Source organism: Poecilia mexicana, unplaced genomic scaffold (assembly GCF_051168715.1).
Source record: "Poecilia mexicana isolate PSO_F unplaced genomic scaffold, ASM5116871v1 scaffold_14, whole genome shotgun sequence".
NCBI classification, from domain to species: domain Eukaryota; kingdom Metazoa; phylum Chordata; class Actinopteri; order Cyprinodontiformes; family Poeciliidae; genus Poecilia; species Poecilia mexicana.
The window spans coordinates 29,380,865-29,441,359 of record NW_028263383.1 but is presented as its reverse complement, the minus strand read 5'-3'; the positions used below and the strand labels follow the sequence as shown (position 1 = coordinate 29,441,359).

The 60,495-nt window shown below is 38.7% G+C and overlaps 3 protein-coding genes and 3 pseudogenes across 5 annotated transcripts in view; 4 read left to right on the top strand and 2 right to left on the bottom strand.

The window, feature by feature from the left end:
- Positions 1–613: 613 nt before the first annotated feature.
- Positions 614–12,141, bottom strand: LOC106922317 (mitochondrial Rho GTPase 1-A-like). The gene is made up of 19 exons (XM_014994614.2): positions 12,105–12,141; positions 10,229–10,287; positions 10,003–10,084; positions 9,596–9,639; positions 9,463–9,516; positions 8,993–9,045; positions 8,600–8,708; positions 7,324–7,437; positions 6,934–7,032; positions 6,691–6,799; positions 6,479–6,599; positions 6,069–6,153; positions 5,797–5,942; positions 5,557–5,657; positions 5,207–5,337; positions 3,486–3,569; positions 3,243–3,365; positions 2,963–3,165; positions 614–992 (listed from the first exon to the last, which is right to left on the bottom strand). Exons 1-19 carry the CDS (start codon positions 12,139–12,141, stop codon positions 881–883), a joined length of 1,866 nt encoding a protein of 621 aa, XP_014850100.2. The 3' UTR covers positions 614–880.
- Positions 12,142–14,251: 2,110 nt separating this feature from the next.
- Positions 14,252–15,971, top strand: LOC148155628 (uncharacterized; annotated as a pseudogene).
- Positions 15,972–16,484: 513 nt separating this feature from the next.
- On the bottom strand, positions 16,485–29,441 carry LOC106922320 (hepatitis A virus cellular receptor 2 homolog). 3 transcript variants are annotated; one of them, XR_015765269.1, is made up of 9 exons: positions 29,312–29,441; positions 28,385–28,586; positions 28,091–28,230; positions 27,926–27,997; positions 27,691–27,764; positions 27,343–27,451; positions 26,072–27,248; positions 18,632–19,007; positions 16,485–17,798 (listed from the first exon to the last, which is right to left on the bottom strand). XR_015765269.1 is itself a non-coding variant. In XM_088012467.1 (7 exons), exons 1-7 carry the CDS (start codon positions 29,349–29,351, stop codon positions 27,169–27,171), a joined length of 717 nt encoding a protein of 238 aa, XP_087868593.1. In that variant the 5' UTR covers positions 29,352–29,441; the 3' UTR covers positions 25,233–27,168. The 3 variants fall into 3 exon arrangements, 1 of the variants encoding a protein (XP_087868593.1); XR_015765270.1 differs by having other exon boundaries at positions 18,632–18,932; XM_088012467.1 differs by lacking the exons at positions 16,485–17,798; positions 18,632–19,007 and having other exon boundaries at positions 25,233–27,248.
- Positions 20,702–22,037, top strand: LOC148155627 (uncharacterized; annotated as a pseudogene).
- Positions 23,444–24,719, top strand: LOC148155626 (uncharacterized; annotated as a pseudogene).
- A 24,917-nt stretch (positions 29,442–54,358) lies between the features above and the next one.
- The window catches only part of LOC106922321 (alpha-1A adrenergic receptor-like), an 11,317-nt gene continuing 5,180 nt past the window's right edge, over positions 54,359–60,495 (top strand). Inside the window, exons 1-2 of the mRNA XM_088012466.1 lie at positions 54,359–54,743; positions 57,688–57,939. Coding sequence (XP_087868592.1) covers positions 54,453–54,743; positions 57,688–57,939 — 543 coding nt within the window. The 5' untranslated portion in view covers positions 54,359–54,452. The remainder of the gene's footprint in view (positions 54,744–57,687; positions 57,940–60,495) is intronic.

Sequence of the window (60,495 nt, the reverse complement as noted above, 5' to 3'; positions counted from 1 at the left end):
ATAATGGATTCATTTATTTATTCATATTCATATATTGCACCAGTGATGATAAAAATTAACTTAATAGATCTATAAATAAACTTTATGTATTTAGATGAAAAATAAACAGCACACTCCTCTCCCTCAGGACGACATGACAAAAGGATCTAAGGGGCGCAAACGATTTAAAGACAATACCACAGAAGAAGAAATAAAAAGGAGGGGTTTATAATCTTAAAGTAACACGGTTAAAACCATGGCAGCTTTGAAACGTGTTTCAGTCAGGTAAGGAACAACATGTATTACATTTTATGTAATTATAACAAAAGAGAAATACAACCTGGTAACACAGACATGAATTTCCCTGTTAAGAGCTCACTCCCTGTTGTCTCTTTCATTGACCGCATGCCTGCCAGCTCCTCCGTAATCCTGAAGTCTGCGTTAATCCTGAAGTCTGCGTTAATCCTGAAGTCTGCGTTAATCCTGAAGTCTGCATTGTCCCGTCTATCTCAGCTCTCATCCACAGTCAGGGAAAAGGACTCGGTCATCTCAGTTGTAGATGACTGAGTCCATCAGTACTTCAGTACACTGATGTACTCAGTGCTTCTCGATAAAGTGCGGTGGGAGAGGGAGATCTTCTCAAAAACGTCTTTTTTTTCAGAACATATCAGTGCAGACGAGTAATTTATTTAGAAATAGTGTCTCTTTGCAAACTACATACAGATAAACCACAATCGTATAAAAGTTAATTTCTCGCTCGTGCTGCTTGGACAGAAAAGGGAGAGGTGGGATTGGTTTGTTCAGGCAGTCTTTTTTTATTTTAGTCTCTTTGTTCCTTTTAATAGAAAGGAACAAAAAGGTCCCAAGTGGAAAGTAGCCGCCGTCTTGAGCCGCGCCATCTCTAGTGTTTTAGCACTCTGTACACGGCGAAGCCCAGCGCTGCGAACACGCCGGCACAGAAGCCGGCCCTGAGCCAGAAGGTGGAGTTGTTCAGGTCCGCCTGGGCCATGTGCCTGAGAGAGGACAGAGGCAGAGGAGGTGAGGGCGGGTCAACACCCAAACAGGAAGCAGCGTGAAGCAGGACCAGCACTGTGGTGATGGACTGTCTCTGAGTTGCCAAATGACAAAGCAAAGCTGAAGGGTTTCCACAGAGGGAAACTTCCTGAATCTGAACCATGAAGGATAAAAATGAGCCTGAAACAGGAACCCGGGCTTTGTTCTGACATTTGGTTTAAAGATCCAGGGTCAAACAACGAGGAGATGCAGGGAGAGAAACAGGTGGGTGTCAGAAAAGCAGCAAATCTAACAACAAAACTTTATTATCCAATTTCTACGGCAGCCCTGGAGGAATCAGAGGGGGGAAATGAGACAATAAAATAAAAAACAATGTACAGTTTTTTTTTTTTTTTTACAATTTGCCCTTCCTTATTCTCTGGTCTGGACAGCTACCAAACTTTGTTTTAAACACACAGGGAGCTGCAAGCTGTGCTTATGTAAAGTTAGTTACCAGAGAAAACTGGCCAAGATCAGGTTGGTGAAAGAGGAAGCAGTAAAAATCTCATTAATCTAATTCAGACGGCATGTTCTCAATATCTTTATCTATCAAAAGCAGAATAAAAAAATTTAATTAATGCACTATAACTACATCTCACAGGTATAACTATAAACAATAACTAATGACTAGTAAAGTGTGTTACATTACTAAATAAGCAGGTTTGGAGAGGCTTTCAAAGAACATTATTTGAAAAAGAAAAATCCTTGAAACTTGAGCATTTCTCAACTCTATTACTACAAAATCACATCTTATAATCTTCTGTTTCCTCCAGAGCTGCTTAACATTTGCTAACCAAATAAAGGCAATAAGGAGATGCGAGCTAAACAGAAAGCAAAAAAAAGGAGCAAAAAGCCAGTTAAAAGTGTAAGAAAAAGAAAACCAAACGAAACACTATGTTGTTCTTGTAAGAATAAAAAGAGAAACCAGACTAAAAGCCTTTAATAGTTGTGATATTATAACTTTGATGTAAGATTAAAGTCGACTTAAAACAGGCAAGTTAAATGTGTTAAGTAAAATTTTAGCCAAAAGATTACAACTAAATTAAAACAAAATTTGTGGAAGTGAGAGGTTTTTTTTTGTTTTTTTTTTACACACATTCATCCTTCGTTACCATTGAAAGAAAAGATGAAGATAAATACTCCTCCTCACAGCAGCTTTATCCTGGCCATGGTGCTTAGTGTGTTGAGGCGAGCCCATGTCCAGTCAGACATTTATCACTTTGATCACATCAAATTCATATATTTGGCAAAAATTCAAATAATGTGAAAACAATTCTCTACAAAAACCTGCTGGCTGTAAACCAAAAACTTAAGATGCTCGATTAAATCCTGCTTATTGAGATGTGAAGCATGAGGACAGTCAACCTGCAGAGGATCAACAGAACAAACACAAGCTGGTTTCCCTGATAATCTAATGTTTAAAGCAGGTTTTACCCCCAACATCACCAAGCCTCAGTTTACCCAGAAGCCCGTCTGCCATGACTTTTATTTAAACTGATAAATTGCTACTCGCTACTGTGTGATTTCAGTATTTAAAGAACGGGGCTCTAAGAACTGCTAAGTGAGATTAAACAAGCACATCCCTTTAAGTGCTTCATAATCTAATCTGAATTCTAATCTGATCAAAGAGCTTTGAGTTCGTAAGATACCGACCAGGATTAGAGAGACTTAAATGACTGAACGAAACCATTCAGCTCTGGTTTATTAGAGACAAAGAGTTAGAGAGACTTTCCTGGGAGATACGGTGGAAAAGTGGAAACTCGATTTCAGAGACTGAGACCAAACTTGAACATCTTCAGCTGAATCACATCATGTAGAAGTTACGTAATAAAATCAATGGTGTTTAACCTCTTATGGTCAGATAATCTTCCAGAAAAAAGCAAGACAGGTTAGATGAGGAGAAGAGGTTTGGTGGTGTCTTGATACTCACGGGTACATGGCCATGTGGGTGAGTCTGGTGTAGAGGTCCATACTGGGAGCCTCGGTCGTGTTGCATGTGAACGGCTGCGGCGGGTGGAGCTTGTGCTTGCGGCAGAAGTCGAGGGGCGACTGGCTGTACTGCTGCTCAACCTCGGCCAGGTCGGACTTGGCAGCGACCACGAGGCAGGGCGTCCTGCTGTCTATGAAGTATTCCTACAGGAAGAAATAATCACATGTTTTCCTCTAATACTGATACAGAAAGTTATCAACCTAACCGTCTGGAGCCGCACCTCGTAGACTTTAGCACAGTACTCGAAAGAACGAGGGTCATTGACGTCGTACACCAGGCAGACCACGTCGCAGGTCAGGTCGGGCTCGGACAGCATGTCGAAATCTGGCGTCACCTCGTGGAGCTGGACGAGAGCGGACAAGAGACGGAGGGATTAGCCGTCAGCCCCGAACTGAAGCCGTAATACAAGGCGATTATTTAGCGGTAAACCGGAGAGTTTCTGCTCAGAATAAAAGGTTCTTACCAGCAGGTACTTCTCCTGTTCGTCAACATAGGTCGTACTGATGACATAGTTGGACTTTTGGTCTTCTCTGCTCCGGATCCGTCTCTGTGGTGGACAATGAAGTCAATAATATCCAATTAAGGAACATTTTTGCTTTGAGCTAAAATAAGTTAATTTTGAACTATTTATTGACAGAAGTAGACAGAAACACGGACAGCCAGGTTGGGTGGAAGTTTTTTTTTCTTTTTCTTTCAGCCATTTTGTAAAGACCAACAAATCTTTGTCTCGCTTGAATGGCATGTTCTCTTGTCTTTGCCATTTTGAAGAATGGATTAACAATAAGCATGTTGGGTGATGTGTTACAAGTAGAGTGCAATAAATTATTTCCACACAGTTTTCAACAAGTGTTACATTTAGATTTCATAACAAGTGAAAGTTTTTCATAAAATATCAAAGCAGAAAATAATTCGGGATCTTTAAATTCCACGTTGTAGATGCTGACCAGCATTTTAACACTGGCTGATCCATTTATAGTCATGAGCGAACAACTACTATTCCCTTTAATTGTTTTTGGGGCTCCGGCTGCTTTTTTTAAATTTCAAATAATATACTTTTCCAGTCTGGAGTCTTTAGACAATTCTGAACATTTGAGCACAAAGTATTCACTTTCAACTGCTTGATTAATATTAGGGTTTTATTATCTAAAGCAGGGGTCCCCAAGCTACGGCCCGTGGGCTGGATCTGGCCTGCCACATCATTTGGTCCGGTCCCCTGAACAATGCTGGATCCGGCCCGCCTCCTCATACCAGAGAGCATTCAGTGTTTTTTTTCATATATTGTATTTTCTGGTTTGTATGTGGATTTTTCTTCAACCACAAGGGGGCTTGAGCAGATGTGAAACTAACTTTCCCTCAATGGAATATATTCTAGTCAGTCCCAGTCACCGTTTCACTCACGGTTTTTTCCATTTGCATTCTGGGTAAAAATCTATCTAAAAGCGTGAATGTCTCGTCAACCGTCAACTCCCCCCACCCCCCTCTACAGTTTCAAAGACAGAACAGCCCCCCCCCCCCCCCCCAACCCCATCGACAAAAATTTTCTAAGGTTTCTTTCTCCAAAAACTAAGACCGGCCCCCGACCAGAGAAAGGAACAGCTATGTGGCCCTCGCAGGAAAAAGTTTGGGGACCCCTGATCTAAAGGTTCCACAAATCATGAAACAAAACGCAACAAAATTCTGAAATTGTCTTTATTTTTTTCGGAGTGAGGTACAGGGCTGTTTAACGGCTTATTTGACGTCTGTTTTAAAATAAATGAGCCTTGTTATAAATCTGCAAGTATTAGACTTGCAAATACAGACAAGCTAATCAGACACTAAATGTACAATCTTCAAAATTTCTCAATCGTTTTTAAATAATGTAGTGAAAACACATTGTTTTGGTTTTTGAATGAGTGTATTGCAGTTCGTAAGTCAAAATACTAAGGAATGAAATTAAATTTGACGTGAAAATCAAATTATGTAGCAAATCATAGACAATTTGTATATAAAAACAAAATCTACTAAGAAAGTTATTAGTTTTTTCTATAAACCAAACATTTCCTCACTCAGTTTTATTTTCTCAATCATTTACATTTATTGTAATTTGCAACATTCTACAAATATACATATTTATTATCTGATACATCTGAAATAAATAATATGAGATGCATTTTCTAAAGCGTCTTTGTAGCTGCTCTGACTGACCTGCAGGTTTCTGCCGAGGAAAGCTTGCAGGAAGCCACTTTTCCCGCTGCCACGCGCCCCCAACACGTTGCACCGGAAGACGCTTCGCTGCGTTCGCTTAGTCTGCAGATCGATGTGCTTTTTACGCGTCACTGAGGAAGAAATTGATACACAAAATAAAAACAACAAATAAATAAATATAATAATTATTCCGTTGCATGTTTAACAACTTTTAGGCACTTTTACAGAAACAAAACCATTTAGATTAAATTGGTAACATCCATTGTTTTGTTAAAATCCCTGTTTACTTGTTGTTCAACTGCAGCTTACCTAAAAAAACATTTAGCATTAAACACAATCTGATCCATTACCAGTAACAGCAGCAGCTTGGGAGTCCTGTTCATAGATGATGGAGTAGCCGAGGTAACCTAAATACTCCAAACTCCTCTGGACGTCCAGATATGTTGTTAACCTGCCGGCAACAACAAGGAGGAATCAGGACTTAGATGCTCTGAAACTCTGGATCTGACCTTGTGTTGAAGGTATTTGGGTTAATCAAAATTGGTGGGACAGAGGTGCCTGAATGCATGTATTAATGGAAAGCCACTCACGTCCACTGGGAGAGGTATCCCTGGTATGTGATCCATCCCTTATAGTTGGTGCACACCGTGTTGTTGACATCCGGACCCCAGGGCATGTAGGGAAACACGCTGAACAGGTCCTTCACTTCCTCTGGGGAAAGCGCACAGTCTCTGTCCTGCAATAAAACAAACAGGTAAAACTTTTGGCTTTGGCAGAAAACTGCTGCATTAAAATTAGGAGCGTATTTTGAACTAAACAGGCACAAACTAGCTAAAATGCTCTGTTGTGCATGACCACTCACTTTGTCGTGTTTGTCAAAGACGCTCTCCAGAAAGAGGTAAGCGTTGTGGTTTAGCTCAGTGGTGCAGCCTGGAGGGACTTTTATCCTGAAATAGAGGAGCAAACATTAGTTCAGCAGCTGACCTGACGAGTTTCCAACAGCAGCGTCTAAACGGAGACGGACTCTGGGTCAGTTTGGGTTACATCAGGCAACAACAGCAACCACACAGGACCATATGGCTGCTGGCAGGTTTTCATGGCCATGAGGTAATAAAACATTTCAAGAATCAGACTGAATCATTGAGGTGTTTTTTTTTTTACTGCACTCTTAAATACAGAGAAGTGAAATAGTGTTTTCAGTAAGACTCCTCTATCTGGATGTTTTTATAATTTCTAGTGTTAAACAGAGCTGTGTCTTCAGTAAATGCTTACAGAGGGAACAGATATTCTGATGTGAGCTCCAGGTTGTCGTTGTATCCGAACCTCCTCAGCACCGTCCACACGGTTTCGTGTAGACCTTGCAGGATGGACAGAGTGTGCAGGAAGAGGAAGCCTGCAACGACCAGCCAATGAGAGGATGGGATCCGGGATCCGGTCAAAACCTGACAGAGAGGTAAAGGAAACAAAAGAGACACAAGTCTGACCTCTGAGGGTGAGTCCGTCATATCTCAATCCGTTGTTCAAGTCCCTCATCACCGTGTCCTTCACATCTTCTAAGACTTGAGGTGCCAGAGGCGTATTGAAACAGATTATCTGTAAACAGAAGCAACAACGCATTGAGATATTTTCCCCAGATTTGTTCATACTTAAATATACCTCTTTAAATAAGGTTATATTAATTTCTGTAGCAACAGATCTGACAATCAAATGCATAATTAAAGAATTACATGGAAGAGGTTGAGTTCGTCGTCGTTCAGGACCCCATCGTTGTTCAGGTCGGAGATCTTAAATATCCGAGCTAAAGCCTTAATGCAGGAAGGTTTCAGCTGCAACACACAGGAGGGGTCGAAATTTATGAGGGTTAAAATAATTAGATCTGTTGAAGGCGACATCAGAGAGGAAAAGTACTCTTTAGTTCCCTCTCCTCATTTTTATATGCAGGATTGAGCTTGACTCTATTAAAAATAAATCAGAAAAATCTAAAACTGGCATCAGCTGGTCAGACCTTCAGCATCCTGGAAATCCTAGAAGCAGCATTTCGAAAATAAACTTGATGTTACGATGACTTCCTAATCCCTAGATGATTCAAAATGTGTTCTGCTTCTAACAAACCTCACCTTCTTCTCCTCTGGGCAGAAGAGGAGGAAAGCTTTCTCTCCCATCGGGTGGACAGCAGCCTTCTGGGCGCAGGAGAAAACCTCAGAGATGTTCTCCAGGTTCTTGGCAGAACACTGTGGGGAAAAAAAGTTAAAAGAAGATCAAAAAAATATCCTGAAATGTCAAACTAGAAATCTGCACAAAAAAAAGGCTTAGTAGAGATTCAATGATGGAGACAAACACATATGCAAAATACTAATGCCTTATTCTCATAAGGATACATTTCCTCATACGTATTTACTTACTCTGCACACAAAGGGACTCCTTTCTCCAAAGCCAATACCTCCTGTTGACTTTAGAGTTGGTTTTATTACAGCAACACAAATCTCTTTCAAATTTAGGTTTTCACCTTTTGTTTGCAGTTTTAAACATCTAGTAATGTTTACAACTAAAGAAGTGTTTGCGAATCTTCACGAAATTGTAGCAAACAGAACCTCATCTATTTTTTTTTGGGTGGGGGGGGAGGATTTTAATTAATTGTTAAAATGAAACAAAGGTTTTAACCAGCTACATTTTCAAAAATCTCATATTGTTTCCACAGGTGAAAGTGTTTGATGCTGGACAACGAGTCAGAGACGAGTCAGAGACACGGGGAGTTTTCTGTGATGATCACACGCTGCCCCAGAGCAGCCCCATGATATCTGTGGAAACAATATGAGATTTTTGTGTAAATACTGTAAACTTTTACTCAGAGTTATCAAACCACCAGCATCTCATGCCTCCATCCTCTGCTAATAAGTCGGACAAACCGAACCAGATCTCCATGTTGCGTATCGTAACCCCCGTCTTCTCTGAGGCCGCAGTAAAACACTGCTTCACGCTATTTAGTGCGGCAGGTGTGAGCCTAGATCTGTGCCAACAGTGCATGTGCCAACTTTCACGTCCTCCTTGCTGAGCTCCTCTAATCTTGTAACTGATCTGTCTGAAGAGGGAAAAACTGCGATGGGACGTGTGGCATGGTAGAAATCTGAATAAAAGCAGCAATGCAGACAGAAGCCAGCCAAGCCTCTAACTCAGCCACGTCAGGGCGTCTGCGTGAGGGACTCGGTAACATAAACCCATTAATGACTCAGTTAGAATGTAAACGGCGTCGGGGTCTGATCTCTGTTCACCGTTTCATAGGTTCATCTCTCTACTGTAATTAAGCCTGATCCTGTAGACTACTTACATTATATTCATCATCTTGTGTGAAGAATTAGAGGCTGAATCAGTTTTTGTTTTTTTTTGTTTTTTTACCTCTATACAGATCTTAATGTCCTGGTACCGATTCATGATGGGCCGGATGGTCTCCATGCTGCTGTGCTCCACCAGGTCCAACTTGTTCCCCACGAGAATCAGTGGTACCCTGAAATACAGAGTTATTGATACAGAAATAATGAAGCTGATCAACATAAAACCAATCAGCATCACCAACAATTTTTTTCATTTATTAAACTGTGTCTGTAAAGATAAAAGTCTTTGCTGGTATCACTTCAATAAAGAGTTTCTTTTCTTAAAAAAAAAAATCAAGATATATCTAATAAATCACACAAATTAAACATTTTAAAATGCTTTCTGTAATTAAATGAGCTGAAAAAGTATGTGAAGGATTAACTATGAAAGAATGATTGCTACTGCAGGTTTATTCACCTGCTCTCTTTATCTGTGTGGCTGTTTATAAGAGGAATCCAGTGGCTTGTCACCTGTAGGAGGAAAACACTGAATTAGATCCTGCTAATGATCTGAACCAGATTTGATCAAGAAAACTTATTTTTTATTACATTTCCAGAGTCAAATTACCAAAGTTTTTAAAGCTTTTCAGCTAATATTGAGATCTCAGTACAAAACCTGACTCTTAATTTTAAAAAAAATATTTCTACATTCATCAGGGTTCAAGTGTAGAAGCTGCAAACTGGGAATGTAAATAACACAGAAAAATCTTTTTTATTTTTTATTTTTAAATATCCAGATCTGTAAAGTATTAAAATCAGAATCAAAATTCGTTTTTGCAGACGGAGCAGGAAGTATGCCTTGGTCAGGTCTGATATTTAGGGCATTAAATTCAGTTTCTAAACACACTGTAGTTTAACTGTGCTTAATGTGGAGGGAAATTATTTCACCTTTTCAATGGACTTCTTGTTGTTAACAGAATAAACTATGCAGATCACGTTGGCCTGCAAAGAGAAACAGAAACATCAGCCTGAGACTCCTGAGATAAACTAAGAACAACCGTGAGAATGAAATCAGACGTACCTTGGAGATTTCTTGATAGAGCTGCTCTTTAGTCTGCTCTGCTTCTAAATATGATTTTAAAAACACATTAATCAGTGACATTGTTTTCTCTACCTCCTGAATTTTAATGTTTTTCTGTTTGATGCTTTATTTGGAGAAGCTCTTGGATTATCAAGAATCTAAATAACGTTGACACATAAATAGGTAATTTAGTGATTAAAGCTTGAGCCTTTATTATAAGTAACAAATTCTGGCCTGGTAGACTTGTATTAAAATAAATTTAAAGTATGAACAAGCGCAGGAAGGCTAGAGGGGTTTAATACGGACAGATTTGTTAATTGTGTCGATTCTACTGTTTTTCTGAGAGAACGTGTGTGTGTGTGTGTGTGTGTGTGTGTGTGTGTGTGTGTGTGTGTGTGTAGAGTTACCAGAGTAGTCCACGATGTGTGTGCGTACCCTCTCTGGGGTCATGTCAGCTGGGATGGTGATCTCTTTAGCTCTGAGAGGAACCTGACAGACAGATCACCGTTATAATCCAGGCTGGCATAATATTTTCACTACAAGTTTATAAAACACAAATATGTGTGTAATAAACAGCCTTTTAGGTTAAAATCTGACATATTACACACCATCAGAGTTTATGTTGATTCGTACCTCATTAGGAAACTCCTCACGAACCAGAGACATGACCAGTGACGTCTTCCCCACCTTGGCTGCAGGACAAAAGCAAAACAATGAAGCTATTAAGAGCACTCTGACATTTATTCTAGCATGATGGGTACAGCAATAGGAAACGGAGTTTTACTACATTAAGAGAAATATTGTCTGCATCATTAAGTATCGAAAAGAGTTGCACATCTTCTCAAAAGACTGCTATAAAAAGCTTCATAACTCTGCACTCAGCAAATGTCCCAAAACATTACCGTCTGACATGTAAATCTCTGGAGGAACATCAAAGTTAAAAAGACCATCGAGATCCCAAGCATTCAGGCTCTTTGTGACAGTAAAATATTTAGTGACATTTGTTGTTTTTTGAAACATAAAATAAATCTTTAGGAAGCTTTTTGGATGCTCTTTTTTCTTTGACAAAGCAACATTTTCAATAGAATGATATTGAGAAGAACGCAATTAATTTTTATATTTTTCCATAAACAGAAATTACTCATCATCCCGGCTCTTCCTATGAAAGAGGTCCAGAAACATTTAACTCTGTTCAGGTAAGAATTTGGTTATTTATCAGTCATGTCAACATTGCAACATTCGCAAAACATATTGATTGTCTCCCAAATATTGTGCAGCCCTGAATTGAGTTATAATTATAACACATGGATAACATACACACACACACACACACATATATATATATATATATAAAAGACCATCGAGATCTTTTTTATAACCGAATTTTGACCGAATTTTTTTTCTAATCTATGCACGTTTGTTGTCACTTTTGAAGAAATCGGTTTTTTTTTAAAATCTCCTCCAGTTTTAACAATTACTAATGGTAAAACTGAGAAAATATACAAAACCACATTCATCTACAAGAGTATGTTTGTAATCCAGTAAAATCAACAAAGTAAGTGAAAAGTTGCAAAAAGCTTAAGCTTTATGTTTTCGCATCCACCTGAATAAATATGTAGTTGCCCCCCTTTGTGAGCTAAAGCTGACGGATCACCCATCCATCGGAAAAAAAATACAGATCGGAGAGAAGCACAAAACTATCACTGCACCTGCAAGAGCACAACCTGCTCCCCAACGCAAAACCAGCACAAACCTAAACCACAAAAGCAGCGGACTTTATTTTTTTATTTATTTTTTACAAACGATGCTAAATAAAAAAGACATGAAAGCAAAGCGTGTGATCCACGGAAAGAGGAGAATGTTGATTCCCAGGTTCAGGTGGTGTCAGACGTCCAAAGGAGAAGGTGATGCAACATTGTTTGCTTAATTTCTACTCTTTTGGGGAACGTTTTGACTAGATTAAACCCACAGTCTGAGACGCTCAGTAGGCAGATGTCAGCCATCCGGTGACCCACCAGAACCGCGCACACGGTAAAAAGCCGGGATCCAAAGGACCGCTGTTAGAACTACGAGTGAGATCAAACTCCGCTCATTCATTTTTAGCTTGCAGAAAAAGCGCCACGCCGCCAAATAAACAAAAGTAAACTGACCAGTAACATTTAGGCTTTGACGTGCTGTGGGTCCAGCCGTACAGCTGCAGGCGCTGCCGCCCTCTGATAACATCCTACAGGCGTCTGCGCATAATTCTGAACTCTAGCCCCAGAAAGGAGTTACAGCAAATTATTTTAAACGTTTTTATAATTCGCTTAAAAAAACAATTCTAAAAATAAACAAATATTCTTTCAAGGTAAAAACATTTAATTTTTTTGGCAGTGCTCCCTGATGACAATGGCTCTTTTTACAACTTGCTCCTCGGGCGACCGGAGGCCCACGGGCACCGTGTTGGTGACCCCTGCTCTAGCTTATTTTATCAGTCTCCCATATTTACCGACTATATCCCTCTACTTACGTTCTCCGACCAGGAGTATCCTCACGTCCTTCATCATGAATCAACTGGCTTCCCTCGGCAGAAATGACTCCTTAATGTTTCATTAAGTCTCCAGAGCCTTCCGCCTCCCTCCTTCTGCGGCTGGAGCGGTTACAGCGGTTTCCTAACCGCTCCAGCGGTTGGAGCGGTTTCCTAACGTCGGGCCCTCCGATTTTACTACAGTTTGAGCTGTGTGAAGCTGACACCCCACCCACGTCAGAAAATCCAGCAAATTAGTCTGAGTGGTTAGTGCTCCGTTTGTGCCGTTAAAATTTTTGTTTGTGCAGTTTTGGTTTCTGAGATATTAAGTTATAATTTTGGCCGATGATGCCATCTCCCCCACCTCCCTTCTTGCTCCAAAACAAACCAACCACACTACATTCCAGTTGGTAGCGGCGACTTAACAGCGGAAAAGAAAAACTTTTTGTTTGGAGCAAGATGGGGGCGGCTGGGGACGTCATGACTTTTGTTTAAGGATTCAATTTTACTACAGTTTATAAGTCTATCCAAGTGTGATTTTGTGATGGATTGATATGGAGCTAGCAGTAATTAGCATTAGCTAAGCGATCAAATCAATATTCAATGACACAGTAAGATAAGTCAGAATTTTTTTTTGATATTTAACAGCTACTGTTGTACCTGAAATACAAATCTTACTGGAACAGCTTAAATAGTGAATCTATGCTACTAGCTTTGCTTCACAGGAAGGCGTGACAGCAGCTAAACCTCACAGAGGAAAGAGAGCCGAGGGACGGAGATAGGAGCTTCTTGGACCTGAAGAAACCAAACGAGACCTGATGCTTCCTCACAACTTTTAATAAAACATCCAGAACAGAAACAGCTTGTTATCAAACAAATATCATTTTTCAGCACCATGAGGAAATTAAAACAGAATAATTGTGTTTTATTTAAAACACTCATCTCAAATACCAACATTTTTAACAAGTTAGCAATTTGTAGCTTAGCTTATAGCAGTGATTCCCAAACGTTTTCTCCTGGGCCCCCCCAGTGGTTTCCAAACATTTTCTGGGCCCCCCTATGGATTACAAATAGCTGTCTGGTTGAACGACGTGTGTGAGGGGGGCGGGGGATAATCGACTTTTTCGGGGGCAAAATTGTAGCTGAACATAGACAACATCAGTTGCCTACAGGCTACTTGTTAAGCTTAAGGTGCTGTATTGATATTAGCTAGTCATCTTTTAGCGAACTTTACCTGCATCCAACAGCTTTACTCAACATCTGTTTGGGGGAAAAACTGAAAAATTCTTTGCGTTTTGCTGCCATAATCCTAACACGTAGCTCAGCACAGCAGCAGCAGGTCTCCTTCTGTTGCACAGGTGTAAACCCAGCGCGAGCGTCGTAGCGCTCATGTTGCTTTTAAAGGCGGCTCGGAAAAACAGGTTAACATGTTAACGGATTAAGCAGTTTTAACTGCTGATAAAAGTGACAGAGGACACATAAGGGAAGTATTGAAGCCCCTACTGTATCAAATTGACAGAGGAATAACAGAGTTGGCCACTCTAAGGTAAAAACTCAGCGCATACAGTGTTCATGTTTTTTTTTTCATCCAGACGGCTTCCAGTCTGGAAGAAACGGGACAGAGTTTTCACGTCTTCATAAACAAAGACGTGAAATATTTAAAATAATTTATTAAGCTATACATAAAGTGTGTATTACCATTAGTTTTGTTAAAATAATAATAAAGAAGCTTATTAATTTATAAGGTTTGCTACAAAAAGTACTTCTAAAATGAATAAAGAATCTGTTTAGTGAGGGTCTATCACAATATCCCTACCAAGTGTTTTATAATTTTATGACAATTTATTGATGCAATCTTTGTAATTGTAAAGTTAGATGAAGACTTTTAGAAGAATTGTATTAAATTATTTACATGATGTGGTGAATCAATAGTTTGTTTGTTACGTCTCTCAGGATGAAGAGAAAACTGATATTTCCTGGTAAAGTAGAAGTGAACTTCTGAAGAGGACCTAATGGATATCTGAGGCAAGATCACTCAGATGAAGCAAAAACAATGAAGAACCACCCAGATCTCCAGGACAGGTCACCTGCTCTCAGTGGAGATAGGGTTAAAGAGAGCCCTCACTCTGTTGTTTTCTGGAGAGGTGGTGATGTCTCTGACAGACAAGAACTGCTGGTGAGGCTTTGTCTCAGTTTGGAAAGTACAAGGGCAAAACTTTCCACGGGATCAATGAAAACCACGAGGGAAATGTTTTATATGTAATCTGCAAAGATGAAAAAGAGGAGAGAGCTGGGCAGATTAATCCAGATAGTCCCAAAAACGAAAACAGAGGCTTTTCAAAGATTGCTGACCTCCATGACTATTCCTCCAAAAGACCTGCTGAACCTCAACCTGCTGTGGAGATTATAACGACCTGGATGTCTTCAGGGCTCAGCACAACCTCTACCTCCATCTTCTTATTATCCTTCAGCGAAGGTCATTAGTAATGTCTCCAAAATAAACGTCCAGTCAGCTGAATGATGTATTTCACTTTAAGTATGAGCACCGTCGCTTGTCTCATGTCAAAAATACGCTGGATGGAGAGACCGGACTCTGTGATCAAGGGTCTTAAAATCCAGACCTCCAAGGTTGTGTTCCTACAACTTTTTGATGCGTCCGTTTCAAAAAATCAGGTTATTAGGCAGGACTCTGGAGATTGGCTGAACACCGAGGAGGCGATTCATTCATTTGGCCATCACTGTGTCACTGAGAACAACCACTCCTGCTCGTTTTGGTGGACATGCTGATGGCTGGTTTGGTGTAACAGCTGAAGCTCATTACCTGGTTGACTGCGTCATACAGGAGTACCGTACCCTCAGTCTGCTCCTTCAGGGCATTTTTAACTAGCTTGGAGAGCAGACCACACCCAGAAAGATGTGCCGACATTCACAAAAATATCTTTATCTCCTGTCCTGAGTGATGCTGCAATCAGAAACTGGCCAGATCCTGGAGTCCATGTATGCAGGGCTGTCCTGTTGATACATTTCTGCAGGACAATCAAAAGCCACACATCAGTAGGTCCACAGATGAGAGCAGACGATGTTTTGATTGTTGCTCTGCATTCATGAGCCCTAATCCTGGACCTCAGGGAAACCTGCTGTGGGATTCTTGGAAAGTTGAAGCAACTTCTGGAAACTTCACCAGCACTTGAGTTTCTAGGAAGAAGTACAACAGTGGAATGAGCATCAAGCTAGAACCATTTCAGAGTATCATCCACTGCACAGCATCTTCTACACATTTCTGTCAGCTGCTTTCTGTGTTGTTGACCAGTCAGACCTGCAGACGGTGCGGCAGGCCTATGTCTTCTGTGGGATCGAGCCACCGAACCCGACGAAGCAGCACATCAGAGAGCATTGCCACAAGAAGGTCCTGAATCCTGGAGAGTTGGTGGAGAGCGTGGAGAGTGCTCTGCAGAGGGTTTTCTCAGAACATGAGTGCTCAAAGTGTGGAGAATCCAATGGGTTCACATCCTCCATGGCTGCTTGAGTGACCCAGAGGTTGGAGGGGGTATCCTCTACAGACATGGTGTAACAATCCAACTGAACCACGTCAAGGCTGAGGAGGCAGCTGTACCTCCATGGATCAATCTGCAGGGAACTTCTCAGCAGGAGGGGTTTCACCTCCACCAGGCCAGGTGGGTCACTGGGACTCAGGTATCCACTGAGCTCTTCCAGGCACCAGGGATGATGGGAATCGCTCATTTAGAGTTACATCGCCTTGTGGATCTGAAACTACCAGATGTGAAGCTCCCTGCTGTTTTTGATCCTGATTTGCTCTCAGACCTGAACAGACTCTCCAAGGAAGTTACAGGCCAGACCAATTTAGATTAGATTTAGATTTTTCTGAATCTAAACTTTAATTTAGCTCCCTGAACAAAAACACAAACTGACCAAATGTTTAAGGAGATTGTGCAGCAGCAGAAAGATCAGCAGCTGGTGAAAAAGAGAACAAGGAACTGTCCATCATCCAAAGTCTCGTTTTCAGGGTGATGGATCCTCTGTTCACTGATCAGTCTGTAGAGGTAAAGTATTTTTATTAGTTGTAAAAAGGTTTACCAGACCGACGTAGCAGAGGGTCTGACTGACCCTAGAATGCCGTTTGCCAACTTCTACAACTCAAGAGCTGGAGGCTGCAAAGCTACTCTCAGCCGAAGCCAGGCGGTGACGGAGGATCGGAGGAAAGGAAAGGCCAAGGAGGAGCATCCTGCTGGGCGTCTGTGCAGGTTCTGCCACAGGCCTCTGAAACGAGGCCCAAACAAACTCCATGTCCACTGGGTTCTCTGGTGTGACTGGGAAATACATTTACTGTCCTGTCAAATGACTACAGAAAACTTCCGTAACAAATTAGAAACAGAAACATCCTTTATTCATCAACAATGCATCATTTTCTCCGTATCTTTATTAATAAATTGATCCGTGTTTCAATGGAAAGATGAAACAATTAATCTTTCAGGGTTTTTTAAGTCAGCTGCTATTTGCCGCTCAGTCAGCCATAGTAGGTGGCGCCTGTCCCAGACCCACCGGGTCAAAAACATGGAAGCAGACCCTGAAAGAGCTGAGACTCTCTTATAAGTTCCTCCACAGCAGGTTCATGGGGCGATACAGAGCGAGTAATCCTAAATTTCTATTGCCCTGTGTTTTCTAGTCGCTTTCAGGTGGAGCTGACCTCACCTGGGGATGACAAAGAGGGCCTGGTTCCCAGTTAAAGTGTGTCAAGATTGGATAAAGCATGTGTGGAGTGGCAGTGAGGAGATTCAAATTTAAAATAATTTTAAAAAATTTCAATTGATATAATTATAATCTCCTGGATTATAATCCGTGCTCCCCTGCATAATTTAAAGGATCAGACATGGTGAAAGATCAACGCCGGCATGGCTGCCTAGAGAAAAGCTGAGGTGGCTCTTCATCAGATTAAGGTGAAGTCGGCCAAGGAGCAGCGCGCCGTATCAGCAGTGGTCCTGGACCAGCTGCAGGCAGCTGGTCAGGGTGAAGATCCCTGAACTGCTAGGTAAGATGTTGCCATCCTTCTCCAAATGTTGAATGTGTACAGAAGAGATGCAACATCCAACATTTTTTCTCTTTACCGCCTCATCTGAAATGGAGGAGGAAGAGCGCAACCAGTTGAGGAGTTGTTTTTACGGCTACCTCAGTGCATTTGTCGCCTCCATTTACAGAGATAGAACATGGGTCTTCGTGAACATGACGGTGGTCGAGGTGAGGGAGGTTCGGAAGAACACAGGGGAGGATGCCCGGGGCTTTGTGATCAACATGAGTGGAAAGGAGAACTGGTGGGCTTGTTTTTCTCTCAGTCAATGATGTCCCTCGCAGACCTCCCTCGCTAAGAGCGCCGTCCAGCCAAAGAACAGGCCCGCATCCTGTTCTCCCTCCCTCCAGCTTCAAGAAGTAGGATGAGGACACATTCTCTCTTCAAGAGACGGGGTTCTCGGAGCTGGAGGAGAAGATGCAAGACATTGAGGAGAAAAAGAAGAGGGCCAAGAAGGAGAACATCGGAGTCCTCTGATGAGGAGGATGAGGTGAGGGTCTTTCTTATTGTCCTCTTTCCTTCAGACAGTGTGCAGCTTTAAGGGGCAGTACTCATCTTGGATTTAATTTCTTTCCATGTGTTTTTTTCCCTGCAGAGTCCCTCCTTAACTCCTCCTGAAAAAGAAAAGACAAGAAACAATCATTTTCTTTTTTTTTTCTAATTATATTTAGTGAGTCATTATCACAACATGAAAACCTGATTACCTGATTTGATTTTCTCCTCTTTCAACAGACACTAAAAAAGGCCCTCAGCCTGCTGGGAAAAGTCTGCTGTAAAGGTCAGCTCCAGGGCCAGGAGGGCGCTGGGCCGAGACAACAAAAAGAAGGTCCAGCAGCAGGAGAAGCAGCTTCTCAATCTTTTGCTGAAAAGCTGCTCAGGAAGAGACTGATAACATTTCTAAGTAGTTTCTGCTGTTGCTGTATTGTTTTTGTAATTTCTCTTGTTGCCTATTTCAGTTTTTTGTACTAATTATTAATTAATGGTATTAATTTCTTGGACAAGAACTGAATTGTTTTGAGCTTCTTTTTGGGAAGTTTACAAATTAGGTATGGGGGTAAAATGCAGTCGAATGGCTTTTTTATTGAACAACAAAAAGCAAAGATGGGGAACTCAGGAGCAGTTCAGGGAGAGCTAAACAGCAGCCATCAGAACCAGAACCAGGATCAGCCTGCTGCCCTCCTGCTGATCCTACAAACACTAATCATTATTATCATCACTGAAGCCAGAACTGAACTCATGGATGTAACAATATGGGAATACATGGATCCACTCAGATCAGTGGGTCTGTGGTTTAAACCGAGGAAACTGTTTTAATCTGAAACATCCTGACTGCTGCTCTGATGACTGGAGTTACACAACGTGGTTTAAATAGGAAACTTAATGAACCATCGACCATTAAATAAGTCTGACTGGTTGCTGTCTCTCAGGACAGCCTCATGGTGCTCACCTCCTCTGTGGAGCTGCTGCTGTTAGAACAGGAAGTCAGGAGGTTCGGTGTGGTCAGCTGATCAGCTGGATCAGGAAGTGAAAGAGGATGATTTCAGAACAGCTTGTTGGGCGATGAATAGGAGGGTGTGAATGCTACTTGGATGGCCAGAAACAGCAGGCTGCTGGATTGTGTGAGAGATGATCATGTGACAGAACAGCAGGATGAAGGTCGTTAGACCAGCTGAGTTTCTACTTGCAGTCTGAGCAGCAGCGGATCTCTGAGGACGTCTGAGGTTCTGATGGGGCCTAGGTGGTCGGAGCTGGACACAAAGACAGCATCGCATCATCACCGTAAACATTAGGGATCAGGTTCAATCCTAACATTTCACAAAAATCTGAAAGATAGAAACAAAAGAATTAAACGTTAGTGATTTAGCAGTTGGCTGAAAAGGAGACATTTTCTGCCTCAATGAATTAAGATACTTTACCTCAGGTAACAGACTAAACTCACCTACAGGACCTACTGTTCTGTAGGTCAGTTTGTTGTAAATGATTATTTTAGTAATTGAATATTCTGACAATCGACTTCTGAAGCTTTCAAGGAGGATCGGATGTAATTTCTGCAGAAAAGCCCAGCTGGATGGACTTGTGTAAAGACAAGCAGAGATTATATCCGTCTCAGTTTCTGTTGTGGTTAACACACGATGAGAATTAAACAAGTTGGTGTATAATCTGAATATAAAACAAGATTATGAAGGTATGTTCACATTGTGTCTCCAACTCCAGCTGAATCAACATGAATAAACATCATCAAGGACAGTATGAACCCAAAACACTAGCTATTGGTGCTTAGCTAGTGTTAAGTGTATGTGGGGCGCCACATACACTTAAAATAAAAGGACCAACATAAAAGGACCAGAATTATTCATACAGTCAGTTGTCCATAGTGCAAACATAAAATATGTCCTATTGACAGGGCAATCTTATCCTCAGTTCTTATTTATGATCAAATCTACCTCAATGAAATGGAAAAATAGTAAAAACCCACTAGCAAATATTCTACATGTTAATATAAAACAATAGAGCAAAATGGAACTTAAACTACAAACTCTGAGCTGGAACTCAGGTACATAACTATCTAGTTATTAATAGAGAACTGACAGACTAATTTCAAGAGTAAATGGGGAGATATATATATATATATATATATATATATATATATATATATATATATATATATATATATATATATATAGTAATTACCGTGTAATAACTACTCTGTTACTAGATCTGGCGACATGGCGTCTCAGATCAGATTAATCTAAAATATTAATTTGAAATATGAAAAAGTTGTGCCTCCCCGTCGGGGAATCGAATCCCGGTCTCCCATTCATTCTCTATGGTAGTTCTTAACACTACGGATGTAATGCACTGTTTGACCACCAGCGGGATTTTGGGGGCGCTGTTTTCACGTCTTCGCTTTCTGCGATTACAATAAGGAAGAACTTTAAGCCTGTTTTGATTGGCGGGCTGTATCGAAGCGACTGTAGTAGTGTCGGGAAAATCCCCAAGACACTTTAATCGCCGATCGACTTTCCTTCACAATCGTATCTGAAGTATCCATCCTTCTCCAAATAACGTAAGTGATCATTTTCAGCAGAATGTTAAAGTTATATATAATTTGTATTATTATTATTTAAACTGCCGAAGTTTTGGAAAGAGTTAGCAACTTTAGCTTATATTAAAATCCCATCGTAAACAAGGTAAGATGTTAAAAGTTTTTAAAAATCTATCAAGCTATAGCTAAAGAAACCTGTGTATTTTACTGCTATTTAGTCCATTAATTAATTTATTTAAAATCATAAGCGATTTTTTTGGAAAGGCTTGCTTTCAAAGTACACTTCTACATCGGATGAATAGAGAAGTTGTTTACTGACGGTCCATCACAATATCCCTAGCAAGTGTTTATTGTTTTATAATAATAAGGCATAAAGTTAATTCACTGACACAGGCATAACAGGGTGCAAGAGCCCTGTGACCCCTGTTAACCCTATTACAGGGGTCACAGGGCTCCTGACCCTGTGATGTAGGAGGACGCCCTTCGCTCCTACATCAGGTAGATAAATGAACACCTTCGTGCCTTTCATGTGTTTACAGAATACCAAAATTAACTGTGCCAATGGATGAATAAAACTTGTATTACTAATAAATGATTTACATTATGTGGTCGATCAACACATTATGGTGTGGTGTCATTATTGTCTGATGTCTCTTAGGATGAAGAGAAAACTTGTGTTCCCTGGAAAGGTAGAGGTGAACTTCAGGAGAGGGCCTCATGGGTATCTGAGGCAAGATCCCTCAGACGAAGCTAAAAAAAAAATCAAGAACAATCCAAATATCCAAGACAGGTTGCCTGCTCTCAGAGAAGACAAGGTTAAAGAGAACGCTCGCTCCATTGTTTTCTTGAGAGGTGGCGATGTCTCCGATAGGCAGGAATTGCTGGGGGAGTATTTGGTCCAGTTTGGGAAGTATAAGGGGAATTCCTTCCGCTGGATTCTTGAAAATGACATCAGATATGTTGTGTATTTGATCCACAAAGTTGAGGAAGAGGAGAGAGCTGGACAGTTTAATCCAGAGGGTCCTAAAAAAGAAAACCTTCTGTCTTTTCTGGAGTACTGCAGAAGCTTTTCAGAGATAGTCGAGCTTCTTGAATACCTCTCTAAAAAGTCTTCTGAACCTGAAGCTGTTGTGGAGGTTGATGAAAACCTAGTTGGCTTCGGAGTTCATTCAAAGAAGACCTGGAGGGAGATCTAGGAGAACAGGGCAGACGGATATGCCACCTTCATCCTACAAAGAAATTGTGTTCCAGGAAGCAAGATGCATAGGCTGCAGCAGTACCTTCAACAGAGAACATCCCAGAGTGCTTCAGAGCAATCTCTCCCTTCAGCTTCTTCTTATCCTTCAGGTTTGTTGTCTGTGTGAGACTGTTTCAGAAATCGTGCCAAAATATGAAAATTTGAGAAACTTTTTTTTGTTTTTTTTAAGAAATGGAAGCTGATGAAGAACTGGAAAGAGTTATGCTTACAGTCTCCATCCAAACTTCTTCCTCACGATGGTAACAATAACACATGCAAAGAGTCTGTTTACACAAATGTTTCCCAGTAGAAGGAATAACAAATATGTTCATATGTCCATAGTTTTGACTGAAACTGTACCCACTTTATTCAAGTCTTTGTTTTTGTATTTTTGTCACTGCAGCAGGCTCAGAGAAGAAAACTGAGCAGAAAATGGTTGCCTGTCCACCAGCTGGTCCACGTCACCAGGGTCGCCAACTAGGTGAGCATCAGATGTTTTCATTCAGACACAAGGTTAAACTTTATTTCAACAACACAGCATTTGTGCATTTTTTTTTGTCTAAACTCAATTCTCTGTTAGTATCACAAAGGGCTCAGTTTTAAAATACTTAAATGTTTCTGTTACTGCAAAATAATGGTATTAAAGTCATCACTGATTTGTTAATGTTAGGGTCTTTACTGTGCTTTCAGTTTCAGATGGAGTCTCTATGGCCAAAGGTTTCCTTCCTTCCTTCCAACCATGGAGATTATTCTGACATGAATTGATCTTTTTATTGTCCGTCGTTCTCGTTCCTTGGTTGGTCAAGTTCAGGCTTGATTTAATGTATGTGTTCATTGTGTTCTTTGAAGGCTTTTATTTTGTGTCGTTGAGGGTAAGTACAAAGTTTAAGCATGTTCATGTTCTATTACACGCTGAGGGTGTAATATGAAATTGATTTTTGAGTAAAAGAAAAATAAATGCAATGATTTATAAAAATGTATCATTCATTCAAATGAGATGGTGACCCACCACATAATTAAATAAGCTAAAGAATTACAAATCATTTATCATATCACACCCACATGTTACTTGATTACCTCCATTGTCTTTATATGTATTTTGTCAAGAAGATATATGTGGGTAATGGTGGTAAAAATATATTTTTCTGCTTCAGGAAACTTCAAAGCAACGGCAGCAGTCTCGAAACCAGACCAAGCTGGTGATTGCAGCACCTCTGTCACTCCTACATCAGGTGGATAAATGCACATCTGCGTGCATTTGATCTGTTTACAGAATACTATGCTTCAGATTTTTTTTTCCACAGCTTCTTTGAAGCGTCCTGTACCAGTACCTCCAGAGTTGCTTGCTCTCAAAGTTCCATTAAGCAAGACCACACCACCCTTAAGACCAGAGCCTGTTTTGGGTCTCAGTGAGTACATTATTTCAATAATAAAACATATCATCATTGATACATTTTTTTAATTATACTTACCTACATTATACAATTTACCTCCCAGGAACCCCTGCAGCATCCTCAAGTTCCTCTGTATCACCTGCAGCTTCTGGTCAGCCAGAGTTGGCACACTGCACTGCACCTGCTCCACCTTCATCATTCTCTGCAGCCCCAGCAGGAGATCCTCCAGATGTGTTTGGTGACCAGATTGATTCTTTCATTTTCAAATATTCCACAGCAATTAAATAAATATTTTATGCAAATATTGACCAACAAAAAAATTAATTTCTTAGTTTTACTCTGCTTTTTTGTTTCAGGGAGGCACTGCTGCTGTGGCTACATTAGGCTCACAAGGTGGGGTCCAGCAAAGCCCCAAAAAGGTATTTTTCATCACATTTTGTCACCACTTTAATAAAACTTTGTGAGGAAAATCCTGATATTTTTAAATTTCAGATTCTAATGGCTGCAGAAATGAATTGCCCACTGAGGACTAATAAAGTTTCTTTCTGAATCTAAACTTTAATGTCTCTCCCTCCATTACAGACACCAGTGACACCTCTGCTTCCTGCTGCCTCTCCTCGAGCTGCCCGCAAAGGTCCCATCAAAGCAGGTGGTCTGATCTTTGTGCTGGACCACTCCCGCTGGACACAGCCCATGAGGGATAAGATTGACCAGCTTCTACAAAAGCACCATGGGCAGAAAGACTGCCTCGTTAAGGTGGATGCTGAATATGCCGTTTGTGTTCAGGCTTCCCAGAAAGACCCAAACAGCCTTTTGCACCCGACAACCAAACACCATATTTCGCGTTACGTGAAGCATCTAGCCAAGATGAAAAACACAAAATCATCTTTAAACATCAGCCCAGAGAAGCTTCTAGAGACGCAACAGCTGTGGCATCATCTAACAGAACGTAGTGAGACTGTTAGTGTTCCAGTAGTCACTATTCCACCTGCGACTGTGAACCCCTCTACCATTAAGCCCCAGGATGCTCCACTAACGAAAGCACAAATTGAGCAAATGGTGAAGGAGATTGTGCAACAGCAGCAGAAAGATCAGCAGCCCATGAAGAAGAGAACTAGGAACTGTCTAGCATGTGGCCAGCCAAAGTCCCGTTTTCAGGGTGACGGCTCCTCTGTTCATTTCTTCTATCAGTCTGCAGAGGTAAAGTATTTTTACTGCTCACAAAAGGTTTACCAGACCTATGTGGCAGAGGGCCTGTCTGACCCTCGAATGTCATTTTCTGACTTTGCGGACACACCATTTTTCGCTCGAGAGCTGGAGGTTGCAAAACGACGCGCAGCTGAAGTAAGATTGGTGATGGTGGAACGGGGGAAAAAGGAAGGCCAAGGAGGAGCAGCCTGCTGGGTGTTTGTGCAGATTCTGCCACAGACCTCTCAAACAAGGCCCAAACAGTTCCCATGTTCACACTGGGTTCCCTGGTGTGAATGGGAAGTACATTTACTGTCCTGCAAAAGTCCTGTCCTTGTACCAGTCCCAGGGAATGAAAGGGGAAATGACATGGGGGGAGTTTTGTCAGTCCTCTTTTTATGAAGCTGAAAAGGAGAGGTGGGCTGCCGAAAAGGGCAAATAATTGCAGATAATTTTGCAAGTCCTATAGTGCGGTGTAAATATTGTAAATATTAATTAATTTCAATGAACAATGTACAGTTTGATATGGGGATTTGTTACTGTTCCAATTGGATTTTTTTTCATTTATTTCTACTTTTTACACTTGAAATATTAAAAGTTCTAAAATATTTGTAACACATATTGTAAATATTTTTTCTTACAACTATTATATATATAGTGACATTTTGATACTGTATTTTGTTTACATTTGTAAAGAAAATTCAATTTCTTTGCATCTTTGCCTTACATTAATACCTGTACTTAATTCTGTATATATGTTTAGATAAGAAAATATTTTTTCACGTTCAGATTGTAATAAATAATTTAATTACTACCATGTGGTCATTCTTAAATTTTATATACATATATATGTATGTATATGCACCCCTTCTAGTAACATTAAAATAAAAAGGTAACTGTGACTTACCTTCACAGGCTATATGTATAAACAAACATACTCCACATTAAAAGACCTGATAAGATTAATCATTTATTAATAAACTAAAAACACAAAAAAACCCAACTGTATAGGACATTGATGTATTCAGATAGGCATGCAAATGCAAAGTATAGTTAAAGAACGGTAAAAACATTGTTGTGCAATTCATTTGCATTATTGACTTGCTTTCCATGTAGTAAAACATAGTACCTGAAATATAAAACATAATCAAGGAATAATTTCTTCGTAAAGGGACAACAAAAGTTTGCTACAACCGGGAATCGAACCAGTAACCTCAGGTTTTTAGGCTTTCGGTGAACTACACCTATATTCGGCTGGCCCTGCTGTGACAGGCGGGGATACTCACCACTATACTAACGAGGAATACCGCGAAAACAGCCCGCTGCAGTACCGATTTTATCCATTGCAATAATATAGCCAGTAACTAACATTGCTCAATATAATTTGAACGTTTACATCGGTTTACTTTAATAACCTATAAGCCAGCACGGAGGCACACTACTAAATGGTACTGCTCGCAAAATACACGTGTTTCAAACAGCCGTGGCTCTACTTTTTACTGTTATGTAAAACAAAGTTGTTTTTTCCTCATTGCGTCATCTTAACATGTATAAAACATAGTCTGCTGAAGTCAAATACAATTAAATCAGTCAGATGACAGAAATGGGCCAATTTAAATAACCAGACGCAGTTCTCTTTTCCCATTAAATGTCATTTCTCTATTAAAATATGCTGTAAGGTACTAAGGTACCATATTGTGTGAAGGAAAATAAAACTAACACTGTTTTGTATAGAAGCAGACACTGTTTTGTATAGAAACAGAAAACTGCAATACACCTTACATAACCGAAAACGGTCTGAAATTGGTCGTTTTTTGTAGTTACCCCCAGTTTAGTCTAAAACAAATTAGTGAAGACTAAATCTGATTTATGCTAATGGAAAGGCTCCAACAGCGTTACAGCAGTTAGCTCGGTTTCGGCTAGCAGCTGAAAAAACCGAAAAATTACGAAGTTACCAAACACAATAGGATTAAATTGATGCCATTAAACCCCAAAGAAGGAATATATATATGTTAAACTTACTTTCTCCACATGAACGACAACATTTTTCCAACCAGAAACCCCTCAGTCCATCTCCGGCATGTGCTACAATCTCTTAAATATGGCGACGGTCCACCTGTGACTGATTAGATCACGTGACCAGCTGTTAGCTTACTACTATTCGTTTTAGCTAATAACATTGTTTTTAGTTTTCTGCTAAACAAAGAAATATATTTCTCAGATATTTCAATCCTGTTCCAATTTGTTTTTGTTCCTGCGTGACTATTTAGACCTCATGGTCCAAACTATCTCAGCTAAGGACTCTTGGCTAAAGGGTTATTTTTCTGTATGTAACCAGCTCAGGGCTAACCTGCTAACCGGCTCACCTCCACATCCAAATCACTTAGAATGGCCAAACTTCAATTACGATATTAACAACATTGGATGATAGAAAATACAGTTCGTGATTTGCCACATTTATTTATACTCAGAACAACTTTACTGGCCAAGATTGAGTGCGAAAATGAGGAAACGGATTTAGGTCTCAAACACTCAGTATGCAAAGTATTTAAATGTATAGGCTTTAGAGGAAATAAAATAAGGACAGAAGAATAATATGTACATATTTGCCATCATTTTTTTAAGCAAAAAAGAAAAAGGTTTGATGTTACAGGACTTGACTTTTGTTTCCTAGCAGAACAATTGAGTACTGGGGGAAGAAAATGGCCTTGACCTGTGTCCCAGCCAAGCCACACAGTGATTGATGACAACATGACAGACTGAATAATAGAGATGGAAAACATGATTAGCAGCTTCCGTAGAAGGCTGAACTTCTTGAGTTGCTGTAGCAATTTAGAATGAAGATAGAAATACATCAGCAGAAGAAAACTGATCTAAAGAACGGCTGATCAAACCCAAAATCTAATTTGTATGTATAAAATAAACACAATGAGGGTAAGAAAATAGGCAATCTTCAACATCTTTCTGTTGTTAAGATGAACGTTTCATGCTTCAGTTCTGACAGAGAAAACAACAGATGAAGACTTTTCGGTTTTATGCCACTTTGATGTTTTAAGTCCCAAAAGAGGAACATTGGAGAAGGTTGGAGATCACAGTAATCTGCTGATTGTTCTTCATCTTTACACAGAGCTGGTCTCCTCCTCCTCTGATTGGTCCAACCTTCCTTCAGTCTCTACTTCCTGGTTAGATCTCCAAACTCCTGCAGCCAACAGACGAGTTTTAAGAGTTCAACTTTAAACCAATTTAAAAAATGTTTCTAAATATTTTGATTCAGTTTGTTATTTTGCACGGACTGTAACCAGCAGCAAGCAGCACAGCAGGGATGAAGATGATAAATGCCAGTCTCAGAGTGCTTCCAATAAAGGTCTGCAGAGAGTTCACCGACTGCTCCTGATCAGGAGACTGACCGGAGGAAGAAACAGGCAGCAGATCAGTAAAAACATAAAAAAAAAAATAAAATAAAAAATTAATTCATGAACAATTAAAAAAAAAAAGTAGCATAAAACAAATGAAAAACACACTTTAGACAAGCTGTTTACTAACTTATTAAAACTAACGAATTGATAAACAATGTTTTGAGTTTGTTCTTGGTGCAGAAGATGATTCCTGCTGTTGATGTGGAATTGACGGAGTAAACCTACCTGAACCTGAGCTACCATTGGCTCTGTTCCTGCACCTACTGTGACATCACTTCCTCTCTGATTTGTGATGAAACCTGTCAAATCCAGAATTGTTTAGAAATCATGCATGAAAGTGTCAGGGTATGTTTTAGATGAGGGAATAACATTAAAAAAAAATTTAAAACTAAAAATAGTTGATTTAGTTTAATACTGCTCCTTTAAGCAGCCGCTCGCTCTCAGATCAGATTGCACCTACTTGTTATGGTGTCTGGTGTGTTGAACTTCTCCACATCTTCACGGCCCAGATGTTCGGCGATCACAGAGCGAGCTGCAAGATGGCAGAAAACAGAACGATTCAGGCCAGCAACTGGAGATGTAGCAGCCTACATCATCAGAGTCAGAGGTGGAGGAGTGAGCGTACGCCGGATGATGATGAGGTGGACGGTGGACGTTGGGTCGTTGAAGGGTCCGGGCAGCTGAACTCTGCAGTGATAGAAACCAGCATCTGAGAGCCGAGACCCAGAGATGGACAGAGCGGAGGTGGAGGAGGACACCGAGAACCTGCAGAGGACAGAAAGACACCGCCTCACTCACTAGCATAAGAGAACGGCTGTAATCAGATCAACATTTTTCTTTCCTTAAAAAGTTTGAAATGTTCAGGCGCGATCAGAATTTTCCTGCTTTTGAATGCAACTGTGTGACTGTCGGGGCGAACCTGTGTGACTGTCGGTAGGTCACCTGACCCCTGGCGCCGTTGATCAGGGTGTTGTGGCAGGTAAACAGTGATGGCTTCCCCCTTCCCCAGCACACCTCCACTCCGCTCTGCTTCGCCTCATCCAACCGACACGGGAGCATGACCACCTGTCCGGCCACGCCCACCACGGTCTCCGTGGCAACCGCTGACACACGTAGCATCACTGACACAGAAACAAAGGGATGCTTCAGTAATTTTGCCATTTTGGGTTCTTCTGAAGTCTCATAATTGGGTTTCTGAAGTCATTAACTAATCCAGAAGTGAATGAGTCGATCCGTGTGATTAGGAAACGCCTCGTAGTTAGTTTGTAAACTAAATATTTAGCTCAAATCTAAACATTTAGTTGGACACTAAATACCTTTGTTTAATTTTCAAACAAATTATTTAGCTTTTTAATGAAATGGTTTGAAACATAAATTTATAAATAAATATGGTGGAACTATAACTAAAAAATGAACACCTATTTTTTTCTCATTACAAAATAAACCCAAGTTTAAGATTTTTCTAGAAAATTTTAGATTAATCTCAAACTTTGAAAATTTTTATCTTAACACTCAGAAATTTATTTGTTTTTCTAAAAGAAGTCTGAGGTTAATTTAAACATTTCTGGATTTTTTCTTTTCTAAAATGTTGACTTTCTAAACTCGAATTTCCTTGTTTTTTCTAGAAAAATTCTGCAATTAATTTCAACATTTCTGAATTTTTTGGCATAAATGTACTCCTGTTTTTTCTATGGCCGCAACATGCTGTCATATAATATTCCTGCACATATGTATTAAAGGAAAGGAGTCATGTTTTCAGGCCTAACCTCCTGCATATTGACAAGTTTTATGAAATTAAATCCTGATTTAATCAAAGCACCATTTAATAACCCCAATGGTCTCTCACCTGAAAGGAGCCAGACGGAGGTGAACAGCAGCAGCAGCATGTTGCTGTGTCTCCTGCAGACAAACAGAAAGACGGAACAGATGACTAAATTTCCTCACTTCCCTTTTCCATCCAAGCGGGTATTTATAGAGCCAGACTGTTGTTGCCAAACGGCCTGGAAGTTTAACTCAAACTGTCCAACATTCAGAGAAACATCATGAAACATGGCCTCCATCAACTGGTTTAAACAGGGGTGAGGGTGGCCAACAGGTGGCGCTGTGGGCTGCTCTCCCTGATAAAAGAAACATGGAATAAATTTCAGTCAGACCCAATATTAAACCGAACAATCGTCCATTCTTTCCATCTGTGGGTCACATGACCACGGAGGTTTAATATTAGTGTTTTATTTTTAAATCAATTAAGTAATATGTTTGGTTTACTTTATTCAGAGACTTAATAGAATGGAAATAAACTCATTAAATATTTAAAGGATGATGTGAGGTAAACTCAGTCTGAAGTGGAAACATGACATCATGCCGAGAAGTGCAGGCTCTGCACGTGATGGGGAGGGCTCTGCTCAGCCTCTGGTTTACCAGGAGGATTAAATAATTTTATGTCAAAGTGAAATCCTGTTGGTTTACAGAAGATATATCGATCCTGATCCAGCTCACGTCGCTATTCACTCCCTCAGTTTTTATTTTGTGTTGGTTTATTTTATATCCTGAATATCTGGATCATCACATCTGGTCCAAATTTTAATGTTTTACTTATTTAATCTGTCTCTGTTTAAAATTTCCAAATCTCTCCATTGTTTTCTAACCAATCTTCACAATTTCCAAAGTAACTAATCAATGTATCTTCATTTTTATTTGGTGTTATTATCAATAATTACTTGTTTATTGATATTATAATAAGTAATTATATAATTATTGATTTGGTCATTTTTGTAGGTAAAGAATGTTTCTTAGCCTCCGTTAATCACTTTGTTACACTGGAATCACTGGAAGGTTGATACAGCAGCAGCAGATCTTTAATATATGAAATGTAGAAGGCTGACTTTGTAACAGTCTTTATGTGATTCTGAAGGTTCAAACACAGAGTTCATCCTGATCTCTAGTTTCCAGCTGGAATAACAAACTGTGAACTGACTCGAGATCGTTCCTCTTTAATAGCTTGTGTTTAGTTTCTGTTCAGCTGGAGAAAGTATTGGCACCCCTGCATCGATTTGGATGGGTTCAGAGTCACCTGGTGACATAATGAGTATAAAGAAGATTCATAAACAGATGGATGAGAGCCTGACTTCAACCTGATAGAAAACCTTTGGGTTGAATTAGCGATCAGACCTCCTCATCCAACATCAGTGTCTGACCTCATAAATGGTCAAAAATCTTCCCAGAATACCTGAAGTTGTCATAGATTTAAGGTGGAGCCTCTTTGGTCACATTCAAGGTCGGTCCTTCATCTCAAATGTTTCTCAGTTTGGTTCCTCTGATAAGGCAGTGCAGCACCGCTGGATGGGAATGTTTTTCCATATGGGCAAAATCTTTGCTTTGTGTCATTTTCAGATTTTTTTTCCCTGTATGTTGTAATTAAATAAAAGTTAAAGTTCACAAAGTAATGCCTTCTCTACTCCGTCATTCAGTGAAAACATTTGGGAGGTCAAAGGTCAGTTATTTTCAGCTTCTGGTCTCTAGTACATGATTTTGTGCCACATTCCTGTTTAATGGCATTCCTGTAGCTGGGAGGAAAACACTTCATGTATTTTTGTAGCATATTAAAGTGAGTTCATGTCGCGGTGGAGCTCCCATCATCTGCCTGCCCCAGATTCAGTTCAACCTTTATTTATAACCTCGGTCTGAACAGCAGCATGGAGGCAGACGTCTGTTTGTGGACCTAAAGCTCATCATGACACAGAAACAAACACTGCAGCTATTAGTTCACTTTGGTATTTACACAGAAGATTCAAAACTATCAAACAGCCGACAAAGTAGAGCGGATGGGAGTTCATGTCAGCAGATCACAACAAACATGGAGGACGGAGACGACCAGAGTCGAGACATTTTAAGAGTTTTATTAGACAGGAAGAGGTGACTCAGCTGAAAATTACAGAGTCATATTTTTTATACAGAGTAAAAAAAGCTTCCCGTCAGAAATTGGATGCCAATAAACAATTTTATAAAAGTAAAAATAAGTACATCTGTTTATTTGAGGATCCTATGGAGGTCTGAAGGATCAGCCAGAAGTTATGATATAAAATGACCAAAAAAACAAAGATAACATTTGACAATTTGGACAGTTTGGAGCCCTAACTGCTGCCGTCAAGACTGTAAAAAATAAAAGTGTGATTTAACAGCTGGATTTGGAAGCTCCATGAATTATTAGGACTTCCTCAAACACTTTGCTCTAAATCTGATGGTTGAAGAACCTGAACAGATTAAAAAACTATAAATCTCTGTTGTTGAGCTCATGTGGCTTTTTATTCAATAAATTAGCTCTATAAGAAGTTTTGAATTGAAAATGTTGCTTATTTGGTTGATAAAGGGTTTGATTAATGTGTGTTTAACTGATGACTTTTTATTCAGTTCCTAAAACTGAACCAAAGTCCTTCACAAAGATCTGCTGGTCTTGTTGTCTGTTGTGATAATGCTAAACCGTCTGAAAGGATCCAGTGGATCCTAGGAAGTATTTATAATTTATGGAGTCTCTGACTAACTGTGTGCAGCTGTGATGATGATGATGATGATGATGATGAGGAAATGAGGACCAGGTGTGCAGGAAGGAGCAGAAACCAGCTGAAACAAATCCACATAAAAACAGTATCGCTCCCTGCAAGCTGAATATTCAGAAATAAGAAGTAAATTCATAAATTCTGTTCATGTGTTGGTTTTAGCTCTGCAGAGTGAATCTAATTTAGCTCAGACCTTCTTCAGCTGGTTGCAGCCATAGAAGAAGAGTTTTTATTCTACAGACAGCGAAGATAAAACACTCTGCAATATTTTTAACTGAATTGAAATTTGATTATTCTATTAAAACCTGCATTTTTTCTGTGTGACGGTTTTCCAGTTGTAGAACTATGAAATGTTACATTGCTGAACTTGCTCAGGAAATCACTGATTACTAGATAATCAGGCTTGTTCTCATACTTTGATCATTTTTTAAATTAATGTTTCTATGTGGGTTGTTTTTTTATGGATGTGACTTGTTTTTATTTTTATTGAAAATATTTACTGTGAATTATTCTATTTTTAGTTATGCATTGAAATGTGTCATACATTATAGGTCATGCATGTTATGTGTCTTAATTGTATTTTTTTCATATTTATCTGATTTATTCATGTCGACTAAGTGCATATTTCTGCATATTTCTGGCTAATATGCACTGTCCCCATTTATGAAATAAATACAAATTCAAAATTCAAATATTTCAAATGAGTTCTTAGAGTCAAAGGTAAAACACCAGTCAAAAGGAGGTCAAAGTTCAGCTGCTGGGAAACATTTAGTGTAACATTACTGGGTGTGTATGCATATATTTTGATCGTGAAACAATAATTCCCTGTTTTAACAGAACTGTTGTAGTAAAAACAATGGAACCGGCAGTGGATCTAAATGTAAATATTTATGTATGAGTTATGCAGAACCTGAAAGGCTCAGTTTGTGTTTCATGAAGCAGCTTCTCCTGACCGACTGAATACTAAACTGCAATCAGCTTCAATTTGAGCAGCAGAACATCGTGTCGCTGCTGCTGCATCAACAACAGGAACACAGCGCCTGCTGGGAGGAGGAGGAGGAGGATGAAGGTCAGGGACTCGTTAACCTGGCCACGGAAACGAGGCCAACCTGCAGCCGGCTGATGTCAGGTTATTGGTGGTTGTCATGGCGACCTCAGGAAGCAGCTTGTGTTTAAATGTTTATTTCTTCCAGCATCTTAAAGACAGAAAAACAGCTTTGAGTTTCCAGAATGAGCTGCAGAGAAACTCTGGCTGAAAACTTTGGATCAAGCAACAAAACGTCCCACATGGAGGAGAAAACATTCTTTATTTTTATTTTTATTTATTTTTTTTTTTTACCAAAAAACAGCAAAAAAAAAAAATTCTGCCCTTCTTTACTCCAATAAATACCATCTAAACCTGCAGAGGTCAGAGGTCAGAACCAACCAGAGGCCCATTTAATCTGAGATGTTCTGGTTCTGGTCTCAGAGATTCCGTAGAGTAGCGTTTTTCAAAATGGGAGGGCTGCCAGAAAGTTGGAGAGAAGAGAAAAAACATGCAAAAAATAAAAAATAAAATAAAATAGGAACCCCATAAATGTTTTAATTTTGTCATCATAAATTTTGTTTTCTGTCTTTGTGTCATTTTTTTTCCTAGACTGTTTTTTTGTGTGTCGAGATAAGGAAGAAAAATCTATGAGAAAAAGTAATTGCTGACATTTCACCAAGCCTTTCATTCATCCAGCCACCGGAGGCGCTATTATTTAACTGCCAGCTATGAAAACTTGATATGGACGTACAAAATTTGACATTGATTTACTTGACATTCAGGTTGTTTGGATCGTTTTGTGGAGGGTTGTGAATTTTACCACTATGATCTGTTTTCAGGTCCAGTTTTGTTTATTTTACCAGTTTTGCCTTAATGGAACTGCGTTGGATTACCTAAAACTGGGATTGTTTGTGTTATTGGTAAAATGTTGACTGTATGCAATTAAATGATGTCCATTTATTAATGTGTTTATTTATACAACATTTAAATCAAGTTTATTGTTTTGCCTGTTCATTCACAACGGGCTCTTATAACAAATGTAAAGCCGATAAACCACAGAACATCAGTCAAACATGTGGGAATGGAAAATTAAATGTAAAAAGAGCAACAAGTTTACAAAAATAATGGTATTGATTTAGTTGGGGGGTTGTGGTGAAACCCTTTGATTAGACCAAAGCAAATTCAGAGTTCTGACCCAAGTAGACCTACAGAGGAAAGTGGTTCTATAAAGTTCTGATTCTGAAGCCTAAAATTTAATACACATCAGAAAACATTAATTTGTTGTAACTTTCCAATTGACTCATATCTCTGACGTAATGTTTTGTATCCTAAAGTGATGAAGAATCGTCCTTCAGGTCAGATTGGAGAGGACTGGGGGATTTAAAAAGCTCTTATTGTGACTGACGTTTGCACACTCCTGCATTAATACATATTCCTCAAAAATACAAAGCCTTTCTGCATGGATGCACTGGTGCTAAAAAGCTCCAACAAACACGTCTCTGCATGCAGATAGGAGACACTCGTCCAATCTAAACGGGACCAATTACTGAGATTAAAGCAATTAAGCCGAGTCTGTGTTGAATCAAAGCTGCTAAGTTTCTGGTTGAGGATGAGATCAGAGATGATGGAAGCGACGTCTCAAGTGTCATCAGCGACTCGTTCTCACATTAGCGGCTTAATTAGCCTCATGCAGGGCAGCTGCAGGCCTTTTAGCAGCAGCAGCTCATGGAGCCTCTCAGCCTTAATGATGGCCGCCGCCTGCTCACATTAGCATAAAGCAATCAGTGGCTAGCTGGAGGCTAATGCACGCTGGAGTGGATGAAGCATGGAGCGACGTGTCAAACCTGACGTTCCTATGGCAACAGATACAGAAGATGCACATAGTCAAGTCCAAAATACATAAATGAAAGCAGAGTTTGGATCATGTGTCAAACTGATGGTGCAGGGGTCCAAACTGACCTGCCGTAGCTTCTCATGTTGCCTTCTAGTGAAACGCACTAATAGACACTTTAAGGGAACAGCTGTGTGCTTAAATATTATTTTGTCAATCAAATCCAAGCAGTTTTTATCAGTTTTCTGCCAAATTACATTAATCATTGCCTACCACAATAGCAAGTTTTAATGGATGATAAATTAGCCCAATGATTATTGGAATAAACTATGATTTATTCCATAGTTTATTCTATGGAATAAACTATATACATATAATATACATTATATGTATATTATTTTCAAGTAATATACATATAATGGTATAATAATGCAAGTTCACGCTCTTTAATAATAAACTTTACTATTGTAAAGATCACTTCACACAGGAACTGAAAGATATACTGAAAGATATTTGAAATATCCAAAATTAAACATGACAACCAAAAAAAGAAAAAAATGGAAATAAAATTTAAAAAACACAATCAAGACTATAAACAAAGGGGATTCTGCAAACAAAATTACCCTTCAAAAAATATTCATAATCAGAATGGAAATTATTGAACTCCTTTTAATTTATTGTCTGATTAATTGATTAATTGATTGGACCAAATTTGTTGGGATTTCTGAAATGTTTTCCTCTCTTTGCAAAATGATAAAGTTCTGAAAAATATTTTAAAAACTACTTTGTCCTTCCTTTTCAAAATTATTCACTACATAAAAAGAGAAAGCAAATACAACTTACAAGGAACTGATTTAAAAAACTGATTCATTTCAAACTTCAGATGCATTTCAGTTAAACAACTGACCAATGTTAACAGATAAAACCAATCCAAATTTCTTTCTGCATTTAAAAGAAATTTAAAAATTATGATGAAGTGATATGGCATTGAATGAACTGAAATTTTGTTATATATTTAAAATACGGTCTTATAGTCTTCTGACATTAATCCCTAATATTATCTTTACATAGCTAAATAAGAAACTTAATTAGAGGGTAAATTTAAATAAAATAAGTTTGTACTTCTTTCTGCTCCTTTTCTTTCATGATTTCTTTTAATTGTTGCATAACTGTTCATATTTATTAATGAATAAAGCTAATGTGAAAGAAAATGCAAAACTGTGACATTAAATCTCAATAAAGTACATAAAAATGTCCAAATGTGAGTAACTGTCCATCTGCTGCTGGTCCCTCAGCTCTTATATTTTTATATTCCTCATGGAAATGATGAAGGCACCTTGAGGCGTCGGCTCAGGGTTGACTTCATGTGAAAATGTTCCACCATTGTTAGCTTCCCTGTGTGATGTTGGGGCTGCTCAGTATTCATGTTTTCACCTCCTTCCTTAATGTGAGCACTCAGAGCGGCTGGCTGTTTACGGAGCGGAGAGGACATCAAATACCTGGATCCTTTCAGAGGAGCTGTGGATTAAAGACAGCAGCTGCTTCAGATGTTCGCTCTGATTCTCTCTGATCTGCGCTCGGCCCCAAAGAGCCGAGATGGAAACACGCCAGCCAGCGCTCGTAAAGTAAAGTGCTTTACGGCTGGAGGCTGCTGCATTAAACTGATCGCTGCTGACGTTTTACATGCTGTTTACAAAATATTAAACCTCAATTTTATTTTGCTGTATTTAATGTACATCTGTGGAAATGTTGAAGCACAATGAATTATTTTAATTTTCATAAACCAATCAGCTGCATACACCAAGGGATGAATCTTGTTAAATATTTACTACAGATGAAAAAGGCAAAGAGATATTTGTATCGGATTTATTTGGGAAATTATTTCTGAAATGATCATTAATTATTAATCTTAAGAAAAACCCATCATTGCAATCAATTATTTTATTTGCACTACACTTATATAGTTATTATTTAATTAAGCTAGACACATACACATAAAATTATGCTAAGACTGATTTTACTCTCTGACTGAAATTATTTTGTGAAATGACTGAAAGTATTTTGTGTGTAATCTAAATATTTAGCTTTAAGCTAAATATTGGGCTCAGATCTAAAGTTTTAGTTTGGAGCTAAACATTTCTTTTGTAAATAAAATAGATCTGAATAAAAAAAGTTTACAAGCTAAATAATTAGCTATATTTTAAAAATATTTAGTTTTGAGCTAAATATTTTGAAATATTTAATATGAAAAATATGAAATTGTGACATTTATAATTGAATGAATAACATGGTTAAAATATCATGCTAAATGAACCTCCATTTTTTTCTCTAGTATGCTAAATAATAAAATTTTTAACTGTGTAACTACAAATGGTGCCCTATAAGTCCACTAAGATATTTCAACCTGAATAACTCTCAATTGAGTTGTTCAGGTTAGGAGTTATATTAAAGGTGAAACAAACAACCCAGGTTTAATGTTGCATGAAAACATGGCATTTTACGAGGTATCTGTAAGCTTTGTAGAACCACTCTTGACAAGCATTCAGTCCAAAGTATTTATAAACATAGCAGTTGCAAATGTTATGAATCATAGTTTGATGATTCTGAGATGCCACCTGCTTGGAATAAATATGCCATTATATGCATTTGGAGAAGATCTGAAGAAAAAAATGAAGTTTATAGCTCAGGTCTGTCTGGGGTGTTCTGGTTGCTACAAGGTTAAACATGTTTTGGACAAAATATGTCTCAAATTAATGATACTTCACAAATTAAATGAAACAAAAACATACAAAGAAAATTATAATTTGTAAAGAGGATAAACATCAAATTGGAAAAAAGTAAAAGTAAAAAACAAAACAAAACAAAAATCAAAGAGCGTTCACAAGAATTCAAATATTAGGTTAGTCACCAGATAACAAAAAATAGAAGTTTTGTTTCTAGTGGAGAATTTGACATGATGTCCTCACAAAGTTCATTCCTGCCTTGTGTACCCTGGAGACAGAAAAACGAGAATAAACACACACATGCACACACACACAGGGGTCAGGTTATAAATAATCAATATGGAAAGAATAAATCTGTTGAGCTGTACATCTGCAGGAGTTAAGCTGAGCTGCTGTAGGTGGACCAGCCTCCTCTGTTGTGGGAGATTTATTTTCTGCTCTGCTGTTTAAACTCCCACTGAGGCTCCTCAAGAAGCCTCTGTTTGTATCAGTTCAGACCAGGCTCTCTGAAAAACTGCTAAAAAGTGTCTGTTCTAAAGGTGTTTGTATCAGTTAAAGATAAATGAGCATGGGTGGACTTCCTGTTTACTAATTGGACCTTTATAATCAAAGAAACAGGAAAGAAAGAGTCAGAATCCATGATGAACACCAACACTAAGGCTTTAATACATTCTTATTCATCAGTGAAAGATTGATTGATTGATTGATTGATTGATTGATTGATTGATTGATTGATTGATTGATTGATTGATTGATTGATTGATTGGATCGTTACAGGAAAGTTGAGTTTTGCATAAATACAAAAGTTGGAACTTTACATTACTTTAATAATTGATTACACTATCAAATATTCTGATAATTATTTAATTATGGTAATGGGATACAAAATTTGAATATTCTGCAGATTTTCATTTGACTACCTAAGCTTTTTTATACTTCTGTTAGCTTCAATACTAATTCCTGCATATTTACACTGCCATGAATTGTATTACTGTTAATTAATATGCACTGTCCTAATAAAATGAATAAGATTAATCTAAAAAAAATAAAATTTATGCAAATATTTGATCTGCAAATAGGGGAAACAGAAAGTGAAGGGAAATCGGATGTTATGTTGATACTGTATTTCTAAACAACAAAGTTTCTCCAAATTAAATTAAAAGTAATTATAATTTTTATCTCTAGAAATTAATATTAGGAGTCTAAAATTGTGTTATTTGCATAAATCAACCCTCAAGGACATGTCTTAATATATTTCCGGATAATCTAAATGCTGAGTTTTAAAATTAGCATAAAAATATTTAAATAGTGGAGATCTGAATATTAAATTAAGTTTGATCACATAAACATAACAGACTTTATTACCTCAGATTATAGCAACATTAACATAAAATCTGAACATAAATGACAGTGAGGTTGAAATGTTTAATTTAATGATATAACTGACCATCTGTCTCTTCATGTAGCTTTTTGATCTCTTTTAAAGATAATAAATTGAACCAGGTCAAACATATTCTGACTTAATTAAAATGTAGCTTAGGCTCATGATGTTAAGAGGCTGTTTTAATGCCATACATGAAAATCATTTCTCATTCTGTAAATACATAAACTAGCACAAACATGTGGAGAATCCCAGGATTATTAAGGGAATTATCAACGCATGCAAGAAGAAAGACAATTTATATAATAAATCTCTAAAAACGAGAACAAATATGCAATAAGTTAATAAGTTATTAGTTTTCATTAAAAATGATATTAGTATTAGTATGATATTAGTGAATTAGTATGAACAATTTGAATGTTTCTCTTTCTTTGTGTGCAAGATACAAAGATTCTTGATAATTTTGTGGCTCTCTTCATAAACCAAAGGACTTTTCGCTGTAGACAAAAGTAAATCCAACTGAAGAAGAAGTGTGAACAAAAAAAATAAAAGGAAGAAAAGAAAAGCACCAACAGTTGTACTTGGAGCATAAAAGCTGTTCTTGGCAGTTTTCCATTGTGAAAGCTAAAAGCCTGCTGCCGCGTCTCCCAGGGAGTTTCACAAAACTAGGAAGTCGGTTTAATGTTTGGTTATATTTTCACATTTCATCCAGTTGAATTTGGACTTTAAAACAGATAGCAAAACATTTTGAAAACGGATATTTAGTGTTAAGATAGGTGGATTAAATGTACTGAGTCTGATTTTAAATCAACATTTATGTTCAAACTAACAAGAAAAATAGCAATGTTACATAAATACAGCGTGACGGTTTTACTGTAACTGTGTTGTCACAAAGAAAAACATAAAACTAAACAGAACATGAAATATTAGAAAAGCTTTTTATCAAACAAATTGTGTTTGATTTCAAGACAGAAACATGAAGCACAACACATTACAAAACAAAACAAAGTTTATTTTCTGTTTTTATGTTTCTGATTTATTCAGGAAAGCCTCAGGCTGTAGATGAACTATGGATGCAACATGAATGGGAATAATTTCCCTACTGTTTCTCCAGAAGAGAGATTTATTTTTTATCCTATTCCATCAAATTTATTTATTTATTTCAGACAATCAAGAGTACAAATATTTAAAAAATAATAAAATAAACTATCAAGCCAACTGATTACACAATTTCTTTAAAAAGGAACAAATTCCACTCATAATTTCTTCAGAAAAAGGAGCTCCAGATTAAATAGAATACAATAGTGTGAAAGTGTTTACACCTTTAAAAGCACAGATAAATATTTCAGATCAAAGAAATGTTACTATATCAGACAAAGAGGACTTAAGAAAATGAAAACGGCAGATTTCTAATTTATTTTATTTATTTACTTGTTTTCATTAAAGGTAAAAAAAAATTATCTAAACCAGTCTTGGGAAATAGTAATCGCCCCTATAATTTTAGTTATTATTTCAATCTGCACAAATGGAACTAAAAACAAAAAAATTACCTTTAGTTAAAGACCATTTAAATTAAATTGGCAAAGTTTAAAGTTAATAAAAGTGATCTGGAGAAAGCCAGCAGAGGCTTTGAGTGCTCTGACATGTTCTACAGATAGAAACAGAGTAAATAGATGCTGCGATAAAGTTCTCAAATGCTTCAGGAAGGATAGAAATAATCCACAAGGCTGTAAGTCACGTGTCTGTACATGCGCGCGCGTGTGTGTATAGGTAAGCCACATGCGTGTGCATGCATGTGTGTGTGTGTGTGTATGAGAGAGTGTGTACTTGTTTTTATTGCCTATTTAGGACTTTTCCTGAAAAGTCCATTGGTTTTTATGGGGACTGAAGTCGATTCTTCACCATTAGATCCACATTTCTAAGATTAAAGATGTTTAAAGGATCAGTATTGTGTACATTTTTACTTTTTCGTTTTAATATTTTTCCCTAATCTAAAACATGCCTGGAGTGTTTGTTTGATTCTCTTGTGCATGTTTTAGAAATTCTTTAATCTCCATGGCAACTACTCTGGTGCCTAAATGCTTGCTCTCACAAAGCTCCGTCTCTTTTTACAAAGGTCCGCCTCCACATCCCCACGCAGCTCCATCAGACTAGCAACAGCAGCAAACACCTGGTGGAACTGCACATCTGTTGATCTCCAGAATGGTTGAAAGCGGCATCATGGAGGAGTTTTGTTGAGATGGGCTCCTGAAAGCAGAGTTTCAGAAAGACTAGAAGGTTCTTAAAGAGACAGAGAGCCAATTTCAAGGAGTTAAATTACAAAATCAAATTTCTTTTAAGTCATGTTTGATATATGTAGCATTTTTACAATAATTGAAAGTAAATGACACTATGTGCCTGGAAAAAGCATAATACCAGCCCTTTAAAGTTTAATCCACATTTCCACAATTCATGGCACTGTAAATATGCAGGGGTTGGCACAAAAAGTTAAATTTCATCCTGTGTCTTAAGACAAGTAAGCAGAAAAATCAAAACAGCCTCTCTATCCAATTCACAGGACAAAACCCAGAACACATGTTCTATTAAAAAGGTAAAAAATTACACAAAATGCAACATTTACACATGAAGTAACAAACCAACAGACGGAAAGCATATAAAATCAGCTACAAGCTGTAGAAAATGTTTTAAATGGGTACATAACTGGTTTGCTGGGGTTGCTTTTTAAAAATTGTGTAGCTTTCATTGTCTTTGTTGAGATTGTGACAAACCAGCACAAAATATTACATAACGGTGACTTGGAAGGAAAATAATTCTTGTTTTTAGGAGGTTTACAATAGCAATCCAAAAACTGTTAATAAAAAAGCTGAACATGTATGCAGCCAGACTTTAAATAATTTTCTTCCTTTCCATTTTGATGGTTTGTTATAAAATCTTGGATGTGTTTTTAAGGCAGAAACTGAGCTGAAGGACTCAGATTGATTGTTTTAAACTCTAGAGCAGCCTTCTCCTCTTCCTCCTCCACCTGCTGCTGAACCTCACCATCCTCATCTTCATCACTAAATCTGCTGCTCTGAATCATCCAGTTATGCAACACCTCAATCTGCTCCACCATCAGAGGGAAAACTCTCTTCTTCTGCTCATCCTGAGGCCCCGGCTCCCTGCAGCAGGAACAACCTCCAGGTATCGGGTTAAGTTCTGGATCTGACCTGAATTCAGTCGCTAAGACATCAGTCCTGCAGCTGAGCAGCATGGCGTCCTCCTCCATCCATCATGGTGAAACTCCCACCAGCTGCTGAAAGCCGCCGGTCCAGCAGGAGCGGAGGAGGAAAACCAACTAGAACTTCTCCCAAACTCTGGTGAAGTCCTGCATTTCCCTGTTTAGAATCATGCAGAGCTGGTCCATCAGCACCAGGGTCAGAACAACGGAGAGCCTGACGCCGCTTGTTTCCCAGCTGTCACACGCCTGAACGGTCCGCGCTGAAAGCTGCAATCCCAGGAATGTGGAACAGAAATTTAAAGGGACGTGCTGCTGTTTTTAGACTGGAGAGGAATAATTCAGGATCAGAGAGCTCAAGGCCACTCTCAGCACTGGAGTCCCGATGAGCAGATCAATCCCAACAAAGAACCACTGCTGGAGACCAGATCCAGAATTATAATTTTTAGCTGAAACCCAACTTTTTTACCAGCATTGTTTTACTAATTAAATCCAACCGCAACCAGACTTCTGTGCAATAAACATCACATTTTGTTAAATGCCATCAAAATTATCGAGCAAATATTCATAAAATATGTTGATGAACGTTCCAGTTACTATGAATCAAAAGCAGCTCTAGATTAGCTCTAAATTACCTTTAGTTTTAGGGGGTTTAGTCCAGATTTAAAAACACTCAGTGCTTCAGCTGTTTTGCAGTTTTCTGTGTGGCTTTTTCTGCTGCAGAATTATGACGCATTTCTCATATCAATGATATAAAAGTCACTTGGATGAGACGTTTTAATGTCTGTCAAAGCAGCCACGACGTTGATGCCTGATGAACAATGACGGTTTGGATCTGCAGTGTGTATTTCTACACCTGATGTGAAGTTAAATCCTAGAGATAAAACTTTCTTTGTTTATTGGCAGGAAACTTGGCTGGATTGCATCATTAGCGCCACACCGTTTTTGATTTATATTTGAAGAAGCTCGCTGAGACAAAGTCAGATGGCTGGAGTTCAGACATGGATAGTTTTATCAGACTGGTCAATAGTTCTGAACAGAACCGGATCAGAATGAATCGTTTGGAGTGTCAGCTCTTGCTTTTAAAAGGCTAACATGACAGAAAGTCACGCTTTGTCAATGCTAACTTCACCAGCACTGAAGGGTGTGTGAATCTGACATCCTGAGTGTTGATGACAGTCTGCTACCTGATGAGTCCTCTCAACGTTTTCTGACTGAACTTTCACAGTTGACGTGTTTCTTTCTTCTTTCTGCTTCCCAGAGCGTCTGAAGTTCATCCCTCATTTTCTGCTGGAGGAAAACAAACCAATCTGTTCTTCTTGACAGCGCTGATGGTTGCAGACTTCGCCTTTCTGTTGATGAATGGATCAATGACCCCTACAGGACAAACTCCATGTTCTCACACACAGTCTCTGAAAAAAGAAAGTACACCATGCTGCAATGTTTAGGGTCTTAAAATTAACGAAATCCAACTGCAGTCATTGTTTAATCTGCATTAATCAAACTCCAGTCCGTCTGCCTAAAATGTCCAGTTCATTTTGTTTGGTGTGAATGCTAACCGACCTCTGACCTCTGGTCCTCCAAACCTTGGTCTGGGTTCGGTTGAAGTGAACTCTGGTTCGGTTTGAATGCATATGTGAACGCCAAGCGGACGGGAGACCACTTCAAAAGCAGGAAGTGAATGTCAGGGCAGGGCATTTTGGATAAATACAATCAAAGCTAATGTGCTAGCCTAGCGCTAGCTGGAGAAATAGCTCGTGGTCTTTAGCCAAAGACTAAAGAGAAATCCTCCAACCGCTAAAATCTGACGCCTCCATTTTAGTTTCCATTTGGTGAAGAAGGACGTTGCCCTCAGTGTCTTCTTGAGGTTTTTGTGTCGTTTCCTTGACTGGTTCTTGGTGCAGCGCCCCCACAGGCGAGGAAGGGAATAGATTGCTCAGAGGGTTTGGTTGGTTTGACTCAGAGCAGAGAGAAAGAACCACAACAGCTGGAGGAGGAACAGATGATGAAGTTCTGGTTCCAATAGAACCGGGTCTACCAGACCATCAGGAGAAAAACTCCATTAAATCCAGTTTAAACTTATTGTTTAAAAAAATAACAACAGTGTGGAATCTTGAGGAGTTTTGTACTCTTGAACTTTAAGATAAACTATTTTATAGATTTGGAAAAACTGATATGTTCAATGAAAATAATATGAATGTGTTTTCATATTTTGTTGCACATGTTACTGATGTTGTTTTATTCAGCTGTTGTGATGAGGTAGAGATGCAGAAATTCATCCCAGATTCAGCACTTTGAGTCAGCATCACTTCCTGGCCGGCAGCAGGAATATTAACTGTCTGATGGTTCCTGTGGGACTCTGAAATTCAGATCAGAGCCAAGGCAGGAGAAGGCCACCTTCACAATCCGACACACACACGCGCACAAACACCTCACCTCAGTTCACCAACATAAGGATGTCCAAACTTCTTGTCACATGGGCCAAAGTTGTCCTGGTGCATTTTGATTGATTTTAGGTTTCTTCAAAAAACAAAATTTACAAAGCAAATGTCGAGATTTTAACTAAACATTGAATATTTTAGACAAAGGATTCATTAAATTATTGTAGATCCAAAACTAAAAGATGGTTTTGCACGTTTGCTTTTAAAAAGAAAAATTTGTAAATTGCTTTGGGCTTTACTGGAAAAAAAAGCATTATATGATCAATATAGCGTACAATTAACTCTGGATGGAAGCCATAAAATTAGGACTTTTTCCTGCTAATGTTATGACTTTGTAGTTTTATATGCCAGGATTTCATTTAAAAGTCATTTTTTCCCCAAAGCCTTTAGATGTGAGTTAATGTTGAACCAGCGGGTCCAACTGAACTCTGGGTTCTGACATGAACATAATGAGGGTCAGCAGGGGCCCGGCTACCTCAGGGGCCCTTAGGGGGCCTATGCAGAAACTGAAAACTGCAGTTTTTGTCTTTCCGTCTGCGTGAGACGTTTTCTAACATGGCGACCTCGGGGGTCATGGGAAGAAGCCAGTGCTGCTCAGCGCTCAGTCCCCCTAAAACTCTAATAATCGCTTGTATTTGTGTTTTGGATTAAAAGGATAATTGACATGTTTGCGGGCCTGAAAGCATCGGAGGAGGAGGAGCAGGTCTGTGGGGTAACGGAGTGTTTTTACTGCTGAGCGCGCCGGCCGCAGCGTTAAAGTTTCCCTGCAGTTGAATAATGAGCAGCATCACAACCTTTTAAAAGCACCATCTGCTGACGGAGCGTTGGCTCGCTCTCAGACGAGCCCTGCAGATATTATTGAACTAATCATAGTGCCAAACACACACACACACACACACACACACACACACACACACACACACACACACACACACACACACACTGCGACATCTCTGGATGATGTGTGTGTTCATCAGTGCTCCTGAGCGCCACCAGCTTTTCCATCCGTCAGTGGCAGTGGAGATAAACAACAACATGAGGCAACGACACGTCCAGCCATCAGAAATGTAAAAGATAAACCTGAAAATATCTGGTTTATTTATGGAGCCTCGTTCCTCACACGGCAAATAAAAAGGCTTTACAAACCATAGAAAGCTCTAAGGAAATAAAATAAACAGCAGCTTAGTCATGAGGTTTAAAGAAAGAAGCAGTAATATGAATTTTTACCAAAAAAATTTGTAAAACCTGCTAAAGTACTGCAGTACCAATAAAGTTTCAGCGTTGAACAGTTTCTAGAACATCTTGGTTTTTCATATAAACCTCTCTAGTTCTGGTTCTGGAAACAGATTAACGATGTTTCTGTTGACAGAAACTCTGAGATCAGTAAAGTATGGCACCGTTTCAGCTCCATAACTAAGACTATTACGGCCCCATTGGTGGCTACGTCCTTGTTCCAGGAGGCTATATCTATATTTAAGCTAGCTATTGATCTGATCAATGATGGACTGGCACAAGTGCTGCAAAGGAGAGTACTAGCTAGTGTTAGCTTTGGATAGGCTAATCGCTAGCGTTAGATTTGGATAGGCTACCCCTTAGCCTATCCAAAGCTAATGCTAGCTAGTAGCTTCATCAGCAGCATTTCTAAAGTTTCTAAAGCGATATCAAACCCATTAGGAATATTAAACCAAACCTGCCTGGTTGGGTTTGAAGAACAATAAAAAACAAACAAACACCATTTTAATAGTAAACCAACTGAAACTAAAAGCATTTTTTCCGAGTCCTGTTTCAACAAGAAGCCATTATTTCTGACAGTATTTGGAAGGTGACAGATGGATGATTTGGTTATGGACTTTATGTGTGTTTAAGTTTAACACTGAGTCCATGGCTACACCAAAACCAGACAGCCAATGAATGAACCAACCTACAGACCAATCAACCAACAAAACCAATCATCCTATTCACCAATGAAGGAACCAACCAACCAACCAACCAACCAGGAGGCTGAACTGTTGGTTTGGATTTGCATATTTTGTCTCTTGTTCTCAAACACAGTTAACATGTTTGTTTAGTGGCTGAATGTATAAAATACATATAAATCTAAAGTTCTCAGCTTGTAGCACGTTGGTGACATAGCCCAACCAGTAGTGAATCCCACTGGAACCAACACTGGCTGGTTTGGCTTTCCCAGACCCAGTCTGCTCCTTCCAAGGTAAAACAAAGGCAGCATCACTCAATTTAAACAATTAAAAGACAGAAAGGAGCAGATTTAATCCTCATGGGTTTAAAATCTATCTGTAAAGATGTTATAATGGAGCTGGATTCAGACTTGGACCAAACTGGATGTTTAAGCTCTGTAGAATGAACACCACTCTGTCTCTGTCGACTGTTTATGTTTAGATTCAACCTGCAGCGGCGCTGACCTGCACATTCAGCTCACTTTGTCTGTCAAATCATACGCTCTCCCTTACAGCGGCTTCAAGAGATAAAACCCCACCAGAGAATCGATAAGTGACTGAAACAGAGATCATTAAAGAGCTCTGGAGGGGAAAAAGGATCTTGATGACGTGTTTGGTCTTTTTTAGACTCTGGTTCCTCTGAACGTTTTCCTCCTCATCCTCCCCATCAGCCTGTCAGCTGCAGATTTAAGGAGTCTGTGTGGAATTTAAAGCTGTGCTGACGTTGCCTCACCTCGGTCTGACTCACACGCCTCCTCCTCCGCTCAGACCGTTATAAAGCTCTCCGTGCCTCTGACTGATGAACGGCCTCCATGTGGAGGTCACACAGAGTTTTAATGTCAGGCCAATGAAGATGGTAGAAACCTACAGCGGCCTATTAGGGCCATCACAGAGAGAAAAATAAAGGAGAGGTAAATTTGTGCCAAAAGAACAGAATCTTTCTAGAAAAAAACAAGATCTATAATCTGGAAAACTAGAAAATTTGTGAAATTTATTAACTTTAAACTTTGAGTTTTGAAATTCAGAAAATTTTCACATTTTTGGAGAGTAATATCAAAATTTAAGAACTTAGTTTTTTCTTTTTCTTCAAATTTTCAACTTTTGGAGCTCAGGAATTTCCATGTTTTTTGCTAATTTCTGAAATTAATTGACAAATATCTTGGGTTTTTTTCTAATACATTTTTTGATTTTTGAAATTCAGAAATTTTCAATTTTTAGGCAAATTTAGATTTAGATTATTCTCAAAATTTTAGTTTTTTCTTGCAATTTTTTTTTTTACTTTTCAAACTAAAAAAAAAATTCAATTTTTCTAGAAAATATTCCCAGAATTTCTGAGATTTTGGGCAGAAATTTACTCCTTTTTTGTAACTGTCCTGTGGCCCCAATGCTCCTTTGTTGAAACCTTCGTGATGTTATTCACGAAGGTTTCACAACCTTCAAACTGAAGGTATTCCTAGTGATAACACCAACTGAACCTGAGCCTCCTGCCTGTGGCTCTGCGCTGTGATTGGCTGCCGCTGTCATGACGGTTGCTGCTGCCGTGTTGTTGACGGGATTCTGCGCATTGCTAACTGGAAATAGCCGCTAGGCTACTTTTACCAGCTGGAACTGGGCGACCTTGACTGGAAGTGATGCAGCCTTGGCCTTGCATCACTCCCAGACGTCAGGGCGGGACTCTGCCCGGTCCGGCCTGGATCCGGACCTGGTGTAGTGTTTCTGAGTGAAACCTGACAAACAGAAGCCGCTCCGCCTCCTCGGCGAGTCGGTACCCGGTGTTTCTGATTGTTCCAGAGGGAAGCAGCCCAGACGCATTTAATCTCCTCATTAAATCATTTCTGTGTTTGAGGACATTCACCGTCAGCGTCAGCACTTCCAGGAAATTTATTAGCTTTGTTAATGGAGCCTACAGGAATGAAATGAGCGGTGTGGTGTTTGTGGACGGACCCCCAGGGAGCTGAAGTGACCTCAACCGTGTGTCAATGTTTCCTCTCAAAAACCAGCATTTTGAACATTTTGAAGGTTAACAAAAACTCTGAAGGGCTAAACGAAAAATTAGCTCCTCTGTTGACCTGTTAGTATTAGCATATATGCTATTTTATCCTATTATTAGTATACATTGTTGAGAAAAAATGATTATTTTTAGTGTTTAATACAGATTAATCTTTTTGAACAAATTTTTAAACTTTGAACAGGTTTCTGTTAGTGATTTAAAATTAAACTATGGCTGGGTAAGTATTCAAAAATACCAAGGAAAATGGGGTGATCTGCAGAGCTTCTCCCTGGACCCCTGTTGTTGTAACACATAGGACAGGAGGCCATGGATTAACATATGCAGGAAGGTAACTTCCACTACCATTTAAATTACCTTGGGAAACAGGAACTTGGCGAGTTCACAGGAAGATCAGAATCCTTCTGTGAACATCTGGGTTGTGTGAACATTTTGAACCACTAACATTTAACTTACAAGATATTTTTTAGTTATAGATAGCATTCTCTGATGGAACTTGTATTATTTAGTTGTAGAATTAAATGAAAATGTTTTGTTTAGTATTAGAAAATTACTCAGGATTTATGTTAAATGGGGTTTTGGAAAACGATTGTGTTAACTTGTATACTTAGGATTGAATATTATGTTTTATAGGTTAGAAAAAGGAATTGTACCTCATTTTGTTCTGTTGATTTTATGTGTTATTTTTGGTTTAAGGCAGGACTCAATCTTTTGGGATGCTGAGTGCAGAGGAGCAAAACTGGGTTTGTTAACATAAACTTTCCTTAAACTAATTACAGAATTTAAGTTTGTTCCTGAGAATCTATGTAGGGAGAGACTCCGGGTTTCACACATATCTGTGAAATCCTTTTCTCAGTATATCCTTTATTTAGATGGTCTTAAAACCGCAGGAGTTCAGGATGAGCCTCTCCTCTTCGTTTGTTAAACAAAAGAGCAAATGGCCTTTGTTCACAGCAGTAAATTAGGGGATGTTCTAAGTTTTTCTGGGTGTCCAAGGTAACTTCCAGTTGGTCAAGCGGAGGTACGCCTTAATTGAATATATTAAAAAGGAAAGACACACTACATATAAAAGTTCGTGCACAGGAGCAAGAAGCCAGATTGCTGCCACTATTTTGCCTTTTTTGCACCAGCTCTCTCCAAAGACGCGTCTTTGCCTTTTCTTTTATCTTTTTGTCTCAGGTAATCAATGTATGTTTCTGTTGTTCTGCAGTTTTGTTGTTAATTCATGAGTTGTTTCTTATTGGATTAAATTCTGTAATTCTGTGACGTCAACACGCATTGTTGTTTCCTTGTGCCTACACGTGGCCTGCCGAGAGGACCTGGGATCTAAGGAAGAGAGAGAGCCAACTTTTACCAAAGTTAACTATTTTAGAAATTCTTCCTTAACAACATGCTAATAACAGGTTGAATGAATCTGCTGATATGAGACAGAGCTGCCTTGGTGTTTATTTTCCCTCCATAAATCCCAAACATGTGGGCTGGTTGAGGTTCAACTTGCTACGTGGCGTTTTACACATTTGGCCAAATATTGGAGATTGCTTTACTAACTTTGACCCTCTGCATCGTTTCCATTATAAATGTGTGCAAAATTTTGTCAATGTTTTGCTAAAAAAAATCCCTACAATTTTGCAATTGCTGTGCTTCCATTTCAGTCTGTAGAGACTCACAAGGAGAGAGAAAACAGCAGTTAGACGGTTTATTGAGCTGAGAATTTGGTGCTAGGACGCAGAAGACGTGCAAGCTGAGAATCACTGGTAGCTTGGATGATTGGCTCAGGGCGAAGCTCAGGGTAGTCAGCTGGCGAATCCGAGGTTGATTGGCCTTTTGAAGGAGTTCTTGCAAGGTGATTGGCTGGAGCAGAGCGATGATCTGGTCCTGGTTGGCTGAGGGGTGGTAATTGATGATGCCGCTGAAGAGAGTCTCTCAGGTTGAATTTTCGCCTAGGCTTCATTAAATAGGAAATGCAATTAAATCCACATAGGTTTTTTCACACAATAAGTAATTTAAAAACATGAAGTAACAGCGGCATCATCCTCCAACTACTTCCTGTCTTCTTCCTCTGCGTTTTCACCAGTAGTAACATCCGGTTGTTTTTCACATGACTTGTGTGATAAACTACCGGATGTGATGCAAAAAAGTATTTTCATTGCAGTTTTGCAAAATAAACCAAATTTCCAAAAAACCCACCTCAACCTAGCATCAAAACATTTTATAGAAACATTTCTACCGTGTTTCTATTAAATCAATTTATTTTCTAAATGTCAAATTGCATAATTATATGGTCAATAGAAACTATATCTATATTAGTTAGTACGGTTCAAATTAATCCATAAATGTCCCAAATTAACACGACATTCCTATAATGAATGGATAAAACTGAATATTTAAGTTCATGTCTTACATATTTAATTGTATTAAATCTAGTTTCTTCAGGTGTTTTTGTGACATAATTTCATGAAGTTTTAGGGATATTGTTTTAAAACTTTCATGGCTGAATAATAAATTGCCTCAAGTCTGAATATGTTATTCAGAAGATTATCTGTTTGGCTACAAGTGGGAGACATTAATTAGAAAAGGAAATAACTGTCCTGCATGCTGATAATTAAAACAACTGTTCACTATTACCTGACTGCATTTAATTAACACAACCTTGCCTGAAGCTGTTTGAGCAAAATTCAATAAAATGTGCATGAATTTTAAAGCTTGTTGGTAAAGCCAGCTTTACAACAGTAACCAGAATCACTCAATGAACGGCTTTAACTCTTCTAGAAAAGGGGTAAAAGGTCAAGTACAATCAAATTCATCCAATTATTTGGAGCCAATTATGTTGAATCAAGCTGGTCTTATAGAAATTACATTAACTTTAGACCAAATTATTACTTTAACCTCTATTATGGGGATGTGAGGGTTAATTCATGCATCCATTCAGCAAACAGGAAAGGAAATCATATTTTTTGCTGTGGTTCAGGTAAAACAACCAATTTTGAACTGAGATTAGATTTGAATTTTAGGTATTTGTTGAAAAAATAAATTCAGATAAACAAATAAACATAATACAACAAATGGCATCTTGTGATGAAACGGCCGCATTTTGAACCATATCATGACATGTGGTTAAAAACACTATAAAGTCTTTTAATCACTTAAACATTATAAATTATCAGAAGAAAATCTGTTAAGTTTTAACAGTACATGCTATGCAGAAGTGACTTTTCGTTTTGGAAGTTTTTGTTCTGTAATTTGGGTCTCTACCAGAGTTATAGTAGAAAACTTGAACTATTCTAACCCTGAGCACGACTGTCAGCACTAAAAAGATGTCAAACATCTGTTTTCTGACAATAAGTTCATGTTTTTTCAGTCTGGAAAGCCTCTCTGATTATTACATCACAATCCGCAGGCACTGTGTTGTTACCTAGCAACTCCAGCCAATCCCCGCCCCGTTACCTAGCAACCAAAGCGGAGCTATTCCGCTGGTTTTACCAGCGGAATAGCTACTGTTGTCAATTAAACATTCAGAAAACGCGGCTGAATCCATGATGTTTACTGTCATTATTTAAACAGTTACACATCTGTTTGCAGCCATTTTAATCTGTATAAAGTGCAAACATTGACTTGGGGGCGTGGCTAGCAGCAGCTCATTTGCATAAAAGTGACAGAGCTGTAGAGCAGCTCATTCTGAAAGGAGCTGAAAACAGGCAGAACTCATGAGTGAAATCTGACTATCTGAGAAGGATTTTGTGCAATTAAATGTAATAAATATGTTGACTTGCCCATAGAGATAAAGTAACTTGCATAAAATAAAGAATAACAGGCCCCCTTTAATTCCAAAAATATTCATATTTTCTGTGGAATGGCCAAATATTTTTATGTAGATCATGGGAAACCTCTGATCGCTCGTAAATTAGGCTGCTATGCTGGGTCACAGAGCGATGGAGTTCTGGAGTAAAAAGAGAAACTTTGACTTTTCCTGTTGAAACCAACACAATTACAATAAAAAAGGAGCTAAACCTTTAAGCACCAAAACCCGAGCAATCATCCAAACCTGCAGCAATGTGTAAATTATTAAATAAACTTAAACCAAACTGAATTGGACCTGAGGATCCGGCTGTGGTTATGAAGCTTTGAACATCTAAAGGAAATCTTTTGCAGTTTGAGGCTTTTCTCTAAATCAGGTTTTATTTGCTGGCTCACCTCCAGCAGAGGAACGTTTGAACCTCCATCCTCTGCTTCTGTAACAGCTGACACATCAAGTGATATTAAATGAGTGGTAGACCTTCCTCTGCTCGCCATTATGAGGAGTTAATTACAATCACTGAATTATTCACTTGGAGGCTGAAGCCTGGTGTCTGCAGAGAAACAGACTCTGGAACATTAAATATGCCGATTTTAACGTAGGAGGACGAGAAGCAGAACAGCAAACAGAAGGCGTTCCTGAGTTATGATAGAGAAGAATAAAGCTATTTTAATAACCAGTTTAATATTTGATTGCATTGATTTATGATGGTTATAGTAAAAAATCTGGTTCTCTTTTCTGTTTCTGGCACAATTCATTCCTTATTTCTTATAGATTTAGTATAAAATACCGTAAACAAGAAAGAAATAATTTTTACTAAAGATGTGAAACATTGGAACATTTTGTTCCTGAAACTGGCATAAACTGGCACTCAGCAGGAAGAATCAATCACACGTTTTGCTGCTTTGCTGAGGATTCACAAAATGTTATATTCTCTGCACATGGAGTGTGTTTTAGGCAGCATTTCTTTTTTCTTTTTAGTTTTGTTCTTTTAAGTAACAATTGCCATGAATTTCCACAAATAAATTACACTCAAAGTACCAGTTGTAGCTTTTAAGATATATTTTAATGCCATTTTTAATTAAATATTTTCCACAAATATCAACATCCCTTTGAAGAAAATGCATCCATCTTCTTTTTGGATATGTTTGATGTTTTTCTTTATTTAACAACCTAAAAATAGCGATAAAATGGGGGACAAATCACAATTTTATTAAGTAAACATTTATCTATTTTTTTATGTTATGTAAAATTTATAGCTCTAACTTACTTTTTATTCAGCTGCATTATGTGCAGAAAGTTTTCTTTGGATGGTAAAGGTTGCAAATTGCTGTTTTGGTACAACGTCCCAATCGTTGATCAATCCATCAGTCCCTACAATACCACCATGACCGTTCACACTTTTCAGATTGAAAAGCAATCGTCACAGCTGTGGACACTTTGTTTTGATCTGTCACATAAAATCCCAGTAAAACATTGTAGTTTATGGCTGCAGGTTTAAATTGAAGCTGCATCTTCAGATCAGATGAGTCCCGCTCTGCCTCTGGGAGGGAGTGATGCAGCTGAGTGTGTTTCAGTGTCTCTGCCTTTTTTCCCTTCATCTCTCCCAACTTTCCCACATTAAACACTTGGACCATAAAAGGAGACGCAGATCTTCTCCCTGCGCCTGAATCAAAAGCTCAAGCCGAGGAGGAGCTCCGCTGGGCCGGCAGGAGCCCGCCAGCCGCTCCGGAGACCCCCAAACCCCACGAAGGAGTCCGAATGGACCCGAGTGGACCCGAGCCTCCACCTGCTGCTGCACAGCGCGCGCGTCCTGCTCAAATCGAGCGAGCTCCGCACGAGCGCCCAGCTCAGCCCGGGATTTAACCAGAACCAGGAGTCGGTCATTTCTCTCTTTTCACAAGTTTTCATCTAAAAACTCTTTATAAACTAACGGAACCGGAGCGGTTTGGACTCTAACACACATTTAAAGAGTTTCCCCCACTGACTGGATCAAAGTAAGTCCCGGTGTTATCCGCAGTGAACGTTCATTTCCATTTAAACATCTGACCGCTTCCCAGCATGAGTCTGCGGACTAACGGCTCCCTGCCGGACCTGTTCCACCAGAACTCCTCCTCCAACCGGACCGGGCCGCCGGACTCCGCCACGCCACTGGACCTGAGCCGGGCGGTGCCGGTGGGCATGGTGCTGGCCTCCTTCATCATGTTCGCCATCGTGGGGAACATCCTGGTAATCTTGTCGGTGGTCTGTAACCGGCACCTGCGGACCCCCACCAACTACTTCATCATCAACCTGGCCATGGCGGACCTGCTGCTGGGCACCACCGTGCTGCCGGTGTCCGCCACCCTGGAGGTCAGTGAACCCTGATCGATCAGTCGCTGATAATTATGGGTTATATACCTGTTTACTTTCCGCTCTGAAGAGCTCCAGCGAAATCCAGAAAGTAGGAAAAGTTATTTTTATATTGAATAAATTGGTAAAATTACAGTAAAAGTGATGAAAAATAGCAATATTTAGTTCTGCTTTAAGCTCAACTGTTTGGTTTCCTTTTTATGTTGCTGAGTAACAAGATTAGAAAAGATAAAAACATTAATGATAATGATAATAATAATAATAATAATAATAATAATAATAATAATAATAATGAAGACACAGAAAATGTCAGCATTTGTTGTACCATGTTGCTAATATTAGTGAGATAAATGCAAATGCAACAAGTGTAATAATTATGACTGCACAGCAACCTGGAAATCTAAAATAGCAATGCATTTTAACATGGAATAAATTCCTTAATTAAATTCAAATCAATTCAAAATATATTGTAATAAACATGTAAGTATAGTATATTTTATTTATACTTTAACACATAACAAATAGTATTTCTCAGCTGTATGATATAGAAAAATGACCAAATCTGAAATCACAGTGGCAACCAGATGATTGTATGTGTATGTGTGTATATTTTCTTTATGCTTGTTTTTTCTTTTTAAATGACTCCAAATTAATAAAGCAATAGAACAAAAACAGATCAATATAAATCCTTCATTTATCCTAAAATGAAACTAAATTTGATCATAACTGGTTTCACTAAGTCTCTGCTGATGGTGATGCTCTGAGCTGGAAGGACTTCCTGTAGCAGTCTGTCTAACTACGGATCTAAACAGGCCTCTGACTGCAGACTGTTACTAACAGGCTAATGACTGTAACGACATGCTAACACTAGCATGTCCTTTTTGACGTCATCAGCTGCTGCTCGGCCTCCTTTGCTTTCAGCCACTCCTCTCTGGTTGGAGATGCTGGAGACTCCAACTAGAGAGGAGGTGATCGGCCCTGGAAGAATCTTCAGGGTCAAAGTTCAGGAATTATTTTAGCTGTAGAGATGCTAATCAGCTGCTCCCCGTCGTAAAACAAAGCATTGCCATGGTTATGCTTCACCATTATCTGAAAGTTGAAAGGAAATGTCAGCTGAAATGTCAGCCTGCCATTTATTATATCCAAGCAATGCTTCGCTGTTATGATGATGCATATTTTGATATTACAATAATAATTATAATTTTATGTATTTTGCAGCTTTTAGAACAATAACATAAACATACAGTGTTTGTAGAAATACTAAAATATGGTTGGTGGTACTTATAATGCTATAGTAGGGGGAAGTGTTACTGTAAATGCAGTCATAATAACATTAATAATAATAATAACATTAATGATAATAATTAGTTGCACCCAGATGGAGGAAAATAAAAGAGGTAAAAACAGAAAACATCTGAGTTGAAGCGATTTAATCAGTTTGTGTAAAAATGTGAAATATCTGCTGTTTGTGTTTCCTCATGACTTTTAGCTTCAGCGGCAGATCAGATTATTCCATTAGCTGACAGCAGACAGAACGGCTCTGTTTGGAAACAGTTGTTGACTCGTTTTAAAGAATCAGCGTAATGAAGACCAGCTGCAGGAAACACACAACCTGAACATCCACACACACCTTTCTATTCTATTTCAGGCCAGATGGTTCATTTTTAATCCAGCCCCGAAACAAACTCAGTAAATGTTTCTATTCCAGCCAACATGGCCGCCTGTTCATCCTGAAGAGGAAACATCAGCAGCGATTCCTCACCTTTGACCCCCTCTGTAACTGCAGATTAGTAAAAACAGGATCTACTATAACTAAACAATTCCAATGTTGAGCGTTGCTACTTGCATTATTCTGATTTTATGATTATATTAGTTAAAAATTGTCTCAATATGACAACATTATCATTTATTATGATAATTTCTGTGACATTTTATCTCCCAGTAACATTTGCTGTCATGGCTGGCCATGACAGCTCAAGTTTGTTCAGTTTAAGAACCAAGGATTGGTTTGTTTCGGTGGTGGCAGCATCATGCTGTGGGGGACAGGAATTATGGTCAGAACGTTCATGGAGCTAAATCCAGAACTAAAAGGTAGAAAACATGAAATGTTAAAAAATTATTTTACATCATTTAACATACATTAATAAACCTGTTGCAAAAAGCAGTAAATCAATAAATAACATGTTAAATTAAAATTAATACAATAGTTTCCATTTCCTTGATTTGTTGTTTCTCTTTCTACCAAAAACCGGATAATAAAACTTTTCACTGGTGTTTTGGTCTCAACTAGATCTCTCTTTTTTGGAGGATAAGTTTGTTTACAGAGACTTAATAATTAATTGTATTTGTTGTTTCTGTTGTTTGGTTTATTTATTTTGGATATTTAAATGTCTTCCAGATCTCTCAGTGTTAAATGTTTATTAGATTTTATAGTTTATTGATCTTTGATCTTACCTTTTATGTAATTTGAAAATGGTCTCAAAACAACAATAATATCGTTTATCACGATAATTTGGGACGATTTATCGTCCAGGATAATATGTTAATGTTGACAGGCCTGTACAGTAGAAACTTTGTTTTAAATTCACACAAAATGGACATTTCATACGAGACATTTTATTAAAGAAAGATAATAATATTAAGCTCTAAGACACACACAGCCATAACACACACACACACACACACACACACACACACACACACACACACACACACACACACACACCATGTAGGCTGAACTGAATGTTTTTTCTGTTCAGGTTTAACGGATTCTATAAAAACTTTGTTCCAGTTCAGATACTGACTGATCACAGAACCAATCCCACAGAACCAGTGGGACTGGTTTAAAACCAGCAGAACTTCCCTGAAGCGTTGTGTGTGTGAGTCTGTGAATCTGAACGGTGCGGTGGGGCCGTCTCTCTGACGTTCCTCCTGGTTCCTGCAGGTTCTGGGCTACTGGGTCTTTGGTCGGATCTTCTGTGACATCTGGGCGGCGGTGGACGTGCTGTGCTGCACAGCCTCCATCATGTCGCTCTGCGTCATCTCCATCGACCGCTATGTGGGCGTGCGCTACCCGCTGCAGTACCCCATGGTGGTCACCAGGAGACGCGCGCTGATGGCCATGCTGGGAGTCTGGATCCTGGCGCTGGTCATCTCCATCGGGCCGCTGCTTGGCTGGAAGCAGCCGCCATCACAGGTAACACTGGGCCCGTTTGGACCAGATCAGAACCGTCTGGCTGGAACAGAATAAGAACAACTTCAGATATTTATTAAACACTTTTGGGCTCCAGGTCCAGTTTCAGAAACCAGAGGAAACTATTTACTGAATTCATCTCAGTTTATTTCCGTCATGTGAGGCCATCATGGATGTAAACAGATCTGTATGTATATGATATTAATGCTGCAGCCAATTTAAACTATTATCACATTCTGCACACAACTTACTTTTTTAAATCGAGATTAGTTTCCGTTTGATTAAATACTGTTGAGACAAATGTACCTCCATATTTAGAGCTAAAAATATCCTCAGAAGAAGAACTTCAATACTGAGATTATTTAATAACTGGATTCAAAAGGTGATTAACAGATTTATTCACAGGTGGAGTTTATGGTGGACCAGACTTCCAGATAACAAATGTTTTTTTTAATGTTTATGTTTATATTTGCTGTGAGTGTGTTGCTCTTTCATTCGTCTGATGGACGGTCAGTTCTGACCTCTAAGGCTCGGAGCGTCGAGGCGTTCAGGGAAACTTTGTTTCCACAGAGAGATGAGCTGAAATAATCCAACACACACGTCACTCTGGGTGGTCACACAGTCACATTGGCTCATCATGTTTTCATCTCATTTTAGCAAACGGCGTCTGAAAAACAAAGAGTTCATTCATTCTCTGGAAACTGAGTTAAATATTAGACTGAACTGAGATTTTCTCCACAGCTGAAGACTCAAATCATTTAGCTGCTTTTTCCTCCTCAGACGGGATCAGCTGTTTTCATTTCTGCCTCGTTCAGACAATTCAGAATAAAAACTGAATTATGACCAGAGGCCAGACTCTGTTAGCTGTTTTATCACCTCAATTCATCACCACGTTTACAGAGTTTATCCTTTAGATGTTTTCAGGGTTCCAACTCAAGGTGGGGATTTTCATTTCTGCACAGAGAAAAACAGATGAGCCCATAAATATTCATACACCTGGAGCCTCAGAAGCTGATAAAATGATAAACACAGGATCTCATTTTAGAAAAAAAAATCACTTTTTATTGATGTATTTTATAAAAATGGCTTGTTTAAAATGATTAATGGGAAAGTCTTTATTTATAAATTCTGAGCAGCTTTTCCCTGTTTCTCTGGTTGTCATGGTTACTCTGTAGTGAAGGCTGGAGGGCCTCTGTATCATCACCCTAATTTCTCCTCAGATTATGTCTGGATTCAGGCTGCGTCGCTCTGAAACATGAACATTACCACCAGCCAGAAGAATCAGGTCAAATCAGTACGAACAAGAATAAGTTTATATAAACATCCTGCAATATTATCAACCTGGAAACGCAAACAGTAAAGGATGAAACTATATGATCAAAAACAAGTTAAAGAGCAAGATTATCTATCATTTAACAGAAACAGAAAAAACATTAATAAAAATATAAACAGATGAAAACTTCACTGTGAGGTTAATATCTGCTTTTACCATTTTCATTATTTTCCTCATATTGTACACATTAATCTTTTAAATGAGATTAATAAATTATATTAACATTTAAGTAAGACAATGAACTGTAGGAAATAATATTTCTAACGTTAAATGCTGTTCTAACCTGTTGAGTTGAAACAGAAACCAGGAGCTAATTCTCCTGGTTGTTCAGTATATTACTTTATAATACTTTAGGATTAAATATTATCTCTTTATCTCTCTGTACTAGTTATTAACACTGACAGTGTTGCTCTGTCAGGGTTAGTTATTATCTGTATTTCTATCTGTGTTGGTGAGTTTTGACTCATTTCAGTTCCAGACGGTTCAGGTTCTTTTAGCAGCAGATGAACTAGTTCCCAGAATCTGTTCGTGGATCATCAGCAGACGGTTCTCCGTCTGTTCATCCGTCTCTGAATTCATCTGTGGGTCAGAAACAGAAGCTTCAGTCTTCCACCCACCTTCATCTTTATCAAATCAGATTTTTTATCTCAAAAACCTGGAGATCAGTAAAAACTTATCAATTGTTTTACTGATGATGTTTTCCGTTTGGTAACGTCTCATATTTTGTGTTTATTGTAACTGAAGGAGTCTCTGAATCCGGGTTGCTGATAATTAGTTGATGATCTCATTGATATTTCTGTGATTGATGAAGGAAACCAGGTGACTCATCTCCTCTCATCCTGACCTGAAGCTCAGATTATTCTGGGCCTTTAAGGATTTCCTGGATCTGCTCTTCATCCTCAGTCAGTTGATGATGCAGTTTAACAGGAACACTGTGCATTAATTTAGATTACTGGATTCAAATAATCTAAACAGGGTCAAAATTATACATTCGCGCTGCTTCTAATGGTTAGTTTTGTAATCAATTATTCTGACAATTAACTGTAAAAAAAAATCCCTTCTCATTCTGTAGATTTTTTATTTAACTTATTTTATTTTAGATATGAAAAACGCATTAAATTATGTTTAATTTTTATACTACTGATGTTTATTTAGATGCTTGTCCTCAGAGTGTGAAAACCAGCAGCAGGTGTTCTCCAGGGTGTTGAGAGGTGAAAGGTCAGGCT

Bases quoted from the DNA above. Each gene is read 5' to 3' on its own strand.
- LOC106922320 (XM_088012467.1), bottom strand. From the start codon at position 29,351: ATGCTGCTGCTGCTGTTCACCTCCGTCTGGCTCCTTTCAG. The intron at 27,998-28,090 runs GTACGCTCACTC...GCCATCTTGCAG, and splicing joins CCACCTCATCATCATCCGGC to CTCGCTCTGTGATCGCCGAA. The intron at 27,249-27,342 runs GTCCGTGCAAAA...TGTTGGCTGCAG, and splicing joins GCTGCTTGCTGCTGGTTACA to GAGTTTGGAGATCTAACCAG.
- LOC106922317 (XM_014994614.2), bottom strand. From the start codon at position 12,141: ATGATGAAGGACGTGAGGATACTCCTGGTCGGAGAAC. The intron at 10,288-12,104 runs GTAAGTAGAGGG...TTTGTCCTGCAG, and splicing joins GATACTCCTGGTCGGAGAAC to CCAAGGTGGGGAAGACGTCA. The intron at 3,166-3,242 runs GTGCGGCTCCAG...TTCTTCCTGTAG, and splicing joins ACTGTGCTAAAGTCTACGAG to GAATACTTCATAGACAGCAG.